The sequence below is a fragment of the Rhea americana genome, unplaced genomic scaffold (assembly GCF_003343005.1).
Source record: "Rhea americana isolate MKP2758 unplaced genomic scaffold, rheAme1 scaffold_4, whole genome shotgun sequence".
NCBI classification, from domain to species: domain Eukaryota; kingdom Metazoa; phylum Chordata; class Aves; order Rheiformes; family Rheidae; genus Rhea; species Rhea americana.
The window spans coordinates 3,139,567-3,196,228 of NW_028186534.1; the positions used below are offsets into that span (position 1 = coordinate 3,139,567).

Consider the following 56,662-nt stretch of genomic DNA (forward strand, 5'->3'; position numbering starts at 1 on the left):
ACCTGCCCTGGAACAGTGGCCACGTGGCTCCTGCCCCTTCTTCGGAGAGTTTGCAGCCACCGGGGAAAAATAATAACCAGGCACAACCCCAGCTTTAAAATGGTTCACGCGAAAGGGTGAAAATTACTGTGTGTGGTCAAATGAACTACAGCTGACTGCGCCTTCTCGAGCCAGGCAGAGACTGCAGGCGGTGGAAGGGCTCATAGGAAAGATTTGTCTGTTTTGTTTCATCTTTGAATTTTTCCTCACCCACCTCAGACTCTGAGGCAGGACATTGCGAAACTGGGGCCTTGCACGGACCTGGACAGGCTGCAGGTGAAATTTTCCATGGTGACGCCTACCAGGATGGAAAAACACACACTTCTTGTTCAGGCCAGGGTCCAACACAAGGCGCCTGCACAGATCCCACACACCCTGGAGCGCTGAAGGAGCCCATCACCTTCTTTTAAGTAAGCCTGTGAAGGGGATCCCAGCAGGCCTGGACCCACTGGGCAGTAGCTGCCGGGCTCCAGGACACTGCCAGTTTGCGTGTGCATGCTGGGGTAGGTACTTCATAGGCAGGGTGGCATTGCCCAGAAAGGTGCCCCCAGAAGCGCCCAGCCAGCACCTTGCGAGGWGCCTCTGCCAGGTCTTTGCACTGGAAAGCTGGACTCGCTGAGCTGGTGCTGGTTGTTACGTGTACCGATAACAGGAGGGGCTCTGATGTAAGAGGCAGCAGTGCAGAAGTCCCAGCTGCTTTTATTGGTATGACTAAGGAAGTGGGTGAAGAGGGCAGTGGTTTTCTGGCACCGCGCTGGAAGAGGAAGGACAGTGCACGCAGCAGCCCCATATAGGCACGGTCGGTCCCCGGCGAGCTGCAGGGACCACCTCGCCCTAGTCCCCGCTGCAGTAGTACGGGACAGAGAGTAACACCTGGGCATTTCAACACCCCAGGCCCAGGGGCTAACCCAAACCTGACTGCAATCACCAGCCGACTCTTGCTCGTATTTTACGCTCTTTATTTAGGAACAACCAAAAATGTCTGGTTTCATTTCAACAAACTGTACAAGCAAGCTCTTCCCCTCTCCCACCCTCACATCCACATATACAAAAGGAAGGGAAACTTGCCATTCACTTCTCAGAAGTGGCATTGTTGCTACAGGGAGTTCTTGCCCTCAGAATAAGAGCAGGTAAAGTCCATAGCAGGTACAAGCTACCCTAGCCCTAGTAATAGCCACAGCCCACAATCACAGGCAGCTTCACTTTTTCTTTTTTTGCTCTTTAAAACCTTTACCAAAAGTAAAAACTAGTTCCTGTCTCACACATTTCCAAGGTGACCATCCAAAACTGTGGTCTTAAAAAAAAACCCCACCAGCCCCCTCCCCCCCCCAACCTCTCCCCGGTATAAAGACGGTTACACAGCAGAGACTTTGCTCTGCCTCCCCTAGCTACACGGCCACCCTTATGAAAGGTCCCGTTGCAGCTACAGTTACATTTTCCTTTGGATAAATCCAAGCAAAAATTCCAGGTCATTCAGCACCAGCATGATTTCTAAATAATAATAATTAAAAAAAAAAAAAAAGAGGACCCATTAGGCTGACTTTGTGGTCTAGTGAGAAACAAAGTGATCAACACACTGTTCCCAAAGTCTCTCTTTTAGTGCAATGTTAGTAWGTGCAAGGGAAAACACGGCCACGTACCCATAACACTACCACGAGCCAGATGGGGCACAGCGAGAAAGTGCAATTTTTAGCAGAAGTTTTCTATGCCCTGGAGTCCTATTCCAACCGTCACTAGCACTAGTAAGCAAGAGTCCTGCTAATAATACCACCGCCATCAGTACAGCAAAAACTGTCTTTACTCACACCATCAAAAAAAAAAAAAAAAAAAAAAAAAAAGCCAACCTGAGCCAATAGAGCTTTACTGGAACACGGGAACAACAACAAAAATCACTGCTTAGCTAACAGATTTCATTTGCTCTGCTTTAAAGTTTTGTGATTCCAATTCAGTATTCCTGGCAGGGACCATTGCCAGTAAAAGATACAGCAGAAACAACTAAACCTGTAAAACNAAAAAAAAAAAAAAAAAAAAAAAAAAAAAAAAAAAAAAAAAGGAAAAACCGAGAGACATATAGATCACAAGTCTATTCTGCTATTTGTAGTTTTGCCTACTCTGTCCCCACCAGCCTCCCCCTGAATCACATCAGTCCACAGAGTGATTTAAAAAGGTGATGCCAAAATTATCTGGGAAGCAGGTGAGAGCAGTTTAACGCATTTTTAAATAAAACCAACTTGACTATGAAATACCATGGGTAGGTGCAGTATCATCTTACCATTCAAATTTGTTTTAAAGTGCTGAAAAATCATCCTCCCATCTGATTACCATTTACCCCAGCTTCCAAACACCACCTTCCCATCAGGTTTCCTGTGTAATGTCTCTTAACAGGAGATTGATTAATTGGGGGGGGGACAAACTTCTACCTGTAACAAAAATTGTTGCTTTTTCATTAAAAACACTAAATGGTGAAAAAAAAAAAAAAAAAAAAAAAAAAAAAAAAAAAAAAAAAAAAAAAAACGCCCTTCACATCCTCCTAAACAGATGGGGGATGACAAGAATAAACCAAGCAGATATTTTGCAGCTCCAGCTTCCGCACGAGTGTCACTGTCAGGCTAAGGTTCTGCATTAAGCTGCAGGCTTGCCTACAGGATTTCTAGTCGCAGCCACCATCAGCTGCTGCTTTTGCTAATGGCTTCTCACAGTGACCAGCGCAAGCCCCCAGCAGCGGGGGGACAGGCAGCCGCTTTAACTACCGCGAGCTGGAGCAAACACCCGTGGCCATTCCTCTGGCTGTGGGCACAGTGTGCAGTAGCTCTCAGGCAAATGGAAATAGATTCCTGTAAATGATGGTTTAGTGTTCTGCTAAAAAAATAAAGTAAGAAAATCAGGATTTCCAGGATACTAGTTAAGGAACAGAAAAATAACCCACCGATACAAAACAGAGCTGTGTCTAGAAATCTCGTCTGGGCCCTGCTATTAACAAATAAACTAACTCTGTTCCTTGCATTAGGAGAACCAGCAGCCCTTTACACAAGTGACACAGGTACAGCACAAGTCAGGGTTGCAGGTTATTAAATAACTGGATTGTGACCTTAATCTAAGCAGCCTCAGAGAAATAATTAACAAGATTCACATGGATTAAAATGATRGTTACTACTGTGTCTATCAAACCCAAGCTCACACATAGCTGATGGAGATGAAGAAATTAATTTCCCTTCCCTACTGATGCTGGTTGCATGACCTCTCTTTAAGTCAACATAGGCATCGTTGATTAATGATGATAAATATTCGCACTACATGTAGAATYGTGGTGACGCTTCCTCTTAACACCAGAAGAGCTGCTGCTGGGACTGTCAAGCCACCTCTCAATTACTTCTTTCAGGTTCAGATGCAAACATATTTCTWATGTCAGCCTGCATCAAAACCTGATGCATTTGGAGATGACACCTGCTTCTCTCTTCAGCTTCAAAAATGATGCGATAGGGAAACAAAAGACTACAGAGCTAAACCCTCAAATCTTTCRCTTTAATTTTTAAGGAAATACCAAGTCAACTAAAAATGCAGATAACAAAGAATGTGCTAGTTAGAAAGGGAACTCAGTTACTTTTTGATTTCTGGTTGAAAAGCTGTATGTTGGTGTTTTTGTCTTTAAGTCTTACCCCCCTCCCCCCCAGTGCAACAGGGCTTGCCAGCCTGTTCACGCGGACGCCGGGTATGAGGGGAGTCTGCATGGAACCACTTTTTAAAATTCCTCTAACCCAAAAGAAAGAAAACTCCTGCTGTGCTTGTATGAATGCATGGAGACAAAGCTCAAAAACCTCAGCAGCTTCCAACCCTCAAGGCTGTTTTTTCTGTGTACACCGGGAAATTCTCCCCCTAGCTCACAAGATTTCTCTTTTCACTTTTTTTCTGGAAAACTGGTTGAATACAATCCAAATGCAAAAAAATTTCAGCTAGTGCACGGAAAAATGGTTTGAAGAGACCAGTTCATACCATAATCCTTAAGCATTTCTGTAGATGGAGTGGGGATCACTCTTCCAATTAGCCTTAGTCTTTAAGTGTACACCAAAAATCCCACAGAAAATCACCTTGAAAGGGAAAACTACATTTCCAACATATTTATATAGCAATTAGTTAGTAAAAGTGTACATTTTTAATGTACATCTTAATGCAATAAAGAATCAATGGCATATCTGAACTGTATATATGTGTATTTAAATAAACCTGCATGTACATAGACAACAGAGAGTAAATTACCTACCTGTATTTGTTCTCTGAAGGTAACACTGCACATAGACCCATACTCTCAGGCCACAAGACTCCTAGAACTAGTGTTTTCAGCTCGAGGAACACCCAGCTTCCCCCGTTACCTGCGAAGCTGCAGGGTATACAGGATCACACCGGCAAGGGCTGAATCCACGGCACCGTGGCGGCCTTCACGTTCTACCCAGCTCTGCTCTTCCGGACGAGAGCAGTGCGGCCTCACAGACACGATGTGCTGCTGAGACAACACGCAGCAGAGGTGGGATGGTTGCTGGTTATGCCTCAAATAAAAGGCATGACCGGCAGTAGTGCTTCTGAAGAAGAAGAAATTCAGGGAGCCTGGTGTCAGCCTGGTGCCACCGCTCACGCTCATCGCATTTGGGGGAGGATTCACCTGTCTGCTAAGGGAGGGATGTGGTTACAGTTCAGGTGTCTGCATCTGGCCCCCATCTCTCTTTAGGGTGCAGTTCATCTTCTTTTAAAGTAGATGCTTATGCCTGGTTGCAGGAGTTGCACCTTGTGCTGTGCAGTCAGATCTCCACTGACCGCAGTGGGAGCCGCACGAGCTCAGACGCAGGCACCTACGATGCACTGACAACGCACGGATCTCCTAGTATTTGAGTAAGGCAGCCTCTTAAAGAGGGGATGAAGAAAGAACCAGAAAAGCAAATGCAATTAAAGATAGAAATCAGACACCATCTTTGGAAGAGGATCTGGAAGAGCTTTTTGTTTTTGAAACAGATTTTTTGTAAATCTCTGGATCTGATCCTTTGGGGCTTGCTACCCACCCTTCTAATAAATATCATTTACCACCAACAATAAAGTCTCCCACATTAAAAAGCTCTCACTAAATAAAAACCTTCTACTGAAAAAGCTTGGCTGAGTTAGCTTGGCAAAAATGAGGAGCTATGACTACTCTGCATAAATACATCAGTGGATAAACACCAAAAACTATTTAAGTTAAAAGACAATGTTGGCCTCAAAACATACCAGGAATGAACCAGCCATGATTAAATCAAACTAGAAATTTAAATGACGTTTCTAAGCATTCAGAGGCAATGAAGTTCTGGAATAGCCTTCCAACAGCAAAAGTGAAGGCAAGACGTGGAAGCAATTTTGATCTGGGGCTTGATTAGTTTATGACAGGATGGTCTCACTGCATTTGGCTAGACTCTATAGGTTGAGAGCTCCTTCTAGACCTTGCTTTCTATTAGAAAGGAATATAAAAAAATCTTCCAGTAATTGTATCAAACAGCAACCGCACAAGAATACATGGGCATGTTAAAACGTACAGGTACCAAGAACCAGGTACTGAAAATTAACAGGGAAAATTATTTTGCTRCTTCATATGAAGCCAGAACTCCTGTAGATGGACTGAAGAAAAAGGCTGGAGCAAATTCTGGAAGTTAGCAGTGTCGCTGCGGCAGGATTTATCGTGAAGGGCTGTAACAGGCAAACTTCCTGATTACAGAAGAGCTGCCTGCCGAACAGATCCCTTGGAGACAACAACGGCTCGAGCCATTAGCAGCAACGCTGCGTATTCTCTGCATTTGTTCTCCGAAGAACAGCCTGTTCTCTCCAAACAATGAAAAGGATTCCAGGTCAGGATGGAAAAATTATTATGTGCTAGTCCTCAGTGATTAAAGGGAGACTTGGAGATTTAACAGCCTGCTACAGCGAGTCTCCAAGAGCAGAGGCGGAAAAAGTACTCTAGCCAGCAAGGGACAAATGACACCAGACTCCGTCTCCTGGGTTTTCTGAGTTTCAGATCCGCTACCTATTCGAAGGTATACAATGCTAAATCTAACCTCGACCTTCGGGRGGAAAATCTCACTGAACTTCCACTTGACTTGAATGCAAGCCTGCCAGTTTTCTTCTCAGAGACCTCTCCTTTCCTAACCCACGCACACTCACACATACACGCATGTGCACACAGCTGCACACACACATGCACACAAACCTCTTCGTTATCAGGGCTCAAGGCCCGAAAGTTAGAGAGCATTTATGCAGCCATGCCAGCCTTTAGAGAACAAACACCTTATGGACAGATGGAAAAAAAAAAAAAAGGTATTGAGCCATGATAGTCCATGTCTAAAGTAATGACCTTGTTTACACAATGTCTGAGATTCATTATGCTTGTATAGGCAGCTGTAGGCATCAGTATATGAATATGAAATCTGAAAGTCTGTCCACTGGGAAGCAAATAAGAACATCSTCTTTGCTGGGCGTGAGCCGCGCTCACAGCCCCCACCTCTGCCAGCTCTCAGCCACCTCCTAGGCCGTCTCGCAGAGAGCTCTGCGCTAAGTAAGTGCCCAGTTTTCGTGTGAACTCTCACTCTGATGTGCTGTATTCAAAGGTCTCGCTCACGGCAGTGCTTTAACACCATGTCCTGCTCCTTAGGTGTGCATCAGGCCGGCCCATGGGTTTCTTAAAAAATCAAAAATGTCTTCTCACGGGTAAGTGCAGATCCTCCAGGGCAGGTGAGGAGAGTTCAGTCTGTTTCTGAAAAAGAAYACATGCGTCAGATGGACTCCACGTGCCCCCGCAGGCACCTGGGCGCGAAGCGGCGGTGCGGCTGGGGAAGGGGGGACGCGGCAGGCCAGGTCAGGAGCTGCCCCCGCCAGCACAGCTGCCGCCGGGGGAGGCTCCCCCTCTGCTGCGGTCCGTGCCCAGCGCCCGGCGAGCTGGCAGGACAGCCGCCGCCTCCTCCTCCTCCGCGGCCGGAGGAGCAGCTCGGGCTCTTCCAGCGGGAAGCGTCAATCACAGCAGCAGCAGSCCTGGCCCGGACGCCGGCAGGCTGCAGGGCAAAGCCGTGCCCACACACGTCCCGCCGCGTGCTGGCGAGGGCCAAGCCCGGTGCTGGCACGGAGCAGAAGCCCGAAAACCTCGAGGGAGCGCAGCCGCCTGACGCTTTCATCATGTCCCCAGCACGGACAAAAGCCCTGGCCCAGCASCGTCCCCGAACTGCCTCTGCCCCGCCAGGCTCAGCCGTGCCCAGCAGCGCACACAGGATGGTGCCCGTCCAGGTTTTCCAGCTGCAATGAAGGCAGGGCCCCACGCAAGCCCACGCGCCATCTCCTCCCACTTAGAGGGAGGRGGAAACCAATGGTTTTTGGCCGATTTTTTCTGCAAAGCCTGCTGACATGGCAGACGTGCACGGGAGCCTCCAAACCAACTCAGCGGGGTCAGAGCACCCAGCGAGAGGAGCCCACCGCGGCCTCGCCAGCGAAGGGCCGCGTGAGCGGCGCGGCCCCGCGCGCAGCGGGACGGGGCGAGCGAGCGCCGCGCACAGCGTTCCCCACCTGCTGGGAGCCCCGCCAGAGGGGAAACAGCCCCCAGCCGCACTGCTGAAGAGCCTGCGGAGGGCTCGGACACCACCCTCCTGTCCAACGCGCACGCAGACACACCGCGCACCAAGCCCTTCAAAAGCAAGTCCGGGAGGAGGAGGAGGAGGAGGGCCACAGCTGTGGACGCCGTTCCAGCCCTCCACGTCCTCTGTCTCGTTGCAGGCTCTATCTTTGCTGTCCAAGCCTTGCTCCACTCACTCCCACCTGGAGAGCCCACGGCAGCTCGCGGAGGGCAGCAGCAGGCTCCTCTGTGCCGGGGGGGAAGCGCTACCACCCACAGCAGGTTCAGCTGTCCTGCCCGAGCTCTGAACAAGCCAGTGCAGTAGTGGGAACCAACAGCCAGGCCCCTTCCTTCTCAAATACCCATCTCCTTTACAAATCAGCCCCAGAGAAACCACTTCCCAGGCCAGGTAAAGGGAGCAGATGCTCCCACTGTTTTTTTCAGGCTAAATTTGACACCAGGATTTGACTTCAGAGCCACAGGTATGCCGCACGCATTGGTGCTCTGGCACTTCGTAGAGCAGTTGTGCGTGCCGGTTTCGAAGAAGGGGTGCAAGGGGACCCCCCATAGCCACGTCTCATATGCACATCCCGGGACGGATTTCCCCACCGCTYCTCCAGTTAAATCACAAACACTAAGACTTGATAGTAGGCCCTTACCTAGAGTCTCATTTTCCCAAATGCAAAATACTCAGTGCCTCGTGGCTGTCTAAACGTGCCTCTGGCCCAAGCCCTACAGACCAAGCGGGAGCTGCCGGAAGCAGGGGAGGTCCGGGCCTTACCGAGCTGCACCACGGGCGGCTGGCTGGGGGCATCCGGGGCCTCGGCGCTGCCTCCTGGGCCGCCCGGCTCCCCCGGCTCGCTGTTCTCGGACACCTCCGAGCAGGCGTCGCACGGCCCTTTTTGATTTCCCGCTTGCTCGCCAGCGCTCGGGTACCTGTCTTCGCTGCCCGTGTCGGACGAGGCCCTGGTCTCCTCCTCTGCCTTCACGGCAAACCAGACTCTCACCTGCGGGGCACTCAGCTGAGACCGCTCGCAGAGGCTCTGCAGGTCATCCTCCTGCAGCACCTTGTGCTTTTTGTAATAGTCCTCCAAGACCTCTCTACCGGCAGGGCTGATTTCTACCAAGCCTGGAGGGAAAATACCACGCCTGTAGTTCTCATACCATTTCAACTGCCCGTTCTTATAGCCGTATCGACTATCTCCGAACCAGCGAATTACCTCGGCCCGCGGCAGGCCCGTCTGGGAAACTATGGCATCATATTCCTGGTTTGTTGGCCGTTGTGTCTGCACAAACATTTGTTTAAGTAAATGCCGCTGCTGGGCTGTTTTTTTAAAGTTCATTTTGGTTTTTTGAGGAGTGGGAGGCCGGCTGGAGCTGCCATCCCCTTTCYCATTTGCACTAATCCCTGGTAATTCGCCTTTGCCATTGGACTCTGTCACTCGGAGATTTTTCAGATTGATTTTAATGGGACTCACTTTTCGCTCTGCTGAATTTGGGTTGTTGGCAGACGCATCAACTGAGCCATTTTCACTTGAGGTCCTCAGGTCGTCTGAAGAGTCTTCTTCTCCACAACCATTTTCAGCCTCTTCCTCCTCCTGCTGAACTGCTTCCTCTAACTTTTTATTTTCTTCTGCCACCTTTTTTTTCCTCCTTTCAGAGAACCAGCTATCAATTTCTCTCCGCGTCATTTTTGTCTCACTCCTCAAGCGATTCACCTCTTCATCTGGCGGAAGAGGATTTTGTGCAAAACTGCTCTCTAGTGCCTTCAGCTGCTCTGGCGCTCGCTCTTTGTATTTTGTCAGCGTGAAGTCGGGGGTCTGATGCCAGGATTGTCGTCTTGTTTGGTGATGAGCGACCGGCGTTACTGCTGTTGTAGAAGTCAGCTCTGTTCCTTTGGGAGACTCATCAAAGGTTATTTCTGGCAGAGAATCAAGAGTATCTCCCGCAAACACGGCTCTACCACTTTTCACATTCCTATAATGGTATCTCCTGTCGCTAAACCATTTTCGAATCTCCTTTGCAGAAAGACCTGTGATTTTTGTCAGCCGCTCGACTTCAGCCTGGCCAGGGAACTGATTTCTGTAAAAGCTGCCTTTCAGGGCAGACAGCTGCTCGTGGGACTTTTTGTTTTTGTAAATGTTGGGATCTAGGAAAGTTTGTGAGGATATGGCTGGACACGCAGTGAGCAGAGACTGGGCAGTATTGACCACTTTCACTGTTGATGCATTACTGGAACTCACCGTGCTGTGCTGCGTCGCAGGCTGGGTTTTGGGAACTGAGGTCACTGCTAACGTGAAGGAGGAACTGGTTCCTTTCAACCCATTTGTCATTATCGGCTGCGTAACGAGCAGGCCCCCCGTCCCTTCTGGYTGCCCGACCACATGCCCAGGTAAAGTCGCCTGAATAAGATGCGGGACATTCCCAGGGTTTGCSACTAATGGTGTGTTCAGAACTGTAATTGTGGGTTGTGGCACAGACTGAATAACTGTGTTAAACATCTTTTTCCTGGCATCTTCTATCTCTTCTGGTGACCAGCTGATGCCTTGTTTCAACCTCTGTGCAGTAAACCAGATCTTCAGCTGCTCTTCTGGGTATTTTGTCACCACAGTCAAGTAGCAGAGTTCAGCTTTTGTGGGGTAAGGAAACTTGTGGAAAGAATTTTTCAGGAAGCTGTTAGAGTCCATAGCTGCATTGTATGTTGGAATGCTGCTCAAGGGAATCATCACCTTGGGAAGGGATTTAGATGTAGGTAGCTGCTGATGCAGTGGTGGTTGCTGTGGCAGTGAAACAAGCTGTGCAACACCAGCCTGCAAAACAGGCACGTTTCCTATGATGGAACCATTCACTATGTGAGATGATTTTGCTGAACTTGCAGTGGACTGGCTGACCGGCACGGACCCATTTGTGAATGAATGTTCTCCATCTTTCACTTCAGATTCACTGCTCAGTTGATTTGATATGTTCTCTTTCAGCGTGTGGATTTTTTTGGCCTCAGGTTTACCTTTCATTATCTTCATGATGGGGGTTTTGGTGATGATAATTTCAGACTGACCATCCACCACTTCTTCAGGGACCTCYCCTGGAAGGTCGTGGCTGCTGATGGCATCACAGAGAGTTTGTTCCACTGTTGTATGATTATCTTTCTTAGTCACACTCCAAACAAAGCTTGTTTCACCAGCATGCAACTCTGCATTGTGGTGTGAGAGCCCTTCATTGCTTTTTGCCAAAAAGCTGCATGCAACACACACAAACACAGGATCTTTGCTAAAGTCTAAGTGCTCAGAATCCAGATGCCCAATGAAATGATGAACATCTTGAGATCCAAAGTCACAGTACTTGCACACATAAGTATCGCTATCAGCAATACCACGATGCCCATTAGATAATGCTCCGTTATTGCTGTTACTTGCACCAGCATCAYTAGCTGCTGACACTTCAGGAGGAACATCCTGTTGAGTTCCTTCATGATCACCTTCTACAGTATCCAGTTCAGTCTCCTGAAGCACCAGAGTTTTTACTGGTATCATGCAGGGAGTTGTGGATTTTCTTTTGCTAGCCATGACTACAATTAATCCAGATGATTTTTTTTTTTGATTTAAATTAAATTAAAATTTAAAAGTGCTATTGCAAATGCTCTGTGGTCTAGATTCCAGCAAATTCATGGTGTCCCAAGGAGTTGTTGTCAAAAGTTGACAAATGTTCATATTTGCCACTGAACCTGAGGACAAGGAGAGAGAGGAGGGTTAGTTCCCTTGCCATTAGACATAGCACAACTGTCCTGGTATTTAACAGTTTCACTCAATAAATCATTTTCAGCCTGTTAAACTGGAAAATTTTAACTTGACCTTTGATTTACCATATTTTTGTAAGTACAATYGGTGAATTATCTGTTTAAAAAACAAACACACAAAACCAAAAGCTAATCTGTGATTTGGCAGCAGAGCAGATATCACAAGGGGAAGCTGACCACAGAACTTCCCTCCCARGTGCCTCCCAGAGCCTACTCTGCCCCCCCGACACCAGTTTTCTTTCCCTCTCCATAGCTTGATCCTTTTGGCCCCAAAATTTCTAACCATCCAGTTCTACCCACAAATGACATTTGATGTTGTGAGGTGGATCCAAGAAAATTTTTTTTTTTACCCCCCAAATACAGTACATTTAAGAGAACGCCAGGTATTTGTGGAGCATTATATGCACCACAATTCTTTGCTGCTGCTGGGTTTCACTTGCCCCCATGTAGTGAGTGGCCAAAAGGGGAGCAGTTTTCTTACCTACTTAGTGCAATTGTGYAATACCTCTTTTAGGTATCCGTACTACACCACCGTACTGCATCTACCACAGGTGTAGCAGGTAATGACTAGGACCTTTACCATAAAACCTTGGAGTAGTAGGATCTCATACTAATCCTAGGCACCAAAACTGGTCTGCTCAGAAAACCAAATTCTCATTTGAGGAGGAAAAACGTTGAAATTTGCTGTCTCACTTCCCTGACAAGACAAGTTATCAGTATTTCTGCAGAGGAGAGAGATGCCTAGGCTCCCTGTGCACCCGGGCTCCTGCGGGGGCCTCCAGGCTCCCCGCTCAGCAGCGCTCTGCCAGGCAATACAGGCAAGGTCACCCTGGGAAACCCGCCTGGTTTSCATCAGAAAACCTGACAAAAATCAACACGTTCCCACAGAACGTTTCGATTTCTTCAAAATCGGCATTTTCCAACCATCCTGTTGGAAAGTTTCTTGCCAGCTCAAAGCACCATGCCCATGCCAAAGGCCTTTGCGTGCAGAAATTTCTGGAGAAAGYAACAAGGTTGCAGTTGGAGCCAGGTATTTTGGCCATCCTTGCTCCGGAAGGCAGCAAATAATCCRTGAGATTCCCCCCTACCACCAACATGCACACTTTGTTACTGTTTTAACAGCATCTGTTGAGTCTTTGGCTGGTAATGCACCCAGGAGGAGGTAGGGCCCCAAAACCCAAGTGCAGGCAGCACGCACTTATCTCGGATCCTCCAGCCTTCCCCTCCCAGAACGCTTAGGACTGTCAACATTCACACAACTTAGTGAAGCGTGGGTGTTTCCTAAGAAAGCGTAATTTCTCTACAACATACAGCCGTTTTTCTGGGCTCGAGGTGACCAGAGATCYGTTGCACTAATAGAAAATAAGGAATAATCCTTTAAGAAGTCTCAGGTTCTATTCTCAAGTTAAAGTAATTGCCCAACTGCTCCAGACTGTGGAAGGCTGGGGCTGGACGGGTCTTTMGCCAAAACCTTGTTTCTGGCCTGAAGTAGTTTTGCAATCTGCACAGAGGATGCTCCATGCTTGAGATCACGACCCGAGGGCAGTAAAACTGTCTGCTGTAGCTGGCACCAGGAGTCACTTGCCCACATGAGTCCTGGTGACAGGGAAGGCAGCAAATCTGACAGAGCAACATCTCTGCCTTAACCCCTTCTTTAATCTTTCACAGCAATCTTTCTTTTTTCTTCTAAACACACGGATAAAATTTTATTTTTCCAGATTGCAAGGTCACTTGGAAGCATATGGACACACTTATTCATACTATAAAGATTCTGTGCCAGACTTTTCTGGGATTTACAGTAACAGAGATGGAGTTTTATAAAAAAATACTAATAAAAACCTAAACTAAAAAAAAAAAAGACCAACTTGCCACCCTACTAGATGACTCACAGAGGTAACTCTTATCAGTTAAAGCAGTTGTGCACCAATAGCTTTCTTATATCAGATTTTCTGAGCTGATCTCATGCATAGAGAAATGCAGATCAGGCAAATCACTCGGCAGTGCTTATGCAACACCTAGTCTGCCTTCTTTTGTCAGTAACTTTTAGAATACAAGAATGAAAGATCCTAATGCAAAAATCAAACTGAGGAGGTAAAATYTGACCCTTGTAACTTCATTAGAAATTAATAAAAAATTTGTTCTGGGAAAAATTGTTAGCTTTAAAATAAAAGAGCCTGGATGGCTAGTTCTGGCCTCAGCAACTTTCAGGCACAATTTAAAAGACTTATGGAAAAACGTAACTTCCTGTAAATGTGGGCTGATCTGAGATTACAAAATAGTCCTGTAAATAGTGTTAGTCATCACTGAACTTGGCATCAAAAAAGACTGTTTGCTATGCTAATGCTTCACAAAAAGCTAGAAATTATAACTTAACAAATCTATAAATAAGACAGTATTAATGCTGTGATCTGGATTTGGGTGGTACAAATTTTATGCTCTCAATACCTGCTTTATGCCACTCTTATCCCACCTTCTTGTGGTTAGTCTTTCCCTCTGCAGAGGGCCAGAAAGTTATTCATTAGCATTAACAAGTAGAATACTTGGATGACTGTGAATGGGCTTTGCTATTCAGGAGGGAACAGCATCAATTTGACACCAATCCCAAGATGCTCATTTTTGATTCTAAGTTAAATATTACACAATCTAGCAGGGTAYGATGACCTTTCCAAGTCGAATCAATTAAGAAAAAACAATAAGAACAGCCTCAAGGCTATAAAATATAGCTTTAAAAGCTGAAAGAAGCTCAGTGTCATGGAAGCAACAGTAAAAGCGAGTTCTRTTACTGCACAGAGATCTACAGAATTACATTCACCTCCTTTACTGCATTAAGTCTTCACTAACGCTTGCTTGATTTCATTCTGCAGCTCTAACACAGGTCAGGGAGAAACCGCTGGGCCCTCTGCAAGTTTTGCCTTTCCAGCAGAACTATTAATAGAGATCCAGCTCCAGAATCTCTGTTACTGGAGATAGCTCAAGTCCCAGATGGATCTTATGTTGTGTTTATAGAGTCACCAGATACACAAAAACCATGACTTTTATCTGTCAACTGAGTAAATTTGATACAGAGCAAACGAGMTACACAAAGACCCCCACTGTGCCATTTTTACAGAGTGCCTCTTCAGAGCGTGTAGTCAGTATTACTTTGGGTAAACCTGAAAGGTTTGACCCACCTACAGAGAATCTAAAAGCACTGCATTTCATTTACCAGCACATTTGCATCTCGCTCAGTGCTTTCTCCAACAAGTTTTGTTAAAAATGCAATCAAAGCAGCACCAGCCAACACAGCTCCCCTGCTGGGGATCCAATATTAATGCCACCTGAGAACACAGATTGCCAATTTAGCTGGAAGTGAATCACTGTATCAATTTACTAGGAAAAAAAATTAATCAAGTGTACTGTTTGTCCATTTCATTTCCATGGAACCGTTACATAACCCCATGTTAAGAGCATGTTTTATTCACTGCTCACCTTCTGGAATGTACTAATACTTCAGTGCACCACTAATACGTAACAGAACGTATAATTCATCCCTTTTGCTGTCATTAAAATAAGGGAGGCTGTTTTAATGGATAAGTTAATTTAATAGCAGGAAAAATATTCAGTGAAAAATCAGCCCTACAACAGGGCTCAATCTACCACCACCGTAAATGTTTAAAATCAACTTGTATAACTACGTGTGAAGAATTCGATTTACTCTACGATTGACTAGAACAAGGAAACAGTAGCTGGATGACATACTTCTACCTGGCAGCCAGGAAGACAACAGGATTATGCTAAAACTGATGGCTCCTGTTCAATCTACAGCTGCTAATTCAACAGTCAAGTAAAACTGCACGCAGCAGCCACCACTCAGAAATGACTCGTGTGCTTAAACCCGTCGTTGTCGTCAGAAATTCAAAGGAAAAGTGCCTTAAAGCAGAGTCAAACTGCTCTGGTCCCAAGGATGCTCACAGTGAAGCTGATGACAGAAGGAAGAGCAGCTAGAAGGGCATTTTGGSCCAGGTCTGTAACGCTGTCTGATCCCACCCCAGCACCTGGCGGGAAATATGTTCACCTCATAACTAACGCCTCGGGAGCTGGCGGTGGGGCAGACGCCAGCTCAGTCACACGGCTGAGACAAGTGTACTTGGTCAGGTCTTGGAAGTGCTACGCAACGGCCACCACGTGCAACGCGGGCACCGCCGCGGCACGGTGGCTGCGGTGTGACGCACACACACTTCTGGCCCTGAGACACAGCAGAATCAGCCACGCTTCTGCAAGAGAGGACAGCAGGCAGAAACCCCCGTGAATGGTTTTGGTTGGGTTGTGGCTCCCCATCCCTGAAACAAGGTAGTGATTGCTTGTCTATACGGCTCCTAAACACAAACAGTTAAAAAAATAATTTTTTAAAAAAGCACCATTGGAAACAGCTGCTCCACTGGGAGAAGCAGTTTTATGCCGTTCTCCCCRTGTCAGCATTTCGGGGACAGACAGGTTCGTTGTTATCTACCAGTTTCTCAAGGGCTGCAACTCAAAAGCAGTGAGGGCTGTGCTCAGACCCAGGCGGGAGACGAGGCGAAGGTGAGCGGCGAGCATGTTCCCACCCTGCCCAGGCTCTGCTGGTCTCTCACCAGTACACAGGGCCACAAAGGCCACGTACCCAGTGGCCCGTCTCCAGCTTAAAAACATGAAGAACGAGCACTACAATATGTACTGAGATTACGATTTAAACTACTTCCTGTGGTTCAGAAAAAGGTAGCAGGGAAGGCAGATAGAAAACATCAAATCCCTGATCCTAAATGAAAACAGCGTAGCCTTTTCATTAAAGATGGCCCTAAAACTAAAGCACTGCTTTAAACATTCCCTTCCTGCAACATTTTCCATACCCGACCTTCCTTCCCCCGTGCTCCCCAAGCCTCACCGCCCTCATTGGTAAATTCAGGTACGTGCTGCTAACTTGCTGCACAGCAGTTCGGTCCCTTCCGAGGAAAACAACGCTAAGAGACTGCTCAAAGTGAGCTTAACAATTTCAGAAAATTTACTTCTGCAGAGATTAACAAAGGGAGGTTTCGAAATCTGCACTGCTGAGTATGAACTTTCAGCTTTTTCCAGCTTGGCTGGATATAACTGGTTTGGTTTTAAATGTTTCAGTGAATTAATGAGTTAGGTYGTTAATGCAAAACATTCATTCTATGTGGTGCCAAGGTCCCCTGTTAGAAGATTAATTTTGTGACCTTTTGCAAACCTCGCCTAGAAACAACAACAAAAAACCCCTCCACGCAGCATCACTGGACACCCAGTGCACAGCAACACGCAACCGCTATCATCCCGTCACCCTGCCGCAGAGACCGTAAGAGCAGCACGCTCCTCTGCCTCCAGCCCGCGTCCAGCAACACTCATATGAGCTGTAAGCCTCAACGCAAAAATTTTAGGATGATTAGGTACTGTAATTTGGACTCTAGTGTTTGATGCAGCTCTGCTGAAGAGTAAATGCAAATTAAAAAAAAAAAAAAAAAGCTCTACACCAAAATAGAGGTAAAATAACAGTTTTTTCAACACTTTTCTGTGCCTGCTAGGCAGGCAGACACGCTCCCCAGGTCAGGGACAAAGTTGATGTTTTTGTCTCATACAAAGCCAAGCACAATATTGGCACTTTAAATAATAGCAGTTTGTTTTTAAACTGAAATTCTGCAAGCCCCAGTTGATATCATAATATGGAAAAATAAATTAAAGGAGGAAGAAAGTTGACATTTGAGAGGTTTTTTTTCCTCTTCCCTTTACACTCTATCTCCAGCAAGACCTGTAAGACCCACTTCTTTCTTTAAGGAGTCCACAGACGATTTTCCAACTCTCCATCAGTACTGAGCAAACAAAGGACAGCAAATAAAAGATTCCTGTGCTCAGCATCAAAGAGCTGGTGCTCTCAGCAGCACCCAGAACCGATAGGTTAGTTGTCTTCGAGTTCCTAACATGAAACACTCGGAGAGAAATCTCACCTAGTTAAGGAGCAGGTTACCCAGGAGCAGAGCAGACATCCAGCCYGCTCTGCACATTACTGCATGTTGGTTCAGCAAATCAAGACTGGATTTATTTACCTCGGCACTCAGGAGTGCTGGAAAACAACAGGTCTGGGCAGCAGGGAGCTCAGGCATCCGTGTGGCACAGTCCCGTGGCCCCTACCGTCAGCAGCCACGGCAGTCCCAGGGCTCATTCTCTTCAGTTAGTCATTAACATTTGTTTTGCATTTGGAGTCCRTTCATGAGAAATCACATAGAGTTCACCAGTTACATTAATTACCTAGCTTATTGCCAAAACATGCACCATTTGGGCTAGCAGGAGAGAGGATGGCCGGAGACTCATGTAATTTCCAGACCGAACTGAAAAGAGGTAAAAAACCTGTTCTGCTGCCAGAGGCTGTCCCAAGATGAAACCTCTAGTGGGGGTTTCATCTCAATGGCCCTGGAGTCCCCGGCTTTGCTTACACTCGGCAACAGAAGTGTAACAAAGCCCTGGGAGAAGGCATGTAGCAGCATCACCAAGGGGCTCGGAGAACAGAGGAGACATCCCCTGCCAGCAACAGGACAGCTATCATTAATCATTTCTAGAGACAGATGGACATGCTACGATGACCTGGCAAAGACCTTTCCTGCTGTTTTCTTATGGTTCAGTAACAGACAGACAAAGTTAGAGTGAACAGCCCACCTCTCCAGAGCAAATCTCAACTTCCTGGGTGCAGATGGGATCTCTCTTTTAGTTGCGCCAGCACAGCTCTGTAATAGAGAAGAAAAGGCAAGATTTGGCAGRGTTGTGAGGCAAGTATGGAGCTTGCTGAGCTCTTCTGTTCGCTCTCTGTGCACTCAGGCTAGCTGAGGCACAGCCATCTTCCCTGGGTAGCTGTTTATAAACCCTGCAGCTGGAAGAGAGGCCGTGGGAGAGACCTCCTTCAGAAGCCTAAAATGCCAAAGCATTACCCGGGCTGCAGGCCAGCAGCACACATCTCCATGCTTTGCCCTTGGCTGCAGCTTCCACCTCTAGGTAATATCCRTAAAGGGAGACAGCTGTCACTTACCTACAACCCAGAGCCTCGTCCACAACCCAGACCAAAGTCACGCTGTATTTAATTCTTTGGGGGTTTACCTCGTAAGGGACTGCATGTTCCCATGAGCAAACAGTTAAAGTGATTTTCCCCTCCAGAGCAGATCACTACTGTGCTAACACCACAGGCACCCAAAATTCAGGTGCTCTCAGAAATAACAAAAAAAGCAACCAGCTATAAAATAACAGCAGCCCAAGACCAGCCATGCAGGCAAGAAAAGCCTCTTCATACTTTATTCTTTTGCACCATGCAGATGTACAAACATACACACAAATTTCAGCAGTTTCAAGCTTCAAGCAGCATCACATAGTCAACATTTGTAGTAAGGAACAATTTCTCTTTATGCCTACTGTTCAGGGTGATTTGTAGATTAAGCCTGGCTTTGAAAACGCATGTATAGTCTAAAGGCAACGGAAGCTGCCTGACTGAACAATCGTCTTCATTCTCCCGTACTTGGCAGGCCTAAAGCAGAAAAGCGTCATTTTCATTTAGGCTAGTTAAACGGAGTTATTCATTAAAATTTTGCCCTTCTAACATGCTGGGATACTTCTCAATTTAAAATGTGTCTTTAAGAGAAGACCTCTCTCCTTTACCCTGTAGAGCATTCTTCATCGACTTGTTTTAAGCCATCACCAATTTATGAGCAGTGTTTTCGGATCAGTCTCACACTTCCAAAGCATCAGCAACTTGCCTTTGTCTTCATCACCCGGGGAGAGGCTGGCTCTCACTATTAGCACTCGGGGACTAATAGTAATTATCTCTGCTTTTTTTCAGATGAGCACAAAACTAAGTGAAATGGAAGGCTAGAAAGGGGTGGCTAAAACAGAACACTATTAGAGTATAAAAATAGGTCACTAGGATAATATAACCTTTAGACTACTGGCAATGTGCCCCCTTAGAGACAAGCCTGCGTGCTATATTTCAATAGAATGTCAGGAATAAAAAAACACAACGCACATCAAAACAAAACCACTGATCATCCTTCGGAGCTCTGCATGCTTCTGTTTGAACGTTACTAACATTAATTCACTCATTCCTTCTCCTCTGCCCTCATTCATTTGATCAAGCACAAAATAAATGCGATGCAACCATACCACTGACATCCTCAAAAATATATGCACCTTTTAGCATATGGGGCTTCATTACAGATTCGCGCTGAGTTACAGTACCTTAGCAAGATTCATGGTCTCACTGTTCCAAGGACCCACCTCCAAGCACAGCTTTAATCCTCACATTTTGCCCATGTTGCAAAACATTCCTGGCATTCCCCCAAAAGGAAAAGGTCCAGCAGAGAGATAATCATCTATCTGCACAGCCAGTTCTGAGATTAATGCTACCAGCAGAGGACACCAGCTAGCATTAACGAAGCTTCAAGAAGTCCCTCAGCTCATCAGGATCTATTTGGGTTTTCCATCACACCTAGCATTCAGCTTGTGAAAACCAGTAAGTGGGCTTGTGCCTAGACAGGACACTATGAGAACATCAGTCAYGTTTATATATGCACAGGGGCTCTGATTTCAGCCCCTTGTGCTTTCTCCAGGAAGTTTCATTTTGCCTGTATTATCAGATGGATTTAGTTGTGATTCTTGCTCAGTCATGGAATCTAAATGGCCACACACAGGTCAAAAGGGTGATATTTTACCACACTATGTTCAAAGCTTGCAAAATGCCTAGCAATCCATGCCTAAATTTTATTATCAAGTACCACCACTTAGGTACTGCAAGATCAGCTTTGCCACATTCAGCTCTTTGGAATGCACATGAAAAGGGACAGATTACACATAAAATATACCTTTTGTACTTTCATTCCCTGGAGTCGCTGAACTGGCTCCAAGCCAAGAACTATCACAGAGGACTCAGAGTCAAGATTTCCAGCTCTTAAAGCAAAATGAGAATCAGAGTTAGAGCTTGGTCAATGTTAAGTTTCTGGCAAGAACACCTGAGTCTTTTAATCGAGCAGGAAATGCCAGGCMAAGTTAGTTAAGAGTTCACAGGTATGAGCACCCTGTGACAACAGAGCCCACACAAAGCATCACACAAGAGCATCAGGCTCTCAGCACAACTGCAGACTGCCTAGCACCAAGGAGAGTCATTCTGTTGGAAGCCCCTTAACCTGTGTTTCTGASGTACTTCTGCTCACAACCCAGCTTCCAGGTTTAAAAAATGCACTTCTATATGTGAGACCCTATTTGGGGGTCATCACCCCAAACTTAGGAACTGCAGCTCTAGATGCTATTGCAACACTTACTGTTAAAAGATAACCAGCATCAGCTTTTATACCAGCAATGAAATGATCTCACTACAGAACCACAGAAAGTAAATCATGCTAGGGGGTCACAAAATTTTCTCACCAAGCATCCAAGCCTCTTGTGCAATGAAGAAAAGCTTGCTGAAGACAGGCTGATCACCAGTTAACAAGTGGCCACATACGGGAAAGACCCGCAGTAAATCCAAGGAAATTAAAGTGCAGGGTAAAGAACTCTGAGGTCCAGAGTTTTTAAAGGAGGTGTGGGATGTGGGTGGGAAGGACTGAACAGCTACTAAACAGTACCAGACACCAAACGTAGCACAGACTGAAGTCTATTACAGTGCTGTATCCCCTTCCCAGCCGAGCATTTTTGGATTACTTCATCCACCGTGCCCTTTTGCAATATGTTAGCTTCGAAAGCTGTGCTACATTCTGGCTTACCATCAGCTCCCATTTCCCCACTTACAGTTGCTATAACCAAAAAGAAAACTGCAAAATACTTAAGCTGAAAGCAAGGAAACAGGGTTGGCAGGTCAGAATTGTGGATATTTCTCCCCCATGGATCCTGCCTCAGAACCGTCCTTTTAGACCTTGACTGCAGCCGATCGCTTTTGCAGCTTATTGAATACGCTAGTTTATGGCGGTGTTTTTCTGCTCACTGAACTGGCTCATTCTTTTAGCAGAACAAACTGTTCCACGTTGAGGCAGGAGTTGGCTGTGTTTTAACAAAGGATTTTTCCCTTCTGACAGTGTTTTGCAAAAGACCCAAAAAATGAGTTTGGAGCCAAGTTACAAAAGGTCAGGAGAGGCTAGTCAAGCAATGGGTGTAGTTCCTGTATGTCACAGCCAGTAAAGGAAATGGGTGGGGAGAAGAATGACATTTTGAGCTTAAATAATACGTATAAAGAGATATTAATGAGGAACGGGCTTTTGAATGAGGATGGCAAGTATGCAGACCCTACAATTTTTACTCTACAAGAGCAATCTCGTCAAATAGGCTGGGGTCTCTGCAACCATTTATCCATTTGAAGCATACATTTGATACAGTTCAAGTAGCAATAGTAAAAAGAAAAAGGCAGTCTTATTGCTTCCCCTCCCCAAGCTGATTTCAAGAGCTACTGCACCCTCATCTCCTGCCAGCCAACTGAATATTCAAAAGGCTTTTGCCAAGCAAATGCCAGTCAATCACCAGCACAGTGCTGGGGAAAACAAACATTACACTGAGAAACCTGTGTGGGACAGGGACCTTGTGCCCTGCCTCCCTCTAGCATCCTGATCACTGCTAATGTGGGGCAGAGTATTCCTGCTTTCCTTGCCCCTTTCCCTGCCCATGAATAGGGCAAGGCTCTTAAATCAGAGCCACTGCAAGGGGAAAGATTTATGAGACATGAAGCRGTGGGGGGCAGGACTCCATCACCATGTCCCCCGCAATGCGGCCATCCTTGTTTTCAAGCCACATTTGCATTTTGCTTATGAGCGATGAATTCACAAGTGGTGGAAGTGCAGCCCCAGGGGGGGGACCATACAGGAAGGTAACAGAGTCAATTTATTTGCTTTAGTAAGTCTCAAAACTCCAACTTCTGGATTATGTTTCTTTCTGACTCAAGAGCCCTCATCAATGGGAGCTCACAACAGATCCTCCCTCTCCTCTTTCAGAAGCTGGCCTCAAAAACGTTTTCAGTGTTGCATGGACAGGTCTCTGCTGTGGCCCCAGTCACTGTTCAGTAGTGACAGAAGTAGCTGTCAGAGCCAGGATCTCTGTGCTATGTATAGTGCATAGACAGAACAAGATGGCCATCTCGAGCCTTGCAGATGTTGAAAGCAGGGGAGCCAAAGGGATCTGCAACAGCTGACAGCGTGCAATGCCTAATACTTTAACTTTTCCAGGCCTCAGAGAATCCCTGAATAGAAAGAAACCACCCATCACTGGAACACAGCCACTTTTGTGGCTGGAAGGGGCAGATGTTCAACCCCACACAACAATGCAACACAACAGTTGAGACTCTAAGTGAAGARTGCTGCATCCACTTAAAACCGGAGAGGGAAACTAGGGACACACTAATTCTAGAACCACCATTTGGTCATAATGCTTTGAGTTCACATACCTACTCCACAAGAATGGCACAGGGTTCTTCCTCMTTCGCCTTAAATAGACAATATTCTGGCCTAAAGGGTTGAATCACAGGAACTTCAGAAGCATATGGTCAGACTGGCAAGTTTTCAACACCCTCAACTGGAGTACTGTTTTCCAAAAAAAGTCCTGCTCCCTTTTAGTACCTAGCAAGGAAGACTTCCAGGAGTGCCTACTTCCCCATAGTTCCTGTTGCAATACAGAAGGGCAGATCATTAAGAGACCTCTGCATCCTATCAGCCAAACCAGTTGCTGAGATTCCTGAAGGCAAGAGGAGCTTCAGAAGTCTGTCTCAYTGCAGCTCACATCACGTACTGCACCACCCAGTCGCAGAGAAGAGCAGCTGTGAGAACAAGACGGCATCCACCCCTCAGCCAGCAGCAGCGGAGTGCATCCTTGAGGTCTCCCAGTCACTGCACTGACAGTTAGCTTCTTGCTAGCTGGGATTACAGGAGCATGCATTGGGGTTGCTGCTCAACAAGAGCTAGCTGCTGTGGGCACATTGATTCTGCATTCAGAGGGATGATGAACCCCGGTAGACTCACACAGGCTTGCTAAATGTAGGTGCTAAGAGTAAGGAACTACACCTGCAAGTACCACCAAGTGAACACGTGTGATTACAACTGCCAGYGAGAGCAACCATCACGTGAACACACGCACTTAGTCTGGAATTAGCCCTGCTGTACGCTGCAGCYGCTAGCACCAAACCCTCATTCACTCACCACAGAATTCAAGGAATAGTCTTCTGCCTTTCTTTGAAATAAAGAGAATTCTTCTAGAATTGATWCTAAGAGGAAAAATGGATTTGGAATTTCACTCTAGATCTCAGTGGGCAAGATACAGGAGTCAGAAGCGGGCACCTGCAAGCCAGAAGCACTCCTTTACCTGCTCCTTTACCTGCTTTTTAGAATGACACGTTGAATGTATTATCTATATAATGGAGATTCTTTTTTTTTTTTTTATGAAAATTAATCATCTTCTAGTGATTAGCTGTGAGCTAAAAGCATCCCAGTTATTTATTGCTGGAAGCTAAAGGAATTTCCTYACTCTCAGAAGACAGACATTTAGTTTCAAGTACTGTTGTGCTAAACAAATAATCTCTTTCTTCCCTTCCCTCCTTCCCTTTTTTTTTTAAATCACACTTTCTGATCTAACAAATCTTTTATAAATCAAGTCATTTAAAAGTCATTAAARTCATTTAAAATTAATTCATGGGGGTGCAGGAGAACCAAACAGGACTATAGACCTCTTCTGAAAAAAAAAATCAGCAGAACTGGACCCTTGTGTTCAAAGTTATCCCTTAAACTCTGGGTTCCCCAGGAACTCCATTTATCAATTCATAACACTATTAAAAAAAAATAAGTATCTGATCGTTTTCACAATGCTCTTCCCATGAACAGCAAAAAGCTTGCCACCTTACTACATGGGACAGTGCCTAAATTAGATGTTGGAAGCTTCAGTAGTTTAGCTCTCTACTGAAAGTCAGCTGCTGGTGTTTCTTGCTGGATGGAATATGAGCTCACCAACCCACTTCACATAAGCTCCTGAATAGCTATTGGAGTGAAACAGCTTTTGACAAATACATGGGGAAGATGAGAGATATTTTAGAGCACTATGATGGCCCACGTAAAGGATTTTGTTTTTTGGACTGAGGTTTCCTGCAAACYTTAATTCAAATTATTGATGTACTAATTGATGGATCTGAGGGCCTTAATATGAGGRATTTTATGAAAAACAAAACAAAAAATGGCATGCTAGGAGAATTGCATCCTTGCCATTTACTAGTGAGTATATCCACAACTGCCAGCAATTACTAAGCCTCTACTTTGTATTCAAAGCTCTATACAATAGTTTATTATTTTTAAGCTTTTCAAACACCAATGTAGTGAATTTAAGAGTGCTATTTGGAAGATTAAGATATGAATGCTACTATATTATTCAATTTAGCTCCAACACAGACCAATTTTATTTCTGTAAAGAGCCAGAGCTAATGCTACATTTCCAACTGCCAACAGAGACAAATACTTAAAGCTTTAAGTCAAATTTCAGCATAGTCTTGCAACCATGTTCAGAAAATGAGAATAAGGAAATTACTATCGTTATGCAAATACTGCCCAATTACTGCCAAGCCATATAGAACCCACCTTCTAGTCTTTGTTATAGGTTTCAAAAATATACATGCCCAAATTACAACAAAAGGAAATCCCCACCGTCTGCGTGTGCAACCAACTGTGAAGCCAAGCGTGACGTTACTAGCACATCTCCAGCAGCTGTATTAGCAGCTTTTAAATGCTTGGTATTTTATACATTGTTCACACACACACAGGGATATACCTCTTGCTACCATCTCAGCRTCTACGCAGAAGCGGACTGTCACACAGAGGTCAGCAGCAGCTCGGGTTGACAGTGACAGGCCCATCCCAGGGGTGCTTGCTTTGCCACCTGCTGTGGTTTGGTCTTGTTCTCATGCTGTCAGTCTGCAAGAGCAGCTGGTAGAAAACCTGGTCTCATCCCCACAATTCGGTATTGGTTCACCTTGAAATGACTACACTTTCTTTTTCCAAATAGCTTCGGACAACCCCACTCGTGGAATTAAGGAAACTGCCAAGCGGCATTACTGGCTCATCTCCTGAATGTCCTTTTTCAGGGACCTTTGTGGATGTCATAGAAACACAAAGTAATTAAAGTTGGGAGAGACCGCTGGAGAACATCTCAGCTCAGCTCAGCTCCCTCTCAGAGTAAAGAGTTTCTATCAGTTCTTGACCAGGCACACAAAGCTTCCTACCAGGACCAAGTACCCACTTCCTACAATATTCTGCTGTGTGGATACAGAACAGTTTGGGGGCAATTTGTGTAATTTACAGAGCCCATTGAGTAATTCTTATTTCCAAAAGCCAGATGAATTGCTCCAAAAGGAAAAAAAAAACAAACTTGTAGTTAGGCAAGTTTCAGGACTTCTTGCCCCTCCCAGTGACAAGAGCAAACTGAAGTTTACTAATAGCTGGTTTATTTGCCCAAATAAGATATGCAGGCAGGTGACATAAAAGGGATTGATGGGAGAAAAAAAGGAAAGGAGTTTTGCCAGTTTTCTTTCTTTATGCTGCATAAAGGAGAGCTGACTGCTGCATTTTGCCCTCTTGAAATCATCCCCCCTTCCCAATTGTCTGAGTTAGACTAGACTGGATGCAGGGTCAACAGGATGGTAACAGCATCCTTCCAGGGGAAGGACCAAGGAACGAAATGAAAGGCAAGCTGACTTTTTATCGACTATTTGAAAGCTCTCATTTCATTAGGACTTGTTTTACTAAAAGCTTTTGGAGAAAAGCTGTCTTTCGGGAATCTAAAATTCCTCAGCCCTTAAACTGAAAGTTGAAAAGTTCTCATTGCAAGCTGGTAAACTCTACCATATATAATCACATTATTCCTAATTTGCACCACCAAAAGCATCACGGCCTATGTTTCTACCCTCAGAGAAACAGAAGTCAAAGGATAGTATTTTTTCTTTTCAGCAATAAACGAAGGTTCATCTCGTTACACCAGTCTAAACCACTCATCATCACAGTGAAAAGCCCAGTATAAATTATTAACTCTATTTAACATAAGAAAGAAAACAGTATGACAAACTAAACTGCAGGAAGATTCATCACAGGGGACTATAATGTAAAAATAGTGTTTATGCTGTGTCAGCAGGCAGTCTGCAAATAAAGGAATTAGGATGACGGGATGGCTCAGGGGCTTGGTAATGGAATTAGGGAGCCTTTCATTTCTCGGTCAGCAGTTCAACCCACAGCCACGTTAACCGAAATCAAGGAACGTATGTAGACCAGGTGAATTTACAAGCTCAGTCCAATTCCTGGCACATGTCCCACAACCCATCACTTCTCAGCCTTAGCAGTGGGACGAGAAGCACTTGTTAGGACTCGACTCAGGAATCATCTGACAAAGAGGACAAGTTTTCATCTGGAAACACCAATTCATCAGGACTGAAATGTTTTATGAAAGCGTCTGTTTCGACGAAGCCCGGCGAGGCCGCGGTTCCAGCCCCGCAGCACTGCCTTGCGGCGAGGAGCCCAACGACCTCCATCTCCTCAGGGAAACCGCTCTGCTCGCCCGGGCGCGCAGTCCAACAGCTCCTGCCGAACCCGAAAGCCCAACGCGCTCGGACCCGGGCAGTACTGACACGAGAGCTACCCCAGAGGCCAGGAAAGCCAGCGACCCTCGAGTGCCGCTAACACAGCTCTTAGAAGCTTTGCCGCTGCCCCTCACTGGGAAGCGACATGTCTTCTTAGCATTTCACTGCTCCAAAAATGAAACGTTTCAGATCTCTGAATATCTGGCAGTTGAGGGAGGTTGGTTCCAGCACAAGATGACACATTTCTTCAAAAAAATTTAGAAAAGTTGGATTTCCTTGTGGAATCTGGCTGAACTAACATGGCAGGGCAAAGGGCAACAGGTGAAGGTACCCACAGCGCTCAGTCCTGAACCCATGCAAATTAACAGCAAATGAGATACACTATTATACCACAAAATATATTGTGGCATCATATTTTACAAAAACAGGCCACTTCCTCAACTAAGACTCCCAGACTGTTCAGTATTATTTTATTTTAATTCTGCTCAGAGCTTGGAAACTACAGAGGGTGAAGTTATTTAGCTATTGCTAGTTGGAGACCGGGGGGCAGGAAATCAAGACTCTGAAGGTGAAAGAGGGAAATGCAATCTAATACTGCTCTCTGCACAATTACTTCTGTCCTTGAGCTGGGAGAGGAGCAGGCTTGGAAGTATCTTAATGATATTGCGCCAAAATGACAGCATGTCAAGCTGGATAAAGCTCAGGACAGCAGGAATTCCCTCCATATACAGGCCRATAATCACCTGCCAGGAAAAGATTAAGCGAATTGATGACTACAATATCAGGAGAACACGGGGAAGAAATGTTAACAGTCTGCGGGACTCATCTCCAATCAACTCAGAAACACACAAGGTAGCGGCAATTCACAACAAAATCCCACAAAGGTAATGTTCTTAAGATCAATCACACAAATCCTTACGTCAAGCTGGTTACTCAAGTGGCCACTATTAGGCAGAGTAATTGAGCTCATAGGAGGGGAGAGAGGCTTCATTAAGTGAACCGCCCCGGGATAATCTCATAAAATTGTACATACCTTGCAGAGGCAGCCGGGGAAGCGGTTTGCAACACTGTTCAAAACACTGAAGAGCTACAATGCTGCTGTTTGAGGCCCTTCTACATCTTCTGCTATCACATCAAAGGACTTAGCAGACACTAGGTGCAGCCCTCAAAATTCAGGGCCAGCTGCTCCTATCTATATCCGTCATTCTCTTCCTCCTTTTAAAACTGGGCACCAGTCTCCTCATCATCTGGCAAGTGCTGGTGAGTGGTGATGAGCTGCTAGCAAAGATGATAACCTCATCTTTTAGATTACAAAAGCTGCCATCTTGGGTAACAGTCTCACAGGATTCTACTTCCCCACCCATCAAGCCTGACTTGTAAAATGATATTTAAGTTACGGRCAACAGCACTTCACTTGCAGTGTCTTCAGAGCGTACAGGTCTTCYGAACTAGTAGTACACTAAGGATCCATCCAGCTTAGAGAAATCACTGTTCACCACTTCCCTCTTCGCACTGCACCTTCTCCTCATCCCTCCCTTTCTCTGCCATCAGTTATTTTCCTGGAATTTTAGATTTTCCCCAGTGACAGTTGCTTAGCCTCTCCCCAAAGCACTTCCATTTAGGATCCTCCAAGAAAAAACTCTGAAGGCACAAATCACATGTCTGGGTAATCTTATTTCATAAATTCACGAGTCAATTTGAAGCTCAACTTCTCCAGTATACAAAGTGGTTTCAACTATTAGAAGATCCACAACTTAGTGAAAAATCTATCATCTTAAAGGTGCATTGTCCCAGAGTGAGAATGATGCAGTTCAAACCAGAAAAAAAAAAAAGGTGATTAGATGAGAGACGAGCTTGAATATAGCACACCTCCTACACTGATAATTAGACTTCCTGCCTTTTACCCGAGAAGGTTCCCATCTACAAGCAAAATCTAAGGAAATGGCTGGCAGATCTACCTGAAATCTCCACACTGCCTGTGTAACAGCCTCCAACTTTTTTAAGAACTTTAAACTGAGGCTCACAAACCCCTTAGTCTAAAAGCATCTCTAAACTGCTGTCGTGCTCCAGACAGCATGCACTGCCAGCCGCCCGGCCTTGTGGCATCAAGCCAGGCGCTGAACTTAACCAGTGGTGCACTATTTAATAACTCACATGAGGATGCCTTGAAGAGGATAGCGTTYGGGGTTTGGGAAGGGCTGCCACAGATTTGCACAAGCATGGATTGCAGATTGCTCTTCCACTGATAAGGCAGAGTTGAGATTAAAGCAAAGTTTCTCTTTGTTCCAAAAGGGATGCATTTTCCCAACTATTGGGCCATACCCCTTTCACACTGTAAGACTTTCCCATGATAAATCCTCACACCAAAGATGAAAGAATTGGCCCCRATTTACACTTCTAAAAGATTGCTCCTAAGTTGTTTTGGTGCATTCTTCAACAGTGTGTGTAAGCCATTGTACCCAAATATATGACTAAATGCAGATAACTATTTTCATTATTTCTGGAGAGTCAAAYATTTCCCAGTACCATCTTTACCCACTCACAAACACCATGAGACCTGATTTTCTGCACTATCTTGTAAAGACAGTGCTTTCCCTTTACTCAACAACAGCATGCAACACCTCCTGGTAGCTCRGTTGCTCCTAGAGGTGCTGACACAGAGTGGGGATCTCTCAGGTCACCGGTTCTCTGGCAATCAATCTCACATCTACCAGGCTCTAGCAGAGAGGAAAGAGCTGGGTGCTMTTAGTGTGAAGGTTTGCTTTCATCATCTGCAACCCTGTTGTACCCAACAGCAGCTGAAATGCAGCCATCTCAAGGCAGCTCCTGCCAGTGCCTGGACGTGCCTGTCACGTGGAAGCCTCCTCCGTGCGTAAGGCTTACCCCATGGAAACAGTGAGTGGTCCCCAGAGCACAATATGGATGCCAGTAAACTCCCTGCCCCACCAGCAGTCTGCCTTTCCAGCCAGGAGGTTTTAGCATGATTTAATGATGCTAGAAAGCCTAACGCTCTTGACACATTCAGGAAGTGGTAAAAAAAGATGATCAGCATCACTACCCCCACACTGGAAACACGCACACTGAAGCATGGGGGGATGAAACAATCTGCCTGAGGTATGTCTGCACGCTTCACTGGAGACTGACTCCAGGTGCCTGAGCGCCAGGTCAGCAACTTTACGCGCAAAGCCGTCACTTCTCCCTAGCATCCACTGGGGTTTGAAGGCAAGAGACAGAACAAGAGCACAAGCAGAACCACAGCTTGAAGGAAAACTTTAGGAGGAGGCCACAGGACATCGGAAACTTGCTCTACCCAACATGGCGATCAGTTTAAAGCTAAAGGAAAAATTGAAAGCAATGCTAAGGGATGTTTYGCAGCCCAAAGAGCAACCAACTCAYTGGTGCATGTCTGCAGTTGTGTGGGGAGCCTCAGGATCTCACAAAATGAGACATTCTCTAGACATCTACATAAGCATTTAAATGGATCATCTTGTTCTTTTTTTACGCAGGAGAACAAAAGAAAGGCCCGTAAGATGGTTATGCTTCTGCGGTGCTTATACAGCAGCTATTGAAAAGGGCAGCTGAGTCCCCTCCCTCCGTCACAGCACTCCAGGGCTGGAAGAGAAGTGCTGTTACTGGCATTTTACAGAAAGGGRAATGAGGCACTGGGCAATTAAATAACTAGCCCAAAGTCACAGAAGCTTGTAACAAATCAAGGAATTGAACTCAAGTCCTGCAAGTCTCAGTCCAGTTATTTATCAGACATCACCCTCTAATGTATCATCTTCTGTGGGAAGCCCTCCAGTGTGCCCACAAAGGTATTGCCAAGAGATTAGGCTGAAATATACTGGCACAGAAAATCATGAGCACATTTCCCTTCCAGACATACGCACTTCAAGTACTGTTTAGGAAAAAAATAAAATAGAAATTGCAGCATGCTCAGCATGCTGAAACAGACAACTCCCTCAGCACAGCAGATAGAAGAAACACCAAAGTGGTTGTAAGATTKAGATCAAATGGTGAGATAAGGTGTTCTTCATTTGGAGTTAATCGCCTTGTTTTGAAGGGCGGCCTCCGGTGAGTAAGAGCTTACTAGTTAGGAAGTTGCATCTTGTAATTGCATGTTCATTCATAAATATGCCAGTGCACCTCGGGATGAAATGCAATATTACAGCCCTAGTACTGATGCAAATATCCAAAAACCTTAACCCTTGCATGAGGTCTCACCTTGAACCTGCTGTGCACTCCATCTATGCTGCTACAAAAACAACTGAATACCTTTTATCCAGGCTTTTACAGGCCACAGGCACAATTGGTTGAAAATCTGCCTGCATCCCAAAACACCTCCCAGCCCCAGGGCTCTAAGAATACCCTGGTCTATTCACAGAAATTGGAAGTGGAAAACATTTGCTAAAGGCTTCCATACCCTCAGGGAAACATCATTAAGCAGAGTTGGATTAAGGCATTTTGGCAGCACGGCCAAAATTGTGTAATCCCACCCCAGGGGTGAGGGGCTGAGGCCAGGCAACGCTTGCTGTTAGGAATGAGAGAGCGGGGACAGAGATCCAGGCTATTTGCTCCTGCAGGTCCGCGGTGGTGGTGACCACGGCTGTCGGAGCAGCTGTCCTCAATTCCAGCAGTAGCCGCCTTTCCACGTACCCGTACCCGATGCCTTCCTTGAGACAGCTCGTATCTTTTACAGAACCCTGGCTGAGGCAAAACAGACGACGTCGCCCCAGGCCGCTGCTTTTTTCACCGGTGCCTAAAACCAGTGTAACCATTCAGCACAGAGAGAAACACCTTAGAAAAAATACACACAAAAGAGAGAGAAAAAAAAAAAAAAAAAAGGAGAAACAAAACTTTCCAATAGACAGATGCCATTTTAATACAACAGACAATCAAACCACATCTATGGATGTCTACAGTATTCAGATAATTTTCAGCTGATGACAAACAGTAAATGTGTTAGGCAACAGGTTTGGAATGGGTCACACAAGATGGAATTCTCTTTTAGCACAATACAATGCAGACTACGTGGTGGGGGGAGTCAAAACAGTTAGCTTGGGTCTAGCCAAGAGGCTTTTGCATTTAAGCAGCCAGCAGCCTCAATCTTTCTCTGTGCAAGCGATTTCATTTGCCAAAGCGGTATCGTATACATATCCCAAGCAGACATGTCATAGGAATAGATTAGTTCTTCATGGTAGAGTGGGAAGGGAGGGATGAGGGAAAGGGAKGTATGTGCATCAGGAAAGCAATGTCTGAATTGCTAGTTGGGAAACGTTTACAGTTACACATATTGAATGGGCAGATACGAAAAGGAAAATAGAGAGGTACGTAACACTGCTCATTTCTCAGAACGGCTTCACAGCTATGCACTCAGGGCTGTGGTCACTTGCTTGGCAAAAAATGAGCTTTACTCAACACTGACCCCCAACATTACCTTCCTAATGAGCACTAAAATTCGTTAGCTCAAAAGAAAGTGCATTACAGAAAAGAAACCAAAGTACTACCAAACTGAATGGATAAAGAACGATTCCACCTGCAAAATCTTTACTTAGCACTCTAGGTGGGGAATTCTTTACTTTGCGTTCTGCTGCAGATTTGCACATGAACATTTGTTCTCAAGAAAATTTTCCCTCTCAGGGTAGGATATTGGGGAAATTAAATGCATCTTTGTCCTATCTCTACTTTACTAGAAGAGCAGAGGTAGCTGTTCAGTGGAGTAATAGATAACATCCATACAAGCATGATAACCCTAYCCTACCCCTTCTATATATTAAGGCTACTCACCAGATGACCTTGCTGTCACTCTTACTCGTGTCTACTCATGTCCTCAGCACCTGGCCATAAACACAAGTGAGGAGCAAGTTTGATGCTGTAGCTGGAGCCAGACATTTCAGTCAGAGCACCCAGTTTACTCACAGTGAAAGTACAGCACACTTTTCATGTCACAGGTCCTGTTCTCATTGTTACTACACCGTCTGATATGGACAACTGCATCAGCCACTTGCAAGAATTAGTTCAACAAAGATCTGCAGAAATGCTTCAGATAGTTTATTAGTAAAAAAACTAAGCCAGCAGCTGTGGACCTCCAGATCTTTGAGCCCTAAAACAGCACTGAAGCATCAACTATGTCAAAAATTCACTTGATTTGAAATCTTACTTCTACTTATTTATGTTACAGGAGTACCTAGAAGCCTCAACCAAGTCAAAAATCTGCCCTACAAAGGTCTATCTGCCACACACTGACAGACGAACAGCATTTACTCATGTAATGCCCATCTCCATATACAGCTCATGCCCTGTGGCCAGTTTTACTATACAGTTTTACTATAGAAACAAATAATGACCACAGCCTAGGTTTTGAGGTGAGCAGGTACAAGAGCAGGACAGACAGACAGTTTGCCAAAAGAACCTCCTAGCCTAGAGAAGATCTAGGCTAGCCATAGGCATGCTCCTGCACAAATCCTTCAAGCCAAGCCGGCAGTTGCTCTCTGGACACCACAGATGCTGGCACCCTTGAGGCTTTTCTAGTGTGCCAACTGCTGAGCTGAACTCTACCTTCCAGAAGCCAAAAGCCTTAYGCCCAGAGCAGGACTCCACTGTTCTAAGTCCCATAAGTATATATAAAAGGTTGTTAACCTGAACAGACAGCTCTAAGATTGACTCTTGGGAAGGATGAAATCAAGAGGTAAAATAGGAGGTTCCAGTACACCAGCGACATGTCAAACCCTTAATCCAATGGACTATCAGCAGGCCAAAAGCATTCCTCGCTGCTGTTACCATGAGCAGAGCCGGGCTGCTAATGCAGCCTCCTGGGATCTTCTTCCTTTCAAATGGGCAGGTCTAACCAGTAGCAACAGTCAGCCCAGTGAACAGCTAAGCATGAGAACTGAGATTAGCAGGAAGGGAAAGTGAGTTAAATAATTGAAGGGACATGAAGCATAGCTCAGTAGATTTTGCGTCACAGTTCAAGTGCTGAAAGCTGGAAACTCAAAGAYTTCCTCCCTGAATGCAATAAAGGAATGCAAAATCATTTTCTTATTTCAAAGTCAACTATTTGTTTCATCGTCCAGCTCTGCACTTCCCAAATGTACTGGTAGGAATAGGGTGTTGTAAACAAAGTTTTACAAAAAAGGAAGGTTAGTGCACAAACATATTTTTCCCATTACTTCAATACTTCCTGCAAGCTTTGCAAGCTTGGTAAAGAAAGAGTCTATTTAAAAATTTAGGGTGGGGAAGAATTAGCTCAACAAAACCATAAACAGATTTTCTTTGCACTTTTAGTCCAAGAGAAAAACAAGACAGGCTATGTGCACACTGATGCACACAATAGCAAAATCATTTTAAAAATAAATAAATTGGGAGGGAGAGAGCATCAGAGAAGGGTGGGGGAAAAGAAAGAGTTGAGAAACTTTGGCCAGGTTCTAAGAGCAGAGACCCTGAGCATTTGGTTCTTAAAGCRCTTAAGAACACATTGGAAACCTGCCATGTGCCAGATCAGGACTGTGAGCATGCAGAGAGGATGACACATGTTGCTATAATGCTATGATCTGTCTCTGTGTGCAAACCCTTGAGTAATAAACTACATTATTTTCTGTAGATGTAACACAATGGAATCCATTCCACTTACCCAGTGACCTTCCACACAAATCATCCMAAACCATTATTACTATTTTCCAGTGACAAATACTAAAGGGTATAAAACTTAATTCCCTTCTCCTTATTCTCTCCTCCAACAAGTCCTGACTCAGTTTACCAGAACAAGCCAAAGTGGCAGAGTTAAGCTACAAAAGAGCTTTACTCCACTCCTCTCACTGAAGTCTCTATTTATAATGGTAGGACAACTCTAAGCTATGTGAGAGCAACAAGGTTCACTGCACTTGCAGGATTACCAATATAAAGTATTCAAGGAGTCATCTAGCATGCAATGAGTCAAAAATCTAGGCAACTTCAAGGAGGAAAAATCTCAGGCGACTAAGGCAGACGCATGGATCCCTGTATAACGTTTGCTACCGCAGGATCCATTAGTTTATTTCCATGAGTTTAACAGACTAGATTTAGTCTGCAGACCTGGGAAGATGTCAGTAAAGCTAGCTACAATAAACAGTATCAGTCCAGTTGTTGCAGTCCCAACAGGGTCACTGATTATTTATTAAAGTCTGACAGCAAGCAGTCTCCAAGCATGGCACAAGTGGGGTAGAAATTATTCTAGGTTTTGAAAAATCACCATTTCCATAGGGAGGCTGTCATTTATTATGCAATCACGAACCACGTGAACAAATTCCCCACCACTCATAAAGGTTTAACCATAGAGTTTCAGCTTACAAATTAAATGGTTTTGCTCTGGCATGAGACCCAGTTTCTTCTTCAAAGCTCTGGAATGGCATAATAGAAGAATGGAGTGTTATTTCCAAACTTGCATCTTCTATCCACAGGCTGATAGAAGCCAAGGAGGAAACACATACAAGGGATGAGCATTTATTAAGTTTTATGGATTCTTACAGTTGGAAAAAAAGAATGCCAGTRGTACAGCGCACAAGCATGCATGAGCACCAGCCAGGTGAAGAGTACAAATGCACAAGACACCTGGACTGTCTTGTCCAAGGCATCACATTCCAAAGGGGGGGAAAAAAAATCCCCCTTTCTCGAAGATTATTAGGAGCATAACCCAAGATCTATACCAAGATACCAAGCATGGAGCGAAGCATGGTTTGACTTCCTCAAGGGTTAACAGAGCAAACCATTATGTGACCAYTTACTTCAGCCATCAGCTGAAATCAAGCCTTCATAGGAGAATCCCTTAAATCACACTGAAGCCTTGAAGGAGGAATTTCTCTCCTTTCCCTTCCTCTCCTTTCACCATTTTTCCTCTTTCTCAAAAGCCTGCAGTCACTACTCATGGCCAATCACTGAAATCAATGATTTATTTGTAGTTAAGCAAAATAGGCATCTTAATCTCTTATGCATGTTGTTGCACTTCATACTTACAGGTACCTTCTCCAATTAACACAGTCCTACATGATTCTACCAGCATAAGAAAAAGCACTTACACTGAAATAACCAGATTTCTCTGTTCAAACTATGTAATACAGAAGCATGCACTGTATATGTTTTTTACTGAAACTAAAGCCGTAGCTGCTACCTACCTGCAAAATGGAATATTTCCTTAATGCATCAGTTTCCAGTTCTTCTTCCTTGCTTGCACACATCTTTAAAGTGTCAGTAGTTGCTTCAGCTGTGTTGAGATTCAGGGCTAGAAGAGAACACATTACACCAAAATTTACAGCCGCAGTTCTGAAAGATAAGGTGACCCGTGGTTACTAAATACTAAAAGGAAAAATAAAACAACAAACAATTCAAGCAGTCTCCCAACTCGCTCCGTTCGCCCCACCTTCTCACCACAGAGAAGCTGTAGTACATCTTCGGCAATGTATCCCCAAAGTACTGATTTTTTCAGTCAATTAGTGAAACGACCCTTTATCAGAAGTTAACCTAGTAAGCTGAATTAATTGCCAAGCACCCAACCATAGTGTTCTCAACCCAGTAAAAGCAAAAGCACGCTCGCTGTAGTGTGTTAGTAGCTACAGAGACACTGGTCTCCAGTTATCACTACCTGCTTGCTTAGTTCATTAAATAGGCTGAGGACGAGAAACCTCAACTAGCTGAGAATGTATTTAAAGAAGCTATCACAACCGCCTGGCCAATGCTGCTGCAGCCTGTATCTATATATAACCCGCAGTTTTACTTTCAGCTCTGAGCTTCCCCTCTCCCCTCCGTCTCCCTCAGCTGCCGCCCAGTCCCCGTTCCCTCATCCCGGTAGAAGCAGTAAAGCCCTATGTATTTCATAATTTCTAAACTTAACTGTATAAAGGGATAAGCAGCCAAGTAGATTTCTGGGACTAAGTTCAGACAGAGGGAGAAAACTATGCATTAAAAAAAAATAAAGAAAAAGAAAAAGAAAGGAAAGGAAAAAGAAAGAGAGAGAGTCACCCTGGAAAAAGGAGAGCCAGAACTTCTGACAAAGATGAAAAACAGAAAAAGTACGCTGCGATTCTTAAGCAAAGGAAAAATCCCATTTGTTAACGGCTCTGTACTAGAGCTTTGTCAATGACAAGTTTTCTTCATCTCACATGCGTCACATCCCCCAGCAACAAGTCCAAAGTGTCTCTGCTTGCCTCAGCCAACATATGTTCTCCGTCAAAAACCTCCTGCCAAACCCCTACTGCTCACTAAATTGCTTCTTTCAGGTTACATTCTGCTGATGATACACTTTGCTGACAACTGTTTCTTTGGGGGGGAAATAGTACTGAGAGAGTGATTAAAATAATTAGCACAGACATATGACAACGTGGGAAGGCTCCTCCCTACCCCTCCCACATACTACAAACAAGAAGCTTCCACTACGGCTACAGCATCAAAACCTGAATTCCTAGCAGGAGTTTAACAAAAGAAGAAGGAAAAAGAAGGCAAATGAATTGTACGAGCKTTGAGGGACATACCAGGATGTTCCCTGGCTAAGAGCTCGGGCGCTGAGATGCTCTCGGGCGCGCGCCGGGTGCTCCAGCGCCTCCGGCCGCTCGCCGCCCCGCACGCCTCTGCTCCAGCTCACGGCGCTCCCCAGGCCGCCCGCGGCGCGCGACGCGGCCGAACCGCTGCACCTCGCCCCCTCCGCGGGGACAACTCCCGTCCGCCTTCCCCAGCCGAGCAGGGCTCGTCCGGCAGAGCCGCCGCAGCCCGCGCGCTGCACGTGCCACCGGCTCCCGCGCTCGTCGGCTCCGGCCCGGAAGCTGCTTTCGCGGTCCCGCAGGCCTCCGCCGCCCCGGCTCTGCCGCCCCGGCTCTGCCGCCCGCCTGGCAGCAAGCGGCGCGGAGCAGCTCGCGGCGAGCCTCGCGCCGGCACGGCCGCTTCCTGGGCCGCACTTGGGGCCTCCGCTCCCGCACGGTCCGCGCGGGCCGGCCTCCGCGAGCGCCCGGGCTGCGACGCGCAAAGCGAACACCAGTTTAAGGGCAGATTCAGCCATAAATCTGACAAAGGAGATCGTTTCCTTGTTCAGAGACCAAGGGAAAACACTTCGGATGCCCACTAGATGCAACCCCTTCCCCTGCTCCGCCGTAAAACGAGGAAAGATTTATTCTTAACCAGTTAGGTTTCAACACGCTTGGAAAGAGTCCAACRTCGAGTGCTGGGACCTTGACATAACAAGTGACGACATTTTATAAGCCAGGAAAAGTTTAACATATAATAAGAAGCAAATACGAGACTGCTGATTAAGTGTTTTGTAGTCCAGCAGCTTGTGTAAATGTCCTGCAACAACTTGCACAACATTATAGTCTCCAAAATGAAGCGATAACAAAACAGCCCTGGCTGCTTATCTTTCCTCCTTTGATAACAGCAGCTAGAGCAGACTCGCAGTTCTGAAGCATCCACAATTACTGTTCCTCTCACTATTATAAAGCGGTCATGGCTATGGTGGGTTTAATATCATGCACACGTTCATTTAGGGATTAAACATATRTATAAGACCTCCTTGATCGTTGGAGTGCTTCAAGTAAGGAGAGAGACTTCCCCATAACAGTTGGTGTGGGGGGGTGGAAGGTGGTCTCTGTATTTCCCTAAAGATAAAGGTGTTTTTAAATAGAAACTCAAACTGGAAATAGGGAAAAAAATCTGAGTTTTCTATAAAGCCATCTCTGAAAATACAGAGCTAAACACTGCAAATCTGGCAACGTGAGCCACTATCACCTTATCCAGGTCCTTGAATTGCCTGAAGCTGGTGTTCAAGTAAAAGAATATACTGGAGAGGTTGGAGTAAGGGAACGTGGACTGGGGCTTCCTTAGAGCAGCACCTGAAAACAGTTCAGCTGCTTATCACAAGCCAAGAGCAGTCAAAAAAGATTATCAATGATTTTTTTTTCTAATTCTTTTCAGGCATTAAAATCCCAGGAATATGTGATAACAACAGTGCATTTAGAAAGTTGATGAGATCATTCTATATTAGGAATTTCCACTGTATATCAAGGCTATTTGTGCAGCTCATAAAAGTTAACATAACTTTTGCCATTCTTTCCAAGTACCACAGTTTTCCTCAAGATTGACTAAGGGGCTCAAAACTAAACACAGTGACTGTTCAAGGAAAGAGAAGAACATGTTTTAAAAGACTAGACTTGATACAGAAAATTAACCATCCTAATATACCTGTGGTTTTAAATTCATAATGCCCCGAACCATCTGAGTCAATGGACTCGTAAAAAGCAAGTAAGAAAAGCAAGGCTAACATCAGCATGCTTAAATTGCTGTACAGAGATACACTGCTCTGAGAACATGTCTAGACATTTAAAAGTCCAAACCACTGTAAAACCTCAGAAATAGATTATTCTGTTTTCCCTTCACATGGCAACCTCATTTCAGATTTTTTTAAATGGCTGTTAGCCCTCTTCCTGCTCTGAGAGTTATTCATCCCCCCCCCCCCCCACACACACACACTATTGGAAACTGCATGATGTTGTCCCACAGCAAAGCCTCCTTAGTAAAGAAATGCAATCTGCTCTGCAGGAGGTTGAGCTGTGTAAAGCAAAAATGATACTTTAAAAGGGAAACAATTCCACTATCTGGTTGTCCCGACAGGAGCGTCCCGGTGCTTTACCTTTTTCATGCTCACTAGTAATTCCAGGACTGGGAAACAGCTCAGAAACACATATATTTTTCAAGATTCTTGCTTCACCAGGGACAAACACCTTCTTGTGAAAATCATGAGACCTTCTGCTCCAAACGTGGCAAGGTTTTCTTGCTAAGCTGCTCCACTTCCCAGTATCTACAACAAAACAAGCCTTGTTCAAAGCTCTTTCTCTCTCTTTCAATTACTGTCAGTCTATTTTACGATGGTTATGATTTAGTAGCTTTCAAAGATGGTCTTGAACTCAGCTCTGCAGCTTCCCATGTCCTGAGTTGACTGCTGGGAGTGCAGCTCTCCCACCGCTGCGCAGCAGCGACGCCGTTTCCACCAGGACAGGCAGCGGGTTTTGCTTGCGCATCTGATTCCAACAGAAGCGGCGTATTCGAGTGCAGGCGAGGCAGGAAAGTGGCACAGTTCTCAGGGGAAACTTATCTCTTCCCCTCAGTTTTAATAAAGTTAGTGACCAGACTTCTGGGAAAACAAGGAGCCCCTGATCCACGTTCCTAAGTGCAAATTTCGGTCCTTAGGTATTCCTTTGGAATACCCCCTTGGAACACACCAGTGCAAACAAGCTGGTCCTCGTTCTTGTGCTTTTTTCTAGAATTGATTAATGGCAGCTATTACATCTAGCAAGGTGTGAAAAGCTCATTTATATCCTGAGACCTAAGTTGATTTACATGGATCTAAGGGGGGGGGGAAGAAAAAAAAAGGACTATTTTAAAGAATTTTTAAAAACTAAATGTTGCCCTTCCACTTTCCTTTTTGGTAGCAGAATTCATGAATGAAAGGTAGAAAGGAATCATCTCCTGCTGATTCTGAAACCGTTTTAATCATAGCATCAGTAGGTGTAGGCATTAGGTAGCTAACTCCTGAATAAATAGCAGAGATCTTCTCAGTGCTCTTGCTTGTAAAACAGTAGTATCCTCCAGACCAGAGAAGTTGGCATCTGACTGGCATCTTTGATAAGGCTGTTGCAGGAAAGAGCATGGGAAGGGGATGCCACACATCATCATCCTGACCAGCAAAGTATCTCCAGGGAAAATCTGTTTCTCAGCCCCTTGGGTCCTTCCTCAGGGAGCATCCACGCAGCCGAACTGCTCTGATTATTTGCTACTGGCTGGTTCCAGCCCCTGCCTGGCGCGGCACCAGGACAGCGAGGTGCGTACGCGGACCTGGGACTTCATCTTAAAAACCTTCCAAATCCCAAGGCCCAGTTAGGGACAGAAGAGTTACCATTTAGCATCTCTAAAGTGGCTGTTTCTATTTCTCCCTTTTTTTACATAGGGCTAGGAACTTGTCTTTGCTGTTACTTTTTTAAAAAGAAACAGCTATAATAATAACAGCAACCTCATTCTCACCCCTCTCTTTTAATCTCACTTCTAACTCAAGTGGACTAGTGTCCTGGAAAGGCTGTATCATCAGGAAAGCCAAGCCATACAACCACCATAAAATTTAAGAATCAAGGTGCATAAAATATTTCAAGCCAACATCTGCTTTTTTAGCGAAGCATGAAAACTTATATAATTTGTAGTCACTTCAATCTTCTCAAGTGCCTGAAAATTTAAGCTACAGAATGCAATTTGTCATTTCTTGCTTATTTTAGATCAAAACCAGCCCTTCTAGCCTTACCTAACAGTGCTGGGTAAAGGGACCACAGAAAAGCCTTTAGACAGCTCCCATGTACAGGGGAATTAACTTCACCTGCATCATGCTTCTGAAAGATATTTCTAGTCAGTTTGAATCTTCCAGTGACTGATGCTCTGCAAACTCTTCAGACCATCAAATCCAGTGTTTAACAATTGCTACCTAAAGGTATTCCTTTCCAAAGGCGGTGTTCTTTAAGAAGAACTTTCCCCAATGTTTAATCTGAATTTTCTCTGCTGCTATTTAAGCCCATGACTTCCTCTCTGATCAAAATGTGAAGGTAGAAAATAAAACAACTCCTTCCTTTTTACACACTTTTAGGTACATGAAAACTTATTTCCTCCATCCTTCTTTCCCTTCTTTTTCTTCCTTGGGCCAAACAGCGCAGGCTTGTTCAAACTAGTGGTTTCTAGACCTCTAATCAGTCCCATTACTGTCCTCTGGACTGCCTCTAATTGATCTCTTTGCTTGTGCCAGACACTTAAGAGGATACTTTTCTGCAGTGTTCTGCTAATACTCAACTACCTCCTTCAGGTTGTTTACTTTCAACTAAAGAGGGCCTAGTTCTATGCCCAGTCCCCAGGAATTCACAAGTGAACACAGACACAGACCAATTTATGTCTCCCTTAGTTAATTTTTCTTGTTAAGCTGAAAATTCCTATTGCTTTGTTTTAGAAGTTCTAAATTCTCTTCAGACTGGATAAAAAAGGGTATGCCCAGCATCATGCATTGAAGTTCAGCAAAGTGTAGTCAGCTTCTCACTCTGAAAAAGAAAAGGAAAGAACACAGCGGGCTCCCACTCCTCTCATTTTCTTCAGATTGCCCATAAAGATGCTCCTAGGAGCACAGGCAAAAGCTCAAAGTTCTTATCCTTCATGCAGCCAAGCTCCCAGAATTACTGTGCTAGGAGATAAAACAGGAAATTCTCTTACACACACAAAAAAAGCTCGTTACAGGCACACAAATGTCTGAATTTTACTTATGGCCATAAATTATTTGGGGCAGAAGTGGTCGCTTGTGGTGTATGTTCTGCATACTGCACAGCGGAGCCCTGATCAGCTCTCTGGATCCGGGCTGCGTGATTATCCAATCCAGCTGAAACAGAAGAGCACCGGCTTCCCTTTCGCCCCCAAACCCCAAGTTTACAGCATCCCCAGCAGGTGGGAAACAACCTCCGTTCGTGCACCGCCTCTCGGCTCCCCGGCGCGTCGGGATGCTCCGGGACGGGCAGCTCCGTCACGGTCTCCCGGGCTCGCGCTGCGCTCTGGATAAAGCCCCTGAAGAGTCAGCAGAGCAGAGGGACAGACGAGGACTCCGTCTCACGCTTGCAACAGTCACCCGAAGGACGGGGCACGCTGCTCCCCTTCTGCAGTGCGACAGACGGGGCATCAGGAGCAGAACTTCCTACGCGCTATATCGTATTGCCTAGGAGCTCCAGCTCTGCTGAGAGGGAGCAGACGTGGATGCCAACCCTCCCTGGCACAGGGGAAGAATCGCTGTCGCTTTCTTACGCTCCTTTTCTGAATCCCACCACCTTCCTCTTTCCTTTCTCCATTTTTCCAGCTGCAACCATTGGCGCAGTTCACAAGCGGTTTGGAGGAGCAAGGGCGCAACGAAAGCGGCCTTCAGGAACAAGGAGTTTAGCTGCCAGAGCATTTCCCACAGACCGAGAGGTGCCCTCCAGATGCAGGAAGCTCCCAGGCGGGAAGGTGCCCCAGCCCGCCCCGGGGGAGCGGGGCTGCTCCCGCAGGAACGGAGGCATTCCCGGCACAGCCCGGCAGGCAGCGGGAAGCGAGCGCGTGGGGACAAGCAGCACCGGGAGCCAGCAGTCACGGCACCACCGTAAAACAAGTTACTGATACCGCAAACCCAAGGCTCTTCACTCTCAGCTCCCGCRCACAGCCTGCTTAAAGCTAAATGATCCTATCTGCTGCACACTGAGCTTGCAAAATCCTCAGTTAGCAAACACAAACCACGCTGACGGTTTTCACACGCTGCAGAATATTTTTTTTAGGGTGGTTCATCACTTGAACTGTCAGCTTGAAATCTAATCGTTTTAAAGAGTGAATAAAATATTATATATTACATTCAAAGGCTGCAACCACTGCCAAATTCTCCTGACAATTTTTATGGGATTATAATCATACTCTTTTTTAAATGTTTTATTCTCTTGCTTCTATGCCAGAGAGACAGGCAAGCAATACAGGAAACCGAGTATTTAAGAAACGTACATGACAATCCAAAAAAAMCCTGAAAATACAGCAAAATTTCACTCTATCCCCCCTCTTCAGGGAAGTATTTCAGGAAAAGCATAGTTAGGTGCYGGTTGTAAAGCAGCAGCCAAAACAGACATCATTTTTTCAGACATCAGGGTAATTTTATAGTGGGTTTTACTTTTTTAAAAAAAAAAAAGAAAAAAAGGAAATGCACTTTTAATGGAGGCAAACAGGTGGGAAGACGAGTTTTACATTTCTGCCATTCAGAAATATACAGCTCTCGGCAACAGCTCAACTCCACAGCTAAACCAAAGGAAAGGTCAGTCCGCGCCCGAGCACACGGACGAGCCAAGCGCCCCACCGGCCCCCTTCCCTGCCTTACGTGTCCTGCGCCGTCACCGCGCGTTCGCCACTCAAAGCCTATCGCCTTGTCCTGCCTTCAAACTCTGCTTCTGCGTGAAGTGTGACAGGTGAATTGACCCATCTTTGGTCTTGAAAGTTCAGAGTCAGCCACCTTCCTCCTCGCGCTACAAACCTGCACTGTCTTAGCAGCTCCACTGCCAGTCCAGCAAATTACTAGCTGCGTCCTGATGCCACCTCCTGCAGGGGCACGGCCAGCCAGCTTATGCCTAGAGGACATTACGGAGAGTTATACAAAACAAATATTTTGGCATTTGTTAGTCAGAATTTAAATGTCTTTTTTTTCCSTCCCAAATTGCCTGCAGCTCAGCAGTGCTTGCTATACAAAGAGGACAAACAAAATTGTCCAGAAATGGAAGCAAATTCTTATTTGCCCAAATTAATGGGCAAATTTTACAACAATAACACAAAAAAAAATGTTTGGTTTGTTTTTTTCCCCCCTGCAAGGCACTTCTTTGCAGGACAGTGTTTCTTTACAAAAGCATTCCTCTTAAAGCACTTCTCCTGTGAAGCTCCCCTTTCCAACAGCTACTGTTACGAATCTGTGATGAAAGACTTATTCAGCAGGGTTTGGCACATGAATAGCACCCAAACCAGCATAGCAAGCCTTGCAGTTTTATCACAAGCTTCTTAATATTTGGAGAAACAAAAGATGCTCTTGCTGGGAGCATCAACTAGGAAAAGTTTCAGCTCCCGGAGTCACGAGAATCTCAATTTTCCTCTGGGGAAAAGAGGTAAGTGTCTAGACACCCTGATTCTGGAGAAAAACTCCTAAGCGAGAGTGCAAGGTGATCTAGATTTTCAAGGACTGAAGAACCAGCAGGAAAATCTTTTGATGTATTATCAGGTGATTTTTACCCAGCCTCAGAATTTTGCAGGGTCTCACCGGTGGTTTCTGATTCTTCGGAAGCGGGTGCTGGGGATGCGAGGGAGCGACGCTGCGAATCTCAGCTGTAGAAGCGTCGTCAGAACGTCACCCCAYGCGCTTGGCCAGTTCTGCTCGGGGGCAGCTGCCCCCAGTGCTGCAGGACTCTTTGGCCAGCGCTTCACTACAGGCACGCGGSCAGTCCACCGAGGATCCACGCGGCTGAAAGCGAGGGCTCGCGCTCAGCTGAACAGAGAAAAGGTCTGCTTGCCTGGACAGGGCTGTGCGCCCCTGGGCTGTAGAGCTGATCTAGGCATTTAATCCTGCTTAAAAAGAAAAGGGGGGGGAGGTCTTGCTCTCCCCTCCCTCACCCCCTGCTTTTCCCTTTCCTTGCCTCTGCAGTCACTCTCTATCCTTTCACTAGCTCAGGACATGCCAGACCCTTCCAAGAGCCAATTCAACTGCTGAGCAGCAGAAAGCAGCCTGCTTTTATCCCTAAACATTAGATCAGATCAGCTGTCTCACAAAACTCTAACTTAAATTTGAAGCAGAGCTGGGAAAAAAAATAAATGGAAATAAAAATCCTATACTGATTCCCAACAGACCCATGAAGTAGGTCTATTRAAGTCTGGGGGATGCTTAGATGCGGAAGGAAAAGGGTAGGCCCTGGTCGCATGGATAGAAAGCTCTTGCTAGAGAAGAGACTGAGCTCACAGCACGAACCTCCGAGGAGAAGCTGCCGGTGAGAGTTCCCAGCAGCCATGGGATATGTAGTACCTTGAACAACACGGTGATCTGTACTGTTTCCAGTGATTTGGTTAAGCCAGACGAGCCAGAGCACTGGGGCACGCTGTCTCCGCTGTATACCATGTGTGTAGTATCTACACGTTATTCTTACGCGCACACGCACACACACAGCCCCAGCTCCAGGCACAGCTCTCGTTCTGTTCTTTTATTCTTTGCCTTCTGTGCCAGAGACAAACTGCACAACCAAACCAAAGTGGGCATCCGTAACACAGGGAAAAGGAAATATTTCAGCAATGAGAAGATTTTAACTGGACTCTCCTAAGAGGCAACATTAAAATGAAGGGGGAAGAAATAAATAAACAGAGGAGAGAAGAATCGACTTGTTGGTATCAGCACTGCCAACTCCTAAAACCTAAGTCAAGCCCCAAACACCATGGGACTGGCRCCAGGTCAGCAGATACTTAAAGAAAAAAAGGGGAAAAAAAAACCCCAAAACCCCAACAACAACACAGGCTAATATGAGATGGAGTGAGAAAGGCATCTCAGTACCCCCCACACACACACCTAAGGATTCAGATTTCCCAGCTTTTCTCCATAATCACAAAACTCGGAAGGTATTTTTCTTAAAAAAAATGAGATTTTTCACTTCAGTCCCTGGCTTTAAAGCAAAGTATCAAATACCACGAGATAGTGACAAGCTGCAAAAGCTGGCAACCAGCAGAATCATTTTCCAACCAGCTCAATTAGGGTCTGCTCCAGAGCAGCTGGTCACAGCCTGACCGATGCCAATGGATTCTCAAATCCTTCTCCTAAATGTAGAGTTTAACCCCTAAACTCTATTACGCAACAACAAGAACGCCACTATAAATACGCTGCTCTGCACCACGTTAATCAGGGCCAGTTCTAAATCTGGCTCACCCATCAGTCACAAAAAGTATAAATATTCTCTCTGGTTTTTGGTGCAGTATTCCCAAGTCGATCTGGAGAACCTAAGGAGTCAGTAAGCTATAATTAGAGGTTTCTTATAAAAGGTGTTTGTGATGCCTGTCAACACAGCTCCAGAACTGAAGGAGACTTTGTATAGAAGGTGCTCGTAACGTACCGAGGGACAGCAGCCCATTTTTTGGCTTTTATAAAGAGGCCAACTTGTTTACTTGCCTCAAGTGACCTTTCCTGCTCTCTGTTTTGTGAGAGTATTTTCAGCTTCTAAATTGACTAATGCCATTTTAAAAAGGAAAAAAATAAAAAAGCCCTCAGTGAATTGGTTTAAAAGATGAATTTTTCTCTATAGCTCAAATGCAGTTACCAGTTAATTCTTTCTTTTTTTTTAATATATATATATAAAAAAAAAAATCCTACACAGGACGTGCACATTCACTCATTCATTGTTGTATGGTTGTTGACATTAGCTTTTATTTTTAAAAAAACATGAAGTGTTGAGGGGAAATGAAACAATGCGATACTTCTTTGAGACAGTCTCTAACATTAAGAAAATATGCAAAGAAAATAACATAGTTATCATACCTTCCCACAGAATGCTGGGCCTGAATTTATAAAATAATAAATATTTTTCAAAGCAGTCGGGCAGGCTTGATTTTTCTTTTCTTTTTCCTCTAAACAACATCTGACAACGCGTACGTCACCGTAGCCTGAGCCTTCAGGAGGCAGAGGACTCGCGAGCAAYGCACTAGGCAGGATCTCTGCAGACCTGGTCTCTGCTCCCACCTGCCACGAAACTGCTGCGCGACCCTGGGCGGTTTGCACATCGCCGTTCCCCCCCCCGCCAGCTTCTCCACGTAGAAAACGGGGAATAATTCAGATTCTCTGGCTTTCTGGTGGAGCACCTTTCACCTCCTCCCCAATAACCAGTGCTGAAGCTGAAGGGGTATTTTCACATCATTCAGCTTTCTGCTGAGGGAACAGGCATAACCCTTTGTAACAGGTTCTCCAAAGCACTGCTTTGTCTGTAAGACTATTTGACTCAATTTTCCCTATTTTCAAAAAAAAAAAGAAAGAAAGAAAAAGAAAAGAAAAAAGAAAAAAAAATTTAGCTAGTTAGCTGCAAGATTAGCAATACCTTGTATCTGTGATTCAGGCTGAAGAACACTCCTCACCTCTTTTTTTTGCAATCATGAGAAAAACAGTTACGTTGCACATACTGTTTCTCACTATAAAGTTTACTACATTCAGCTCTAGAAAAATTTAGGCCTTCCTCCTCACCAACAGCTTAATGTAAGATGCGACTACTGAAAATTCAGAAAATAGCCTGTATTCACCAATCRGCTCAGCAGTTTGGGTTTTCTTCATCTGAAAGCAACAAAGCAACATGCTAATTATGGTACTGGTGTGAATATTTCCCATTCACATTTGGAATTTACAACACCATAGTGAATTGATTAAATTAGAAGAAAAATACACACAAAAAAATAAATCAATGCTGTTTTAAATTCAACATAATATTTTTGAATTTTATTTGAGTCTTAGGCCTACAAAGAACAGACAAATCCAGCTCCAGCAGAAAACACGCACCGGGCAGCATTTCTGCGTGTTAAGAGGCAGAACAACAATTACATCTCTGAAGCAAACATTTGGGGAAGGTGAAGCAAGCCTACCTCGTTCATCCATCTGCTCTCCTGTTCACAGCATCCTCCGTTGCCTCCTACTAATTTCATCCTTTCCTACTTGACCAACAACTGCAATTAGAAAGGAGAACCTCCTCGTGCACGGAAAGCAGCCTCCACCTCCAAAACAGGGAGTTCATCAGCGTTAAATCGCCGCTGAGCACGACGCACGGAGCTGCGGGGAGCGGGAGCGATGGGGGCAGGAACGGCCCTCGCACCACCCCGCCGAGGACGCGCGCCAGCGCTGTTAACAGCACGGCTTCGAGCACGCGCGGGGCTTAGTTTGTGCCTTGCAGCACCGTTTACTTGGCGGTTGCCCCTCCAAGCAACGGCTTGTTGTCGTCCCCCCCCCCCAACTCCAACACTCCTGACAGCATGTTGAAAACTGCAACTGGAGGAAAAAAAAAAAACACACAAACAACAAACCAAACAAACTACATCTATCCAAAATGCCAGAGAAGATCAAAGTAGCGACATGAAAACTTTAAAGCCTCCTTTAAACAATACGCTGCTCGCCCTCTAAAGCGGCGGTTTTCCTCCCGCTCCCCACAGGCCCCTGGGGATCCACAAGCTGCTTAGAGGCGTCCACAGAAGGTGACTAAAAAAGCCAATTTGCTGCTCTACAACCTACAGATGTGAAAYTCTTAAGGGAACCAACACCACGCTGGAAAACATGAAGGTGTCCCCAGATCAGAACAGAAGACTGAAAACTACATCTGAAGGGCAGGCATGACTTCAGCAGAGGCCTGAGCGTGAAGCAAGGCCAGGTACTAGAGCCTTCCGCGACGAAGCTTATTTTTATCCCCCGCGCAGCAGAGACGCGGGGGCATCGGCGCGGGCAAACCGCCAACCTGTTAAGGGTTGCCCCGAGTGAAGGCAGCGGCTTGCACAAGGTAGCGCAAGGCAGGGAGCAGGACCCGGGGCCTGCTGTCACCCTAGACATGCAGATCAGCAAGGAAATGATGCCAGCTAAAACAGGAGGAAAAATGCAGGCAGAGCAAAGGGAGCGTAGGAGGAGCTCCGGAACAGTTAGGTCCAGGTGGGTACAGGCAGTGACTGCTCCGAAGAGCGGCCRTTTATAGGATTAACCCCCAGCGCACCGGTTCCAAAGATGCCTCTCCCAAAACTGTTCCACTTTAAAGTTTGTTGTAGAAATACCCCAAGATAGGAAGTGCATAACTCAAATTACCAGCCATCAGAAACCGAGCGGCGTGCGTGCAGGATCAGACCCGCAGGTCTCCACATGAGTGACCTCCTCACCAGYGGGACGCAGATGCTGTCCAACAGCTCTCCTAGCGTGACAGTCTAGGCCCAGAGGCAAAGCAAAACCCTCGTCCCATTGGAACTGGGAAGAAACTTTGGCGAGTCAAAGCACCAGTATGAGATCTGAGCTSCACAGAGTATATTAGGACCAACAACCTTACTTTTAAGAACAGAATCATGGATAAAACTGGGTACAGGGAAAGGTGGCTTCCATACTCTCCCTCCTCCAAAAGCAGCACTTCTGTAAGCACTACAGTGATTCCCTGGATCGAATCTCTAAACATTCCCAAAGGTTTTCTTAAGAATTCCCTCGCTCAAAAAGCAGCCGGACACACACAGGTCTTCACTGGCAGGCGTGAGTGACACGAAAGCAGATGAAATAATTCAGTCTTCCGGACGCTCAGGAGCAGAGAATAAGGACACCAGCAGACCTCCAGAAACAGCGCGGGCGCGCGGCGGGCACGTGCAGCAGCGCAAACACRGCAAAGCTCCGCACGTGCTGCGCACCCACCAGGAATCTGCTCCGCAGCTTGGGCGGCCGGGACAGCGACGTGCCGAGGGGCAGCTATCTACCGGCGAGACGAAAGCAAACGCCCCGCAACTCTGAAACGGTTACTGCACCGCCCTCGGCTTCTTTCCTGCTTGTAAAGCAACATTCAAATGCCAAATACKTGGAGTACTGAGTGCAGCCTGTTATTAACAACATCCGCTGTACTTCATGGAAAACAAATGACCGGGGGAGAGGAGCGCAACAGGTGGATTACGGCCTTGATAAAATATTCACGCTCATTTGCTAGCTCTGAACCTAGACGACAAGTCTGCTTCCTCTCTGTCAATGCAACTAAGGTTTTTTGCCTGATTTTTTTTTTAAATTAGCTCTGCCTCTATTAAACGGAGGCACAGCCATTTTCTTAAATATTTTCCTACATGGAATTGATTCTTAACAAAAACAAAAAAAGATACACTTCAGAAAAGGAGTCTACATATATACATTTATGACCTGCTTAAGAAAATGCAACAGACTCACATAATGTACTGCACGTGTTTCAAGATGATATGTTTCTAACACTCAACCACATGACTAGCCTACAAGTAACATACATAACAGCCAATTAACCTTAATGCAAAGAGCAAACACACTCATCTTGCCTGGACTGTAAAAAAGCCACATTCCAAAAAGTGCTCATGCCATCACAAAGACGTGTTCATGCCACATCTGGCTCATCAAGGTCTCTAAAACCAGTGAAAAACTCGTGCCTGAAGTGCTGAATGAACCAATAACCTCTAAAACACTGATTAGAACCAAAAATCACTACTTTCTACATAGACTGCAAGAAAGTCAGGAATATCATTTGAGCATCAAGGTCCAAAACAGCCCTTTTGCTATCAATGCCCCACAGTTGGCCCCAAGTCAGCACTTGGAATTACCTGGGAAAGTCTCAAGTACTTGAGTACTAGGTACTCGAGTCTGTTCTCTGCACAKATGGAAGCAGCCAGCAGTACGGTTGAATCCTTAAAGCAGAGGCCGCAAGCTTTAGGTCATTAAATATGCCACACATGAAGTAGCATCCAAGTCATCTGTGTCTTCAATCACCTATTACACAAAATACACTCCAAATGCTTCAGTGCGCTACTACAAAGATTCCTGCTACTGCTACAACGAGGAGATCCGGAGATGAAGATCTATCAGATCAAATATCAACCTGAATTTTGGTCTACRTAAACTCTTTCTTCATACCGTTTTAAGAGCAGAAAACAAGTTTAAATCCCTCTTTGAAGAGGCATAGGTGCTGACTGACCCCAGGTTCCTTGGGAAAGCCAGAAGAACGGACTGCATCAGACAGCAGGGCACACACTTTCAGCAGTAATAATACTTCCCACATGGGAACACCTAACCATTGGACTTTATATTTCAGAAGTCCAGTAGAAATACCACAGCTGGGGTCTGCTATCTGGGAAGCCCAATCAATAGCAAGACCCCAAAAAGGTATGCAAGTTGATTTTATTAATATTGCTGGGTTCTGAGAGTTTTATTTTTAAACTGTCTTAYGCAGTTCCTCTGTCACATAGGAATAAAAGTGAATTCTCTCCCCAATTTAGCAATCCAYGGCCAATGCTCATGCTAATCCATTGCCTCCTCACTAGTAAAACAGTCAGCCCTTATCCTAAGGGGCGCTCACTCTGGCAGACTTGGATCCCTGTAGACAAAATGGAATTTTAGGCCCATCCATCAGTCCAGGTGGCAAACAAAGGAACCATGTTCACATACACACACCTAGTTTAGAGACAGGCCATCAATCCAGAAGATTGTTAGGTTCCTAACTGAGATATGGTCTCCTCTTGGCAACCCACTGGCACAAGATCACTTTGTTCTTTAGGGCAGTCAGCTACCTCAAAGTGGCAGCACTTTTTCTAAATTATTTGCTAATGGCTGATGCTGCCATTCACCTAATACTCTATATACTAAAATCCCCAACACTCTGCTGACTTCTGGCAAAAATCTAGATTAAAAAAGTGAAGTTTCTGTTTTACAGTGCTACAGTTGCAGAACTTGTATCCACAGGAGATGCACATAATTCCAGTTGAAAACACAGACCTACAGTTTGACTGACTAAATACTGTTACTATTGTACACATCTACATGCAATAGGAAACAACACTGAACACGCTTGAAAAGAAATACAGTGGGAAGGAGAGGAACAGAATGGCTATCCATTGAAGTATTAGTATAATATTGGCATGACACTTGAGGGAAATAAGTATTTGCTTGATATACTTCCAAGAGAGAAGTTTTTAGAAGTTTCATGAGACTTTTTTTATTTATCAAAGTATCATAGGAGAGAATGTGCGAGCCGGCTGAAGGYGGCCCTCAAAGCCAGAGGTCCATGAACAACCAGCACTGCATTCTCATCTTTCTCACAGGAGCAAACTGACCTTTTAGTACTGGTTGGAGCAAAGGCAGTTTGAAAATAACCTCAAAACACCTATCCAGGAAAGGAAGAGTTAAAATATACTGACACAAACAACAGGTCAGAGCCTCCTTGACTAGCAGAAGCCCACTCATCYTCTCTCACCTCAGTGAATAATTAAGTGCTTATTACTTAAATTTACCCCACCCAGGTGCTGCTCTTCATTAAGTACAATCTACAGGCCAAATTGCAAGACTCCTTCTCTACCCTACTTCTGACAGGGCCCTCTCAAGAATCCCTGTATTAAAGCAAACAAACAAAGCACATAAGAAAAACAAACAGCCTTCCCCCTAAATCAGCTGGAACCTGCATCCCTCACAGCTTCTCCAAAAAGCTCATCTGCTCAGAAAAAAAGAATAAAGGGATGCCCCAGCCCCAGGCTGATTTTTCTGGGCATTAGTGGATAGGAGCAATTGGGTGGAGCAATAATGGAAACTTTTGCAACCTTAACAACATGCTATTTTTTCCCAAGCAAGCACTAAAACACATGGGGGGGTCTGGCTGAAGCTTTAAGGGTAGTGCTATCATTCAGTATGTGGAGCCTTGTAAGTGTGATCACTACAGTAAAACACACACTTTAGGAGGCTCATTTTCTAAATGGCTTCTATTTCTGAAAAAAATATGCAATAGGAGGAAGAAAAGCACACACAGATAAAAAGGGAGTTCAGTTAAATGCACTCCTATCATGCATATAGAGAAAGGAGAGGGCATCAACAGAGTCATTCTGAAAAGAGAAAGATCATGGAATTTTTGAAATGTAAAAGTAAATGTTCTCCATGCAAGGATGAGCCATCGCTGCAATTACTATAACTACATCTGGTGACAAATCAACCACTTTGGCTCAACTCTTGTGCCATGTGTCATCGCTAGCTCCTCTAAATCAGAGTCCTCAACCAAACAAGGCCTCTCAAGTGATTTTACTTCATGTTTAAAAATGCAAATGGTGTGAGTTTGCATTGTTATTTAGAACATTTGTCAAGAAAAAAAAGAAAAAAAAACAAAGAAGGGGAGAAATACAAGACTTTTTTTTTTTTTTTTTTAATTAGAAACATCATCCCTCTCCTACTCAACAAAGGAAAAAAGGTCATCACAGCTGGAAGAGGAAGAGAGAGGCTGCAGCTCTTCACCACAAAGACTGGCAGTCTAGTGGCAAGCACCGGAAAGCAAAGTCTTCTCCAAATTTGCCTCCCCAGAAAGACCTAGATTCATTCCACCCAGAACAGGTGCCTAGGTTATAAGCCAAGTCATTCTAAGCCTCCTATTTAGTTAATGCAGAGAGCAAAGCACGTCTGGGAGCAATTCAGAGCCTACATGGGGATAACCATTCTTTGGAATAACAGATCCGTCCATCGGCAAGGTGGGAGGAATCTGGGCCTGGCTGTAGGCTCCTTTTCTCCCAAGCAACATCCCGTGTTTCAGGGCCATGCCAGCTCCCTGCGAGCACAAGGGTGACAATAACTTACATTTTCAGTGAGCAAACTGAGAATGTACTCCCATCATCTCTCCACAGGATGAATCCCTCTCATGCCTTTTTACATGCAAATCAGGTAGAAAAGATTTTAAAAAAATGGGATGGGAAACGAGGCATACTGTAGCAAAACAGAAACAAATCAGCGCACAGGAGTTCGCCTGCACAGTTACACAAGCTGAAAAGGCTGAACAGGACGGGGAGGGAAAAATGTCTGTTCCCCTGTTCTGCCTTTTGTTGGCATAGATTTCCACAGACTCTAAATTATTTGTTTCCATTCCCAACAGTCTTCTAAGCTAGCTAGAGCCCTGCCTGCATTTGACAGGAAACAAGCAGCCCAGTCCCCAGAGGGGATGAACATCCACCACTCTCACTGAMTATGAGCAGGTCTTCCAGGGCTCACCACCTCTGAGGACGCGGCCTCACACTTGGAAATGACAAACAACGCACCTAAACAACAACCACCTCGCTCACAGCAGCACAGTCCTCCTTATTCTTTCACCGGTGACACAGGAAAAGGCTCCTGGAGGACTGCAACCACAGGTTTGCCAAAAATCCTCGCGTGAAGCACGCTGCAGGCCTCCAGACCTGTTTCACGGCAGGCTGAGCAAACAGGCAAAGGCCTTGATAAGAGACGGACGCAGGTCCACATGTCAGGGTTACACGTTCACCAGCAACTGTAAATCCAAGTTTTTGATATTTTAGTAGCTACAAGACTAGCAGAGGGAGCTGCTTTTACATAGTAACACCATAGTAACCGAGGAAGAAGATAATGAACCTAGCGTAGCTTAAATACACGCAGGCACCACATTTTTGGAGAGGAAGAAGAGGAGGTCTAACTAGGAAAAGAAAAATCTTCCCACTATGCAGAAAGCCAGATGAGGGAGGGTAATATTTGTACAAAGGAGACTGTGTGGCACAGTGCTGCTTAGAGTCCTCCCTCGCACCCCCCAGATGCCCCTTACTCCCAGTCTGTCCCACCTGCTTTGAGTTTCCCCACTACAGGCTGRTACCAATCTTTGCATATTACTGATAAAAGACAGAAGCCCAGAGTGGGATGTTTTCGCTTGCTTTTGCAACGGGAGTTTTATTGATAGAGATGTGCTACCAGGAGTGACTTTCGGGCTTCCAACTGCTAGGCTTTCTTACTGCAGCAAGGACTGTGGAGGCTGAACCTCGTCAGAAAAACCTATGCTGAGCTCCAATCCATCTATAATGTAATGAACATAAACTAGAGATTAGGCTGTATATAGCCTCAGAGTAAACATCTGAAACAAAATGTAATCCAAGAATCTTCTCTTTCCCACCCCCAAAGTCGGATCAGGGCTCTAAAACTGTGTGGGCATTAATACGCTGCAAGTTACTGTGAAGAATTAAAAGGAAACAATAACAGACTGAAACAGACTGCTTCTGAGCTAYGGATCCAAAGTTATACAGTATATCAAGGTCAGAGACCCAATCTAGTTAATATAAGTTATCATTAAATTGCCATTTTCCTCTACAGTAAATAAAATGCTATCTTTAATTTGTTTGCCTTTGATCTTCTGTTGTTTTTCCTCCTCCTCCTCTTCATCTCTTAAAGAGAAACTAGCTCAAAATAAGCTGTTCCAGATAATGAAGTAAACTTCTGGCTTTATATCCGTGGAGAACTGCCTCTTAAAAATTCCTTCAGGCACAGCAGTCCTCGGTTTGGAATTGCAGAAATAGCAGGTGGTCAGAACGAAGGCCACTAAACCGAAACCGTGCCCCCCTGGGGGGTGGACGACCACACCGGCCTGGACGGAGGGGCAGGAGAACAGTTCACAGCGAGACAGAGGTCTTCTCCATTTGGGAGCAGAAACTGAAAAAATACACCTGAAGAGGGGCCCACACAGGTTTTCTCCAGGTACATCAGTCTAACGAGACRTATTACCTCTCCCCGAAAAGCTTCCCCCCAGTAGCGGGAAAAGGACAGACTCCTTTAGAAAAAAACTTGTTGAGTTTTCGAAGTTCAGATGAGAAACTACCTCCCCCCCATGCTCGAACCTGGGGAGCGGAGTCGAAAGCAGGGAGGCGCGCGGTCACCTCGCGGGGACGGCAGCGCCCGACGAGCGCCGCGCCGGGAAGCCCCGCTCTCCCTCCGGCACCCGCGCCGCCCCCGCCGCGGCGCCTCCGCTCCCCGCGCGGCCGCCGGCCCGAGGAGGCCGCGGGCTCCCGCTTAGCGCCGGGGCTCCGGCCCGAGGGTACCGCACCGAGGCACCTTCCGCAGCGCGGGGAGGACGAGCAGCCTTGTCACCAAAGCGCTGAACCGGAAACCAAGGAAGAGCGGTCTGGGAGGTGCTCCCGGCTCTGCCACAGTTTTCCTGCGTAACCTCGGGCAACTCTCTTAACAGCCTCTCCGTGCCCCTGCCCGTGAGAAGGGGGGGCCCTGCCCCTGCCCCTGCCCCTGCCCCTGCCGGGTCCGCTAAAGCTGGCGTAACCCTGCTCGTTATCTGCTCGGGGCCACAAGGAAGGCCACTCGAAACTGAGCTTTCCGCCCCCAAACCGCGACGTGAGCGGGCTCGGCCGCGGCGCCGAGGGGCGAGCGGGGCCGGGAGGGACCCCGAACCGGCTCCGGGAAAGATCTCGGCCGCCGATGAGAACACGAACTTCGGAACGGCCCCGCTCCGCGCAGCGCCCGGGAAGAGCTTAGGGAGTGAAGGGGGCGAGCGGGGCGGGCGCTGCGCGGGGGCGACGCCGCGGCACCGGGCGCCCCAGCCCTCCCGCCGTG

General features: G+C 45.7%; 1 protein-coding gene across 9 annotated transcripts; it reads right to left on the bottom strand.

Annotated features, from left to right (window-relative positions):
* Positions 1-2,444: 2,444 nt before the first annotated feature.
* ZHX3 (zinc fingers and homeoboxes 3) lies at positions 2,445-37,589 on the bottom strand. 9 transcript variants are annotated; one of them, XM_085313942.1, is made up of 5 exons: positions 37,527-37,589; positions 36,174-36,280; positions 18,123-18,190; positions 8,430-11,369; positions 2,445-6,802 (listed from the first exon to the last, which is right to left on the bottom strand). In XM_085313942.1, the coding sequence occupies exons 4-5, from the start codon at positions 11,209-11,211 to the stop codon at positions 6,792-6,794; spliced, it is 2,793 nt and encodes a 930-aa protein (XP_085170068.1). In that variant the 5' UTR covers positions 11,212-11,369; positions 18,123-18,190; positions 36,174-36,280; positions 37,527-37,589; the 3' UTR covers positions 2,445-6,791. The 9 variants fall into 9 exon arrangements, with proteins under 9 accessions (XP_085170068.1, XP_085170069.1, XP_085170073.1 ...); XM_085313943.1 differs by lacking the exon at positions 37,527-37,589 and adding an exon at positions 36,890-36,992; XM_085313947.1 differs by lacking the exon at positions 37,527-37,589 and adding an exon at positions 36,773-36,835 and having other exon boundaries at positions 8,869-11,369.
* Between the last annotated feature and the right edge of the window lie 19,073 nt (positions 37,590-56,662).